Genomic DNA, 72089 nt, shown 5'->3' on the forward strand with positions numbered 1-72089 from the left:
CAATATTATATTATGTCTTCTCTATATAGCGAACATATTTTTGTATTTCTTATCAGCTGAATGATATGACTTTTAAAGAACTCAAAATCTATGCCTTTTTTACTTCAAATGCATTTTAATTTTAGAAATATCATGAATAGAGATAGATGCCTATAAACCCTGGTGGTATATTCTGGAATTGATATCACAGTTTCACTTCTTATATTTCACTATACATATTATTTTTTTGCAATATAAAATTGCCAATATGAGGACACTGGGTCTCAGAGAAGTTAAGCGCTAACCCACTGTCAGAGCTATGATATAAGATTACGTCTAATATCTTAAAATTTATTATCCAATATTAAAGCATATTTTTCCCTAAGGCATCATTTTATATCAGACTCCAAAGAACTTTATTCAGTCAATAAATGTCAAGATTTGGTATATTATTCATGAACAATGTCCTTCTTTATCATTGACTAAATCATTGTTGCTATTTTGAACCAGAAAAGAATTAGGGAATATTCCCCTCTGGGCGCTTCCTATGGGTTTCATTAACAGCCAAGCAAGTGGATATAAAAAATCTAAATAAAACATATTTCTGGTGTAGCTAAAGCTGCATTTGCTATTCTACAGGTAAGAGGAAATATCAGATCATTTGCAGAATATTTAGGAGATAGATCTTAGACTATCAAGGTAGAATATGGTGTGAAGTCCCCAGTGTTTAAAACTTTACTTCTTCCCTATTGCATTAGTGATTATTATTAAAAAAAAAAAAAAAAATTATCATATATCTGTCAAAATCTGATTTATTCAAATTTCTACCCAATAATATAAAATCCATACTTCCTAGAAAAGTACAGTGAAAGTATGAGCTATAAGCTTATAGACGTAAATAAAAGACCCCAAACTGAATGTATGCTTTAATTTTCCTGATGGAAGAAAATAGTCCAGTTCAAATAAGATCAGAAGAAAAGCCTAAATTTAGTATGTCAATAGAAAGCAAGAATATTTGAATTATTCAAGTGTCTGCAGGCTTATATTTGGGTATAAATAATGAGGGAGAAATAAATAATGGACTTTATTATGCTATCTCTTAAATCTAGAAGTCACGTCAGATTATTACTTCATTCAAAATATTTCTCTGGTATTGATGACTTGAAAGATACCCAAACACTGCAGGAATTGTGTTTGGTTCTATTTATCATGGGGGGAAGTGGCAGTTGCAGAATTAAGCCATAGTGTAACAGGAGGCAGTATAAAACCAAAACCAAACCCATTGCCAATGAGTAGATTCAGACTCATAGTGACCCTATAGGACAGAGTAGAATTGCCCCATAGAGCTTCAAAAGAGTGACTGGTGGATTTGAACTGCTGACCTTTTGGTTAACAACCAAGGTCTTTAACCACTTCCCCAACAGGGTTCCAAGAGGTAGTAGAGAAGGATGGAAAGTACACACACTTTGGGACGAGGGAGAGGTTGGACTGAATCTTGATTCTGGTACTTGTTAGTTGTGCAAATTGCTCTAAATACACTACAAAGTAACATGCAGAAAATTCCATTCTCACACCAAGTGCTCAACAAATGATAGCTGTTATTATTTCTCTCCTTTGCATTATAAGTCTTTCAACGTCGGGCCCAAGAGATGTAGAGTTAACTCCTTTCTCTTAAAATGATGTATTTGGTAGTGACTTTACAATAATTTCTTAAAATTGAGTCTATTAAATTCTTCAATAATCATAATCACTTTCTCTTTACAACTATGACCCGTGTCCAAATGTGCTAACATAGACTTAGTCATACTCAGTATAACTTTTCTTTTGACATATAGCAGAAAAGTGTTTCCAGAGAAGTTTAACTCAAGTGCTTAACATTTCTTTTTTTTTTTTTTTTTTTTACGATTTTCTTTATAGAATGCCAAATTAAGCCCACTATAATGTAACAAATTTAGTTATTGTAATCTGTGTGACTTTTATGCTTACCACTGGATCACACAATTCACAAAATTCCTACTTGCTAAAGAATAAGCTTATTTCACATTTATGAAACTTTACTAATAAAAATTGTACCTCTTTTTTTTTATATATGAAAACGCAGAAGAACATGACTAATTCCACCTTTAGAGGACTTTTTAATCATAATATTATTCATTTAATTTGGTCCTGACAAAATGTTTGAGTGCATATTGATATTGTTAGTACTTAAATTTCTGAGTACATACATGTTTAAGTGATTTCATTAAAATGTGAATTTTGTGGCCCAAATTTAATTTTTAAAATTTACACATCTGATTACAAAATTTCAATTATATTTATCTGTTTCATTTATAACCAAAAATTGAAATATTTAAAGGAAATCAGTCTGCACGTGTGCATGTGTGTGTGTTTTTGTGTGCGTACATATGTTCAAATTGTGTCTGAATAGCTTGGTCATTAACTTTTTCGTCAATTTAAAGAGGAGTAAACTTTAGAGAGAAAATCTAACATCACACACAGCTTCTCATCACAGGCCTGGGTGACGAGCATGTATTTTCAGATTCTAAATCCTGTGTTATTTACCTTGTACCATTCTGAATTCAGGCACAGTGTTGAACTGATGGCAAGAGTTGTATTAGAAATCACCTTTTTCCTTAGACTCCTAAAAATATTTTCTTTAAAATATGACGTGTTGATTTCATTCGTTATTCATCAATGTTTGCATTTGTTTTCTATTGAATGTTTTTATCTTATTTACATAAACACTTTTGTCTCAATATCCCTTTATTAATACCCTTGTTCACCTCTGGCCCACCCATGACATTTCTCAAACTAAGAAATCTGCCTAGGAATTTCTAGATCAGTGAAACAGTTTTTTTAATAAAATGGTATATTTATAAACATTTTATGGTGCTTTTTTTTTTATAGGCACTTAAAAATACTAAGATAATTATAATAAATGGCTTATGACTTCAAGTCTGTTTTGTCTTAAATTTTTATTTCCAGTAAAGATAATTCAATCTAAAATAGATTGTCTTCTCTGTCAAATTATTTGAGTATTTTTTACCATAACTTTATTCTTTATAAAATTCTTAATGAAATGTTTTCTCTAAATACTGACAATTTTTCGAGATAATTCTGACATCTTCTCAAGGATACTAGAGATATTTGGATTTGTTCTCCTTTGGTCACTCTAATCTAAATGGCTCTATCTCTTACCAAGAGACCCTTATCAAAGAGATAAAACTGTAGTTTTATTTAGGTTGTTAATTTAAATAGTTCACAGATTATTATTTGTAGCAGATTATGTACCCACAAGACTGATTCAAAATTCCTAATCAATTATATAGTTACTTAAGATGAAGTGTGGAGAGAATCAGTAAAAATAAAAATTGTAATAAAATAGTTTTATAATATATGTCCTCCAACCAGGTAACTCTTTGACTTCTATTTGTTTAGCCATGGGACCATTTGGAAAATAATTTATTCTTTCTACAATTCATCATTTTCTTTCTTTTTAATCTTAAATCTTGTCTTCTATCTATATGAATGTTTTTTTTTAAATATTGTTTTATGAACTACTTTAATGCCCATTAATAGTTACTTTGCTGTTATTTCACTGAGTCCACAATCAATACATGAACAAGTATAAAAACTTGAAAGGAATTTCCTCATAAGAAAATACTTTGAAATCATGAATGTTGTGATTTTTCTTTTTTTTTTTTTAATCTTTCCAATAATTTCTTACATTGTCACCAGAAATACTTGAGGGGGTAGAAAAACACATAGGTTGCAAAAATACAAATAGTCAAATATGTAGTCAAAAAAGGACAAGACAATATATTGAATTTAAGAAAGATATTTGAATGAAACATAAGCTGTCATATACTTTTTTCATTCAGTCATAGTGAATCTTTCTCCAAAAAGCATCTTGATAAAGTCTGTTCTGCAAAACCCAAGAACAACTAATGGAACTGGAGAATATCCAGAGAATACCTCATTAAATATTCCAATACCACTTAGTACTACTCTATAGTACCAACTCCACTCAAAACATTTTAAATTTTAAAAGGTTAAATTTCATTAAGTTATTTTTCTCTTTCAATGTTTATGCCAATCTTGAGAGATAAATATTAATATCCTCATTTTATGGGTGAGAAGACTGTAGCAAATACTTTCACACAATTGCTGAAGAGCTCTGATGTTCTACTCTAAGCCCTGTCTATTGATACACAATCTCAAGTATTTGCATGTAAGAAGAAAATTTCTTTGAATAAATAATTGCCTTTAATAAATGACTTAGTTAACCCACTTGTTTAGGAAATGACATGATTTCAAAAATGTCTTTAAATAAATAACAGAGTGTAATAAATAAACCAGTTAGCCCAATTAATTTGAGAATGACATAATTTTAACCAAAGACTAAACGTCTTTTTCTTCCTTTTGACTCTGCAGAGAGTGGTACTGACTATTCATTGTCTTAAGCATCACTGCTGAGAAATCATGCATTTTTGAAAAATCAGTATGAGGATGGATTTAACATTCCTTTGAGTCACAATACTGTGCATCCCTGTCTTAGAAATACAAACTGTGATTACATAAATATTTTTAAGTCTGTTCCACAAAGTGTCAACATGAAAAATGAGACAGAAGTCAACACGTTTGTACTGAAGGGCTTCACAGACAATCATGAACTTCAGGTCATCTTATTTTTTCTATTTCTAACAATCTACCTCTTTACTGTAACAGGAAATTTAGGGTTGGTTGTATTGGTCATTGGGGATTCCCGGCTCCACAACCCCATGTACTATTTTCTGAGTGTATTATCTTTCTTGGATGCCTGCTATTCCTCAGTGATTACCCCAAATATGTTAGTAGATTTTATTTCAAAAAATAAAGACATTTCATTCCTCGGATGTGCAACACAAATGTTTCTTGGTATTACTTTTGGGATCACAGAAAGTTTTCTATTGGCGGCAATAGCTTATGATCGCTATGTAGCAATCTACAACCCACTTCTCTATTCAGCTAATATGTCACCCAGAGTCTATGTGTCACTCATCACTGCTTCGTATGTTGGTGGTATTGCACATGCTACTTTACACACAGTAGCAAGTTTTAGCCTCTCCTTCTGTGCATCCAATGAAATCAGACATGTCTTTTGTGATATCCCTCCACTCCTTGCTATCTCCTGCTCTGACACTAAAATCAACCAGCTTCTACTCATCTACGATGTGGGTTCTGTTGAGATATTCACCATCCTGATTGTCCTGATCTCCTATGGCTGGCTTCATTTTGTTGGTCATTCTGAGAATGCGTTCTGCCGAAGGAAGGCGAAAAGTATTTTTCACCTGTGGCTCTCACCTAACTGGAGTGTCAATTTACCATGGAACAATCCTCTTCACGTATGTCAGGCCAAGTTCTAGCTTTTTTTTGGGTCATGACGTGATAATGTCAATATTTTACACTGTTGTGATACCCATGCTGAATCCCATTATCTACAGTTTGAGGAACAAAGATGTAAAAGAAGCAATGAAAAAAGTGTTTGGGAGGAATCAGTTTATCAATAAAGTATACTTTCAGCACTAAAATGAAAAAAATCAAGAGTGACGGCTTATGCCTCCATATGAAGAAGATATGACAAAGATGAAATTTTTTTTCAGTTTATTAGTGTCTTTCTACTTGAAAATTTTGAAATAAAAATCATAGTCAAACCTCAACCTAGGCTATTTTAACACTTACACAAAAACTGCCATCGATTTATGACTGATTATGTTCATATGGATACAGGTGTATATGTGCGGGTGCACATGGGTATATATACATATACATACACATACACATAATGATTCTTATATATATACATACACACACATATGTATATAATATTTTATATTATTGTATATTTTGTTCTCTTGCTTATAATTACCCATTGGGATATGGAAAAAACAAAACATATTTAGTATGTTATCTTTGTCATTATGTGCCATCGAGTCAGACCCCACTCATAGTGACCATATGTACAACAGAATGAAACACTGCCTGGTTATGCACCATTCTCACAATTGATGTTATGCTTGAACCCATTGTTGCAGCCACTGTGTCAATCCATCTCTTTGAGGGTCTTCCTCTTTTTCACTGCCCTTCTACGAAGCATGATGTCCTTCCTCAGGGACTAATCCCTCTTGATAGCATGTAGTACGTATGTCAATTGAAGACAGTTCACGCTGGTCATAATGGCCTAGGTTGGTTATGAGGACATCTGCAACCTCCTGCTTTACATGGTGGTAGTATCGCCACAGATCTGTCTTCTGCTTGTTGTTATTGTTAGATGACATCAAGACTTATAGCAACCCTATGTGCAACAAACACTAACCCTCGATTTTACCAAGACTGGTGTGTTTCTCCAGGGACTGATCCCTTCAGATAATATGTTTAAAATTTGTGAGACTTACCCTCACTATCCTTGCTTCTAAGGAGAATTCTGGTTGTACCGTTCCAAGACAGATTTGCTCATTCTTTTGGCAATTCATGGTATATTCAATATTTCTTGCTAACAGCAGAGATCAAAGATGTCAATTCTTCTATCTTCCTAATTCGTCGTCCACGTTTTGCATGCACATGAGGCGATTGAAAACACGATGGCTTGCGTAGGTGCACCTTAGTCTTCGAGGCAACGGCTCTGCTTCTTAATACTTTGAAGAGGTCTTTGGCAGCAGATTTGCCCAATGCAACACATCTTTTGATTTCTTCATGAGTGTTGATTGTGAATCCAAGTAAAATGAAATCCTGGACAACTTCAATCTTTTCTCCGTTTATCATGACATTGCTTATTGGTCCAGCTGTGAGAATTTTTGTTTACTTTATGTTGAAGCGCAATCCATACTGAAGGATGTGGTTTTTCATTTTCATCAGTAAGTGCTTAAGGTTCTCTTCACTTTCAGCAAGTAAGGCTGTGTCATCTGCATAATGTGGGTTGTTAATGAATCTTTCTCCAACCCTGATGCTGCATTTTACTTCTGATAGTCCAAATTCTCAGATTATTTGCTCAGCATACAGACTGAATAAGTATGGTGAAAGGATACAACCCTGAAGCACACCTATCCTGACTTTAAACTATGCCCCTTGTTCTGTCCAAATGATTGCCTCTTGTTCTATGCACAGATTCCTCATGAGCACAATTAATGCTTCTGGAATTCCTATTCTTTGCAAAGATATCCATGATTTGTTATGATCCACTCAGTAGAAGGCCTTTGCATACTCAATAAAACAGAGGTAAACATCCTTCTAGTATTCTCTGCTTTCAGTCAGAGTACGTCTGACATCAGTAGTGATACCTCTGGTTCCACGTCCACATCTGAATGCAGCTTGAATTTCTGGCAGTTCCCTATTGACGTACCACTGCAGCTGCTTTTGAATGATCTTCAGCAAGGTTTTACTTTTTTATATTAATGATAATGTTTGATAATTTCCACATTTTTAGGATCACCTTTCTTTGGAATAGGCATAAAAATGGATCTCTTCCAGTTAGTTGTCCAGGTAGCTGTTTTCCAAATTCCTGGTCATCAAAGAGTGAGCAAGTTCAATGGGGCTTCTGTTTGTTGAAACATCTCAATTGATATTCCATCATTTCCTAATGACTTGTTTTTTTATCAATGACTTGAGTGCAGCTTGGACCTCTTCCTTCAGTACCATCAGCTCTTGATCATATGTCACCTCCTGGAATGGTTGAACATTGACCAATATTTTTGGTATAGTGACTCCGCATATTCCTTCCATCTTCTTTTGATGCTTGCTGCGACATTTAGTATTTTTTCCGTAGAATCCTTCAATATTGCAACTGAAGGCTTGAATTTTTTTTTTTTTCTTCAGTCATTTCAACTTGAAAAATGCCAAGCATAGTCTTCTTTTTTGGTTTTCTAACTCCAGGTCTTTGTACATGTCATAATAATACTTTAGTCTTCTCTAGACACCCTTTGAGATCTTTTGTTCAGCTCTTTTATGTCATCATTTCTTCCATTTGCATTAGCTACTAGAAGTTCAAGAGCAAGTTTCCCAGTCTCTTCTGACATTCATTTTGGTCTTTTCTTTCTCTCTTGTCTTTTCAATCACCTCTAGCTTTCTTCATGTATGATGTCCCTGATGTCATTCCATAAGTTATTGGTCTTAGGTTATTAGTGTTCAACAAGTCAAATCTATTCTTGAGATGGGTCTCTAAACTGGGGTGGGATATGCTCAAGATCATACTTCAGCTCTCAGGGACTTGTAATTTTCTCCAGCTTTAACTTGAACTTGCATATGAGCAATTCATCATCTATTCCGAAGTCTGTTCCTGACCTTGCTCTGACTGATGATATTGGGCTTACTCATCGTCATATTCCACAGATGTAGTTGATTTGATTACTGTGTATTCCATCTTCAGAGGTTCATGTGTATAATCACTGTTTTTGTTGTTGGAAAAAGGTATTTACAATGAAGAGATGGCTGGACTTGCAAAATTCTATCATGTGATCCCCAGCATTCTTTCTATCCCTGAGCCCATATTTGCCAAGTACCAATCCTTTTTGGTTGTTTCCAACTTTCTAATTCCAATCACCAATAATTTTCAATGCATCCTGATTGTATGTTCCATCAATTTCAGACTACAGAATTTGGTAAATATCTTCAATTTCCTCATCTTTGGCCTTGGTGGTGGTGTGTAAATTTGAATAAAGGTCATATTAATTTGTCTTTTTTTTAGCCCTATGAATATTATCCTATCCCTGCCAGAGTTGTACTTCAGGCTAGATATAGAAATGTTCTTTATGATCATGCGTACAACACCATTCCTCCTCAAGTTGTCATTCTTGGCATGGTAGACCATATGATTATCTAGCTCAAAATGACCAATACCAGTCTCTTTCAGCTCACTAATGCCTAGGATATCGATCTTTGTGGGTTCCATCTCATTTTTGACAGTTTCCAATTTTTCTAGATTCATACTCCCTACATTCTAAAAATCTAGGCTCCGATTATTAATGGATGTTTCCAGTTGTTTCTTCTCCTTTTGAGTCTTGCTGCATAGGCAAATGAAGGTCTCAAAAGAAGGTTTTCACTGGCTAATTCTTTTCAGAACTATTTGGCTGGGTCCTTCTTCCTAGTCTGGCTTGGTCAGGAAGCTCAGCTGAAACCTGTCCACCAAGGGAAACCCTGTTGGTATTTGAATACCAGTGGCATAGCTTCCAACATCACAGCAACACTCAAGACCCCACTGTTCAACAAAGTGACATACACATGGGGGACTATCTGAATAGAACCAACAGTGTAGAACAGCAGAAGCTGGTTGATGCGAGTATCAGAACAGGAGATAGCAAGGAGTGGAGGGATGCCACAAAAGACATGTCTAATTTCATTGGATGCACAGAATGAGAAGTTACAAGTTACTACCGTGTGTAAAGTAGCATGCAAAATATCACCAACATATGAAGCAGTCATGAGTGACACATAGACTGTGGGTGACATATTAACTGAATACAGAAGTGGGTTGTAGAGTGCGACATATTGATCATATGCCATTGCCACCAAGACAACCATTCTGCTGTTCCAAAAGTGACAATGAGCAGAATCTTTGTTCCACAACCAAGGAATGCAATGGCTTTATCCTCTGACAGAAAATTAACCAACATTTTGGGGGCAAAAACTGAAGAATAGTAGGCATCCAAGAACAATATCACACTCAGAAATAGTGCATGGGGTTGTGGATCAGGAACCCATCATGACTAATAAAACCAGTCCCATATTTCCCACCAGGATAAAAATACAGATTACAAAAAATAGTAAAAAGAGGTAAGCTTGTAGCTCAAAGTCATCTGTGAAGACCAGCAATAGAAACACAGTGACTTCGGTGATGTCCTTCGAATGAATCTTGTATGGATCCTGTCATGATGACAGCACCGACACTTCGGTTGATGTTTATAGGTTCTGAATACAATTGGATTCTCTTGTTGGTACAAAGAATTAACATAGTTGCCACTAACTGAAAATCCAGTGGTTCATTTCTACCCAGAGACAAGTCAAAAGAAAGAACTGACAAACTAAAAAATCAATCTTTGAAAACCCTAGGGAGCACAATTCTACTCTGACACACCTGGAATCACTTTGAGTTGGAATCTACTAGGCAACCAGATGACAACTGGTAATTGCAATGCTCTCTTGAGCAGAGTGCACCTGATTACATCTTCATGTTTGTTTCTTAGAAGGCCATAATAATATCTTAGGCAATGGAGGGATTAAAAACCAAAAACCAAATCCATTACCTTCGGTCGATTCTGACCCTTAGTGAGCCTGTAGGACAGAGTAGAACTGCCCCATAGGGTTTCCATCTCTGGCACCACATCTGCCTTTTGGTTACTCATGAAAATAATAGTGTCTTTGCTTAAATTATGTGGATACTCTTGGTGATGTAATTTCCAGGCACCCTTGATGATCTGCTCTTGTCTGTAGAGCAAGAACGTGATCAAATGAATGAAAGAATATTTTATACCAAATCTGGTCCTGTTAGAGCGATGATCTACTTCACTATAGGGAAACAGAAAATTGATAGAGGAGGAAAGCATCTTCAAACAGACATTTCTGTTAGCTAATCTTTAAGGACATCACAACTGTTAGTGTTTATGACAAAGTCCGTGAGTGATGCAAATGGCTAAGGCACTCAGCTGCTAATAGAAAGTTTGGAGGATGGAGTCCACCAAGAGTTGCCTCAGAAGAAAGGCCTGGTGATCTGTTTCTGAAAAATCAGCCATTGAAATCTTATGGAACAGAGTACTACTCTGACACATATGATATTGCCATGAGTCAGAGTAGACAAGATGACAAATGGTTGGTTGTTTTTATGGCTAATTGTTTTAATTTTAACATGCTTATAGAGAATAAGCCAAAAAAAAAAAAAATACAAAACAGAAAACATTGCCTTCTAGTCGATTCTGACTCATAGTGGCCCTATAGGATTGAGTAGAACTGCTCCACAGGGTTCCCAAGGAGTTGTTGTTGGATTCAAATTGCTGATCTTTAGCTGCCAAGCTTTTAACCACTGTGCCATCAGTGCTCCTAACAGAGGCTAAAACCAAAATATCAAACCCATTGTCGTAGAGTTGATTCTTAATCATAGAGATCCTACAGGACAAAGTGGAACTGACTCACAGGGTTTCTAAGGAAGGCTGGCGGATTTGAACTTCCAAACTTTTGGTTAATAGCTGAACTCTTAACCAGTGTGCCACCAGGGCTCCCTGTAGAGGCTAGAAACACAGAAACATGGATTCTATTTTTTTTTTCTTTTTTAACAAAACACATCCATTTGTAAGGCTAAAAATATATCAGTTCCTCTACTCTCATACAGTCACAAAGTCAGAAAACGTAAAATACCATGAGTCCATCAGAAGAGTACTACGAACACTAGGCTTCAGAAGAAAGAAAGCATGATAGCAGCTACCACATATTATTAAGTGGATTCATGGGCTAGAAATTTTGTATGCATTACTCTACTGTCTTAGTTATCTACAGCTGCTATAACAGAAATACTGCAAGTGGATGACTTTAACAAAAAGAAATTTATTTTCTCACAGTCTAGTAGGCTAGAAGTCCAAATTTAGGGCATTAGCTCCAGGGGAAAGCTTTCTCTCTCTCTCAGCTCTGGAGGGAGGTCCTTTTTGTCAATTTTCCCTTGGACTAGAAGCTTCTCTGTACAGGAACCTCCAGTCCAAAGAATGTACTCTGCTCCTGGTTTTTCTATCTTGATGGTATGAGCAGCTCAGTTTCCTGTGTTCCTTGGCCTCACACCCGCATCTGACTTGCTGAGGCAAGTGTTCCAAAGCTCAGTAACTCCAGCAATAAATACTTGGAGGCACCGCACCCCACCAAGAGCCTCCCGTGCACAGGCACTCGGCTCTCTCGATCTGTGGGTCAGCTCCAACACTGTCTGGCAATGGTCTCCTGGTTCTGTTGTTGCCGGTTCACTCTTGCTGCCAGTCCTCTGCTGCTGTTTATCACCATCTGAGCCTTCTCTGGTGTTAACAGTTCTCTGCACTTCCTTCTGAGTCTTCTATTCATTCACAGTTTAAAACCGCTTCCACATTTTAGGTATCTGTTAGAAAAAAAAAAAAATTTTTTTTTTTTTTTCCCTAGAGCAGCACCCCACTCTTACAGTCCCAAATTCTGTCTTAGTTATCCAGTGCTGGTATTACAGAAATACCCCCAAGGGAATGGCTTTAACATAGAGAAATTTATTTTCTTACAGTCTAGTAGGCTAGAAGTTCACATTCAGAACATGAGCTCCGGGAGAGACTTTCTCTGTTGGCTGTGGAGGAAGGTCCTTCTTGTCAATCTTCCCCTGAGCTAGGAATTTCTCTTCACAGAAATCCCCATCCAAAGGGTGTGCTCTACCCCTGGTACTTCTTTCTCAGTGGCGTAAGCCCCCGCCTTCCCTGATTGCTTCACTTTCCTTTTATCTTTTGTAAAATAAAAGTGGTAAAGCCCACAATCCAGGGAAACTTCCTTTACATTGAATCAGGAATGTGACCTTAGTAAGGATATTACAATACCAAACGTAATCCTCTTTAGCATAAAATTTCAATCACAAAATGTAGAACAACCACACAACACTGGGAATTATGGCCAAACCAATCTGATACCCATTTGTGGGTAAAACAATTCAAGCCATGACATGTATATAATCTACATAGCAAGCTGAGAACTAAATTACTTAGTGTTGTTTTATAGATGAGAGAAAGAACTGAAGCCTACCTAGACATAAAACTTGGCCAATGTCACACAGATAGTTACTAGTCAAGCAAGGATTCACCCAGATTTCTCCAATTCCTCTTGACCCTGTTGCAATCCCATGGTGCCATGTCATTATTCTAGAATTATCGACCATTAAAGTAACACAAAAACAACATTCTCACATATTTGAATTATTTTTTAACATCATCCACCTTAAATAGACATGAAATTGGAAAATATATATGTATCGAAAATGGCTTCTACAGAAAAATAAGTTTTAAAATAGTTTATATCTCAATGACGAAAAAAAATTATTATCATGGATTAGCATATAACCAAATGCTGGCTGAAGTTTCATTTTCTTTTCATTTAATAGTTTCCCAGACTTTTTAATTTATTGCCTTTTTTAGGTGCCAGGAGTTACTTTCAACTCATAGTGACCCAAAGTACAATAGAACAAAACACCACCTGGTCCTGGGCCTTCCTCATAATCATGTTTTAATTTTTAAATATATCTACTTAATTTTACTACTCCTATTCTGATTATCACCTGTAAGGAAAATCAACACAAATTTCTGATTTACACCTTTATCGACTTATAAATGTAAGGGGGTCTTTCTGTTTTCTATGTTCTCAGGAAACATTCAGTTTTTAACACAAGTCTGAATTATAGGATCACCTAATTCAGATTTAAATATCAAGGCATATATTCTAATTGGAAATTAAAGGTTCAAACTTCTAAAACATTTTGTATGTGATGAAATTTATTTCTTCCTACCTGTATAACTGAACTGCTCTCTCAAAGTATGCTATGATTGTGTTTAGATTCTTAAACCTGTCTTTTAAGCTCTTGTTGTAGTCCACAGGGGATGCACCAAGGAGAAAAATTGCTAATTCTCTTTTGGAACAGAAAAGTAACGACAAAAACAAGTAGACAGATAGAGAGATAGATGATAGATAGATGATGATAGATAGATAGATAGATAGATAGATGATAGATAGATAGATAGATAGATAGATAGATAGATAGATAGATAGATAGATAGATAGATAGATAGATAGATAGATAGATAGATAGATAGATAGATAGATAGATGATAGAAAGATAGGTTGTTAGATAGACAGGTAGATAAATAGGTTGTTAGGTTCATAGGTAGATAGATGGATGGATAATTTCCTGCAATAACAAGTGAACAGCTCTGGAAAAATGAACTAGATAAAAAAGATTAAATGAATCACTTTGGCCTCTATGAAACTGATCTCTCAAGGGAAAAGATTAAGGTTTAGGATTGGAAAATAAATCTAATAATAGAGAACATATTCCTAGCTCTGATGCTAATTAGCTATATGTCATTGATTAATAAATTAAATCCCCTGATATTCCATTTGCTCCTTCTACAAATATAACCTGCTTAATTCTCCTTCAATCCTGTGAACATGTATATAATTAAATAATGTGAAAGCAAAACGTATGTCAGAAATTGTAATTGTTTAATAAAAATATCTCTATTTCTCATCTTAATTATAAGGTCCTAGTTTTCTAAGGTCTTTGAGTTTTAGATGTAACCACACTGAAAGTTTAATATATGAGATAAGATATTAATACACATAATTAGACAGTAAACACATAGATAATAAGTTATAAGAGTAGAGACAATGTTTCATAGAGATAACTATTAATATTCAATGAGATAGGACATTAGAATATCAGAGATCTGACAGAATAAAGATCAAACTTTTTGATTTGTAGAGGGTCTTTCTTGTTTTTATAATCTCATATACTAATCTACAGATCAGAAGCAATGCCGTGTGAAGCCTAATCATAGTAGATTTAGGCATTCCATAGTCCCCTGGATAGCAGTGTTTGCAGAAGCACTGTGTATAGGAAAAGCGAATCCATATCCAAAGGAAATGTCTAGCCCAAAGAGAACAACCTTGTCTTTTCCATGGTGGAAGCTGTCCAACGTAATAAATCCACCATCAGCTGGCTGATCACTCAGGAGGATGGCATCATACTGGGTACTCAGTGTTGATCTCTGCTGCTTGCAGGTTGTGCCCTCAGCAGTAGCCTTAGTCAGGTTGTCTTTGGTGAATGGAAATGCATGTCACTGAACTCATGTATAACCTCCATCACTTCAAACATGACCACTCCGTCCATGAACCCACTGGTCAATGGCAGAAGTGGCGGGGCAAAAAAAGAAAAAAAAAACCCGTTGCAGTTGAGTCAATTCTGACTCATAGCTACCCTATAGGACAGAGTAGAACTGCCCCATAGAGTTTCCAAAGAGTGCCTGGTAGATTCGAACTGCCGACCTTTTGGTTAGCCACCACAGCACTTAACTACTACTCCACAAGGATTTCCAAAGAAGCTGACTTTTATACACAGGACAGATCATCCTATTAACTTGACTATGAAAATCTTCCTTTGCTAAGGCCACTCACTGGTGAGTATTCACATGGGACACAAATATCTTCATATTTTTTGCCCACTCAGAAAGGTCTGTTCCCATATCTCTTCTCGAGACACCCCTTTCATCAATTTTCCAATTACATTCCTTCCAAGTACCTGACCAACCAAACCATTGGCCACAATTGCTACTTTGTCTATTTTGTTTATAAGCAAAGTAATCTACATGGTCTCTATAAATGGTGGATTTTCTGTATTTATATTAAAAATCGATAGCCTTGACTTTAAAAACCAGCTGTTAATCTTTTCTTCAGAGCAGGTGTTACTTTTACAGAGTAGATAGCAACAAGAAGACAGTATGAGAGACACTTCTGGGTTACTGAGTTCCATAGATCTACAGCCAGATGGATTGACACAGTGGCTGCAATATTGGGGTCAAGCATAGTAACAATTGTGAGGATGGCACAGTACTAAGCCGTGTGTCATTCTGTTGTGCATAGGGTCGCTATGAGTCGGAACTGACTCGATGGTACCTAACAACAACAAGAATAGATCTACAAGTCTTGGCTGCCAAAGTGATATCTTGCACTTTAGAAAGTATATGTTGTTGTAGCTGTCTCTTCTGAGACTGACGTCTTCGAGAACACCCCCTCTCTTCTTTGAAAAATTCCTTTCCTGTCTTTCCTCCCTATTGAGTTTAAATTCTCCTCTCAGTTTTTTTTTCCTCATAGGGAAGCCTTATCCTTTTTGGAGGAATTGTGTGATGCTTACTTCTGAGATCCTCAATGACCCAGAGGACCATTTGAGTCTCCCGCAATCCTTTTGTGATTCTTCGCTGTGGGTTTGGGTGAGGATGGAGGAGTAGTCATCGACCTGCAGTTGGGAGCCTGAAGGCTTTGCCCATTTTCCCTGGTTGATGTTGCTGAGATCCTCCCCTCTCTACTTTCAGAGCCCCGTTATGAAGTTGCCAGGATTAATGCTAACTGAAAACTAAACCAAACCTTTTGCTGTCAAGTCAGTTCCAACTGGTCCTATTAACACTTTCCTTTAAAAAAAAAAAAAAAAATTTTTTTTTTTTTCCTTTACTCTGTGCCTGCTGTTGTGTCTTAATACCTGAAAATTCTTAAGCTGGGGTTAATGGAGTTCTTTTGTGGCTTAATTTTGTTAAATCATCATTTTTTTTTTTTCTTTTACTTTCCTCTTTGTTGTTTGTATGCGATTTTTTAAGGAAGAGTTTTGGAGGAGATTCTGGGTTTATTAAAGAGAAATTTCTTTAATTACCTTCTGCTTACTAAAAATTTCCCTTTAGTATTTTATTTATTTATCTATCTATTTATTGCTGCTGTTGATGACTCATTTTATGGCAAAGGATTTACTCAAATATAATCTTTATTGTCTGTGCATTCTTAAAAGTGAAAGGAATTCTGAGTGTCATGTTGCATCGTTTTATTCAGATTTTGGTTCCTGTGTCCTCTAATCATAGAGGCTCACACTACATCCTCTGAAAAATATATCTGGGTCCCACAATGCCTTACTTTATTCCTTGGCTTGGCTTTGCTTCTCTTCATAGTGTTTATAGTCTGTCCTTGTTTATTTGTTGTGTTTTTCTGCCACATAGAAATCTTTCAAAGAGAAGTTCGAATAAACACGTGAATGGTTATACAAGTTAGTTCACTACTCCAGACTTCAGCTTTCACTAGATTTCTTGCTTCCAACGTGGCTGCCCACCCGAATCATCTGGAGAATCGTAGGAAATTAAAGACTCTATTGGCCCTTGCTCATCTATCAGTGCTAAATTTCTCTTTTGTCCGGCACATGGGTGCATGTGAGCATGTGTGTGCCTATGCATTTGTGTGTGCATACTAGTGTTTAGTGTGTGTGTGTGAATGTTTGTGTGTGATAGTATTGGAAGAAATTATCATTTCTTTAACGAGGCATTGCTTTAATTTTATTCTGCTTGCTTTGTATCAGAGTCATCTAATTCCTTTTAGTATTTATTTATTTTGTTTCCACTTTCATTATAGAATGTTTACTCAAATGTCATAATCTCTACTGTCTGTGCTACTACTATTTCATCTAAGTAAAGCATAGATTAGTATTTGCTGTTCAGGAATCAAAAGAATGTTTGATTTATGAAGTATTCCAGATCATTAAATATTTAATGTCTCCTTCTCTACATAACTATTGAATTTTTTACTTTTTTATCTCTTGAATTGTATGCCTTTAAATAAACTCAAAATCTATACCTTATTTACTTCAAAAGCTTTATAATTTGTACAGTGTAGAAGTGTAACGAATATGGATGACCATAAACCCTTGTCCTAGATACAACCATTGATATATTACTGTTTTACCTTATTACATTTTACTACATTTCTTGATTTGTTACAATGTAAAGTGGGTAACACTGCTGGTATGAGGACACTGGGTCCCAGAGAACCTAAGTGTTAGCCCAGTGTCAGAACTATAACATTTTGTCTAATATCTTACAACCTATTATCCAATATTAAAGTGTATTTTTCCCTATGACATCATTTTAAATCAGAATTCAAAGAACTATATTCATTCAACAAATGTCAAGATTTGGTATATTATTCAAAAACTACTTACTTCTTTATCATTGCGTAAATTATTATGTTGCTGTTTTGAACCAGAAGTTAATTGGGGAGTATTCCCCTCTGGGCATCTCTTATGGGTTTCTTTAACAGCAGGGCAAGTGGATATAAAAGACCTAAATTAAATGTATTGATAGTGTACCTAACCCTGCATCTGCTATTCTACAGGTAAGGGAAAATATCAGATCATTTGCAGAATATTTAGGAGAAAGAACTTAAAATATGAAGGTAGAATATGCTGTGATAGCTCCCGTATTAAAAAACTTTAGTTCTACCCTATTGCATTGGTGATTTTTATAGATCCATCAAAATCTAATATATGCAGATTTCTACCCAATAATTTAAAACCCATACTTCCTAGGAAAGAACAGAGAAAATAGGAACATTAAAATATATGCTTGTAGGGGTAAGCAAGAACCTCCAAAGTGGATGTCCGCTTTAGTTTTCCTGATGAAAGAAGATAGTCTAGTTCAAAGTAAGAACTGTGGGAAAAAAGGTCAAAACTTAATATAGCAATGGAAAACAAGAATATTTGAACTGTTCAACTGCATGGGGCCTTATATTTGGATATAAATAATGAGGGGAAGATAATTAAAGTTTATTTTGCTAGCTGTTAAATCTAGAAATCACTTCAGATTTTCATTTCATAATATTTCTCTGGTATTAATAACCTGAAAAATATCCAAACACCGCAAGAATGGTGTTTTGTTTTATTTATCATGGCGGAAGGGGCAGTTGCAGAATTAAGCGTAAGTGTAATAGGGGGCATTATAGAAGGATGGAAAGAAAATACACTTTGAGATCTCGGAGAGCTGGGATTGAGTCTTGGCTCTGATACTTATTGTTTTGAAGATTGCTGTAAAGGTATTATAAAGTAATGTGCAGAAAAGTCCATTCATACAGCAAAAGCTCAACAAATGATACCAACAAATGATAGATGTTATTATTTCTCTCCTTTGTATTATTAGTGTTTCAGTGTTGGGCCCAATATTTCTAGAGTTATCTTCTTTCTCTTAAAATGATTCTTATGGACATGACTTTACATTAATTTCTTAAGATTTATCTTATTAAATTGTTTACTAATCATAACACTTTCTCTTTACGACTTTGATGCCTTTCCAGATGTGCTAATATTGACTTAGTCATACTCAGTATAACTTTTTTTTTGACACAGAGCAGAAAAGCTGGTGTTGAGAGATATTTAACTCGTGTTCACTTTTTTTTTTTAACATTTTCTTTATACAAAGCCAAATTAACCACACTGTAATTGAACGAATGGCAATGCTGTAATGTCTATGTGATTTTATTGTTATCAGTGGATCACACAACTCACAAAATTCCTTTACCCTCTAAAGAATAAACTTATTTCGTATTAATGAAATGTTACTAATAAAAGTTTTACTATTTCTGTGAAATGAAAAGCAGAAGAAAATGACTGAATCCACTTCTATAGCCCTTTTTAATCATGATTCAATTAGTTTGATCCTGACAAAATAATGTTTGAGTGCACATTGATAATCACAAAACAGGTACATTAAATGTGCTTGTCTCTGGGGACACACATTTTTTCACTGCTTTGACTAAAATATTGTTACTCAAATTTGATTTTCAAGAAGAAATACATCTGATTAAAAAATTCAATTATATTTATCTCTTTCACTAATGATCAAAAATTGATATATTTGAAAGAAATTGCTGTGCATATTTAATTACTGTGCCTGGTTCTATGTCTGCATGAATGTGTCTGTTTGTGTTTTATGTGCACACACGTCTAAATTGTGCCTGAATGGCTTCTTCATTAACCTTTTTTGCCAATTTAAAGAGAACTAAACTTTAGAGAGAAAATCTAACATCACATACAACTTCTAATCACAGAACTGAATGATGAGCACACATTTCCAGATTCCATACCCCATGTTATTTACCTCATACCATTGTAAATTTAAGCACATTGTTGAACTGATGTCAAAGGTTGTCTTACAAAATCATCTTTTTCTTTAGACTCTTAATAATATTTTTAATAATGTAATGAATTGATTTCATTCATCATTCATCAAAGGTTCTATTTTATTTCCATTGACTCTGTATTTATCTTATTTACATAATCGCCTTTGTCTCAATATCCCTTCAGTTAGTATCCACATTCACCTCTCCCCTACCAATGACATTTTTCAAAATAGGAAATATATTTAGGAATTTCCCAGTTAAGTCAGTAAAACAGATTTTTTTTTTAATTAAATGGTATATTTAAAAGCATTTTACAGGTCTGTAGTCACTGAGAAGTATAAGGTTAATTCAAGTAGATGGTACAGGACTTCTAATCTGTTTCGTCTTAAATTATTATGTCCAATAAAGAGAATTCAATCTAAAATATATTGTCTTCTCTGACAAATCATTTCAGTATGTTTTTCCTCTAACTTTATTCTTTACAAAATTCCTATGGAAATATTTTTGATAAATATTTACATTTCTTTTAGGTAATTCTGATTTTACCTTTCCTAGAATAGAAAGTTTTTTTTTTTTTTAGAATATTCTATATATTATATAGAATATTATTTATATTATAAAGAATATTATAGGTATTTGGATTTATTCTCCTTTAATTGTTCTAATCTAAATACTTCTTTTACTGAGAGATCCATATCAATACACTAAAACTGGAGCTTGACTTGGATCATTAATTTTACAGATTAATATTTGTAGCAGATTAAGTACCCATAACGCTGACTCAAATTTCCTCATCAGTAAATTAGAGTAGCTTAAGATAAAGTGTGGGGAGAATATGTTAAAAATATTTTATTAAAATAGTATTATAATACATATCCTTCAGACAGGTAGTACACTGTGAGCTAATAATTTAAATATTTGATGACAGAGTTGGTAACTCTTTAACTTCTGAGTTGCTTATCCATGAGGCCATCCAGAAAATAGTTATTCTTTCTACAATCCATCTCTTTATTGATAATCTTAAATCCTATATCTACATTCAAAGGAAATTTAATTTTTTTTTACTTACTACTTTAATACTAAGATAAAAGTTACTTAATTCTTATTTCACTGAGTCCACAAGCAACAAAACATAAACAAGTATAAAATCTTGAACAAAAATACCTTGGAGGAAAATACTTTGAAAGTATGAAAGTCATGATTTTTTTTTTAACACCTTCAATAATTTCTTACATTTTCACCAGAAATATTTGAGGGAGTAATAAAACATATAGATTGTCAAAAACACCAGTGGCCTAATATATAGCCAAAAAAGGGCAATACAATAATAAAAAAAAAAAAAACATGAATTTAAGAAAGCCCTTTGAAGGAAACATAAGATATCATGTAATTTTTGAATTCAGTCATGGTGAATCTTTCCTCGAAAAACGATTTGATGAATTCCATTCAGAAAAATCCAAAAGTTGGTAATGGATCTGGAGAATACTCAGAAAGTAGCTTATTAGATGTTATAATACAGGCGGGTGCTACTTTATAAGACCAACTCCAATCAGCATATTCTATGTTTTAAATTATTTTAAAGATTAAATTTCATTAATTTAATTATCTATTTTAATGTTCATCTGAATCTTGAAAGATAAAATTAATAGCCTTGTTCTGCAGGTTAGAAGATTATAGCAAATACTTTTACATAATTGCTGAAAGAACTAGATCTCTGGTGTTAAATTCTAACGCTCTGCCCATTAATATATTATCTCAAGTCTTTGGATGTGAGAAAGAAATTTCTTTAAATAGATGACTGGTTTTATTAAATAAACCAATTACCTCAATTATTTTGGTAATGACATGTTATTAACCAATGAGTAAATGTCTTTTTCTTCCATTTAGTTCTTCAGAGACTGCTACTGACTATTCATTCACTGTCTAGTCATTGTCTTATGAGTTGCTGCTGGGAAATCATGTATTTCTGAAAAATCAATATGGGGACATAGTTAACATTCCTTTTAGTCACGATATTTTGCATCCCTGTCATAGAAATAAAAATTGTGATTTCGTGTATATTTTCAAGTTTGTTCCATGAAGTGTCAACATGAAAAATGATACAGAAGTCACCACATTTGTACTGAAGGGCTTCACAAAGAATCTTGAACTGCAGGTCATCTTATTTTTTCTATTTCTAGCAATCTACCTCTTTACTCTGATAGGAAATTTAGGACTGGTGATATTGGTGATTGGGGATTCCCGGCTCCACAACCCCATGTACTATTTTCTGAGTGTGTTATCATTCTTGGATGCCTGCTATTCATCATCTGTTACCCAAAATATGTTAGTAGATTTTGTGTCAAAGAATAAAGCCATTTCTTTCCTTGGATGTGCAACACAAATGTTTCTGGATATTACTTTTGCGACCACAGAATGCTTTCTCTTGGCAGCCATGGCTTATGATCACTATGTAGCCATCTACAACCCACTTCTCTATTCAGTTAACATGTCACCCAGAGTCTATGTGCCACTCATTATTGCTTCATATGTTTCTGGTATTTCACATGCTACGTTACACAGAGTAGCAACTTTTAGCCTCTCCTTTTGTGCATCCAATGAAATTAGACATGTCTTTTGTGATATCCCTCCACTCCTCGCTATCTCCTGTTCTGACACTCACCTTAACCAGCTTGTACTCTTCTACGCTGTGGGTTCTATGGAGATATTCAGTGTCCTGATTGTCCTGATCTCCTATGGTTTAATTTTGTTGGCCATTCTGAAGATGCATTCTGCTGAAGGAAGGCAAAAAGTGTTTTCCACCTGTGGCTCTCACCTAACTTGAGTGTCAGTTTACCATGGAACAATCCTCTTCATGTATATGAGACCAAGTTCCAGCTATGCTTTGGATCATGACATGATAGTGTCTATATTCTACACCATTGTGATTCCCATGGTGAATCCCATTATCTACAGTTTGAGGAACAAAGATGTAAAAGAAGCAATAAAAAAATTGGGAGAAACTGGTTTATCAATAAAGTATATCTTTAACACTGAAAAATTAAATTAAAAAAATCAAGAGTCATAGCCTGTGTCTCAATATAAAGAAGATATGAAAAATTGAAAATTTCAGTTTTACTTTATTAGTGTCTTTCCTTTCTTCTTGAATATTTTGAAATAAAGATAATAGTCAACCTGTAACCTCTGCTATGTTAACAAGTACAGAAAAACCATGCCGTCAATTTGCTTCTTTGTTCATGCTGATATATGTATGTATGTGCAGGTGTGTATGTATATATACATATATACATACATATGTATACACATACATACTATGATTCTGATATATATACATGTGCACATATATATGTATACAATCTGTATTTTTTATATTATAAAAAGTACAATCTGTTCCTTTTATACTTTATTTTACATTATATACTACATTACATTTTTATATTATATTATTTATCTCTTGCTTATATTTTGGGAAATAAAAAATAATAAAGCAATTATTTAGTGTAGTGAAGTTTCAGATATTAGAAAATTTGAGAATTAGTATTAATTATTAAAATATGAATCTGTAGTAGATTAAACAGCACATTTTCCTTTTTCTGATGAATTGTATACATCCAGCAATATCAGTGAATAACGTATAGCTAAATGAATCAAAACTTGGATAATTCTACAAACATTCATCTGAGGGAAAAAAAAAATTGCAGAATGAGACACAGTATTATAAAAGTAATTAAAGATATCTTCAAAATTATAATGTATTTTGATAATGAATGACTAAAAATATAGTTAACTAATAACACAAAGCATGTCAATGAAAAATTGTGGATTAGAGTTACCTCTGGTTAACAAGACACTGGGTGCATAATGGTCAAAGGTTGGTGGTTTGAATCCATCCAGATGGCCCTCTGAAGATCTTCTGAAAGATGACAACCATAGAAAACAACATGGAGGGCATTTCTACTCTCACACATAGGGGCCACCATTAGTCAGAATTGGCTGGATGGAGACTTGAATTAGATGTTAGGAAGATGAAAATTAAGAAAGAATAGTTGTGTCCTGAGCTAAGGGGATGGACATTTTAGAGAATGAGATGAAATTTGTCACGGTTTCTTTGTCAAAGTTAAAATAATATTAAACATTGATTGCAGCACTGGAAATAAAATTCCGATCTTTGATTTCAGATTTTAGGATGGATGTTGCATTCATTCATTCATCCCGTCAGTCAGTGAGTTGATTACCAAATATCTTGTGGACATGTACTCTACCCTTTATATTATTTTAGAAGCTTGTAATAAAAAGGTAAAATATTTGGACATATCTCTTCCTCGTACAAAGGTTATAGGCTAGAAAACGTCACAGAGAGAATAAGAAAACATTGTTATTGATATTTAATTGCAAGACTTATACATTATTTGAAAGGATATTGCAGGCTGATGTGAAAAAAATACATTTCCACTCTGATTTCAAATCAGTTAAATAAAAAAGCTAGAAATGATACACAGTGTAATCTGTAATTTGATAATTATAATAAAAAGATGATATTCAGTCTCTTCATAAGCTTCACATTTTCAATTTGGTGTACATCATCTGTTTTTTACAGTAAACACACCAGGGCTTATTCTTCATTCTACAAGGGAGACTTTGTGTTAAGCTTTATCCTAAGTATTCACATTAAAAATTTCCACTGGGCCAGAATCCTGTGCTTTCCATCTACGATTTTCTTAATCCAATTGTCAGGGCACTACCCAGATCACATAAAGGCACGTTAAAAGAAAAAATATGAGGGGATCATTGCCTGTGTTTGTTATTTGGTGTGATCATCTAAGCAAGTCCCTAGGCTATCTCCACATTTTTACTCTTTGGGTGAAATTCTGAGTGGAGACTTGCCTAAGGAGCATTCTATTTGTCTTTCTTCCCCAAGGGAATCAGACTTTTTTCTAGGAACCCGAGTTCTCATGTTCAGATTTTGGCACCTAGAAACAAACATATTCTAGTGAGAAGGTCTGCAGGGACTTCAGGCCTTTGTAAAACTCTCTAGCATGCTTCATGGAGTAATCTTAGGCTTGGATCTCAGCAGATCTCTCTGCACAGGTAAGTTAAACCAAATGTTTTACCTATTACTAGGGCTAGTTGTGAGAACTAAGTATCTTGAAAGCTCTATCCAATCACACTCAGAACTGAAATGATTTCTTTTCTGTCCTCTTTTCCAAGTGACTACAATCCTTGCCCTCTGATTGCTAAGTGGCAGTGACAGCCATGTAATGCCATAAATAAGTCAAACATTCCAACTGATAAATGAGACTCAGTATTTTTACAGAAGTTCAAAATAAAGATGTAAAAAATAATGATCAGCTCTGAGTATCTAAAAGAATGAAGAAGATTTAGCATATTGCTTTTGACGTATGATAATTTGCTATTTTTGTAGAAGTGAGTACTTAGTAGCCTTAATCCAGGCAGAGTTACTGCTAAAAAATATCAGCTGTAGTGATGTGTGATAGTGTCCTGTAGCATCTGGAACAAAAAAATTGAAAGATATTAAACCTCATCTTCTACCAACGAGATTAATGATAACTTGAGAATTTCATATTGTCTCCATGCAGATGTCAATGTTGAAAAATTTTCTTGAGCATTTTGAAATCTTAGTCTTATTATACCCTACCTTTGGCATGTTCTTATATTATTAGTTTGGTGTACAAGAATGGAAGTAATTATGTGCCCTAATTTCTTCCATTGTGAACAAAACCTTGGAGATGCAATGATATGGGACAGAAAAACCATAGACTGATTTCATTCACAATCTGAAGAAGTGAATATGGTATTAGATAACACAGCAATGACTTCTTGAAATTAAATATATATATACATATGTACATGTATGCACACACAGATACGTGTGTATGTATATATAAATGTTTAAGCCTACACACATCTTTACATCTTACACAATAGCATGTAGGAATTTTATTTAAATAGTAATGAAATATTGCCTATTAAAACATATTGTTCATATAAAAGTAGTTCAAATTAAGGAAATTAAAGAAGAGATAAGAAAATGATAGTACTATGAGTATAAAAATATGGCAGAAAATGTAAAGGCATTATCTAAATATCGTAAGTTTGAGAATCCAAGCTCCAGAACAATATAGAATAATGAACCCTCATTCCAAGGAGTATATGTTGCCTTAGTGTGAAGGGAAATGCTTTCTGCTTTAGAACCGGCAGAACTGATGGATGTTTTAGGAGGCACTCTGTATCACATAAGTGACACAGTGGTTAAGTTCTCAGCTGTTAACTGAAAGGTCAACAATTTGAACCCACCAACCACTCTGCAGGAGAAAGATGTGGCACTCTCCTTCCATAAAGGTCACAGCCTTGGGAACCCTGTGGGACATTTCTACTCTGTCCTAATTGGTCTGTGGGTTGAAATAGACTCAACGGCAATGGTTTTGGTTTAATTTTTAGTCTATACCAGTTAGAATAGTACTTAAGTGCTCCTGAAATTTAAAAGTCTACATTTCTGAGAAACAGCTACAATATTACTTAGTCAATAAAAGTGAGAATTTTCCCCTTCTTGATTTTCGCTTTGCCCAGGGTGATAAACCGTAGGATGAAAAGATTCCCTGGTGCCCACAGTTAGTCTCTATGTCCTGGTGGCCGCAGAGATCTCATACTAAGAAGTAATTTTTGTACTTAATGCAGCACAGCTCCAAAGAAAATTGCTGTAGAGTCAGTTCTGACTGGTAGGGACCACATGGGACAGAGTGGAGCTGCCCCACAGGTTTCCAGGAAGTGAGTGGAAACCGTGGTGCCTAGTGGTTAAGAGCTAAGGCTGCTTAAAAAAGGCCAGCAATTCCAATTCACCAGGCACTCCTTGGAAACCCCATGGGGCAGTTCCACTCTGTCCTTCAGGGTCACTATGAGTCGGAAATGACTAAAAGGCATTTTTTTTTTTTATTATTATGTGAGTAGATCTATAAAATAAATGTATTAAAAAATATTTTAAATCAAGATTATTTGGTAGAAAATTAAAATAACTCTTTTTGGGGATAATTGTTAAATCAGATAAGGTGCAGGGGGAAAAAAAAAAACAGGAACAACCCTAGAGGAGGGAATTAACAATAAGGATATATACAAACCCTCTCCCTCCTCAAAGCTAAGTGCACTAATGCACAGTAGACAATCAGTTTGGTATTCTTGTTGCTGATATTCTCGCTCTTGTTAAAGTAAGGATATGTTTATAAAATATATTTCAGAGTGAACAGTGCACTGAATAGCATTATGTATAGCAACCTGACAGGAAATACTTTGATCAAATTGAATGTTGCTCTGAGAATTTCCAGGGTAAACTTTCCCTGTTATAAAACTTGGCATTCTTTTTGGTTTCATAGTAGGAGACAAGAGATATGGAACAGTTGGTGCAACAAAATCCGATCAGCTTATCACATACATATTTGATGCACCTTTAAAAAACCCTTGGAAGAGTTGTGTGTGGAAGAGCATGTTTTGTTTTGTGAAAGATATAGCTGAATATCAGGTGGCCCAGTGTTTGCATACACCAAAACCAAAAACTAAATCCATTGCAATTGAGTCGATCCCGACTCCTAGGGACCCTAAAGGACAGTGGAACTACCTCATAGGGTTTCCGAGGTTGTAAATCTTTAGGGAAGCAGACTGCCACATCTATCTTCCACAGAGCAGCTGGTGGCTTTGAACTGCCAACCTTTCACTTAGCAGTGGACGCTTAACCACTGTGCCACCAGGAGCACTTATTTTGCATACAGAAAATTATAATTTCTTTGCTATTTCTTTTTCAACTTTAAGACTCTTCAACCAGGTAGAATGGACACTGATCTTAAGATTAAAAAAAAAGAGAAAAAAAAACAACATTCAAAATAAGCTAATAATAAAATATAGTAACTACAGGTAACATCTATTTTGAAATCATTAAGTGCCAAGCTTTGTGCTTAAACCTGTATACATGCATTATGCTAGTTAATTTGCACTACACAAAATATGAATATTTGAGCAAAAGCAAACAGCTAGTGTTTGGTGGAATAAAACAACAATATCAACAAGGGCAAACTAAGTTAAAAAAAGAAAGAATAAACCCTATGTTTCGTCCATGCCTTTATCCAGTCAATATCCTGTGTGGCCTGTGAGTAACTTCACTTCACTGAGCCTCAGGTATCTCATCAGGTATGAAAATATTCACATGCATCCCCTAAAGCTCCAATGCAGAATAAGATAATTATTTCAAAACATTTAGCTTAGTCCCAGGCACACACTGAGAGGCCCCGGGTGGCACAAAAGGTTAAGCACTGGGATCCCAGCAGAAGTGATGGCGGCTCAAACCCGCCCAAGGGAGACAGGCTGGGTGACTGGCTTCAGGGAGGTCATGGTCTCGTTAGCCCCGTGAAATAGTTCTGGTCTGCACACGTGGGGTCACCGTGAGTCAGAATCTGCTAGATGTCAACCAACGACAGCAACGAGAAGCACATAGTGAACACGACATAAAAGTTAGCATTCTGTCCCGCTCATTTCTCTGCAGAAGTAGAGTAAAATGATTGAACTTTAAAAATCAAAACCACAAGTAATAAAACTTAACTATAAAAACAATGACAAGACAGGCTTCAAACAGTTTAAGGAAAAGGAGGCTAAACTGGAAAAGGAAGGGAAGCCTGCTAAAAAGTGATAATAGAAAGTAGTCTAGAAAACAAATCCAGCGACAGTTCTGGTATACTTGACAGAAAAAAGAAAATGTGATTAAGAAAGAAGGATGCAGTCTTCCGGCACCTACAGAAGGAACAGTATTGAGATGCAGGTCTATCTGTGCGTAGCGGAAGCAGAGGAATGTGGTAAAAATTGTTAAGGAAAAAGCCACAGTTCTGGATGAGTTTCCCACAGAGATCCTGAAATTTGTAAAATACCCAAGGAGACGAAGCAGCATGGGCTGGAGAGGAGGCCTGTGGCAGTTAAGCTGAAAGATAACTAGAGATCACTCTGGCTCATCAACTCCAACTCTGTAAAGGCAGTTCTTTTTCATCACTTAAAAAACAATGGTAAAGAAAACATGTACATCTCACCCAATAGCAATGAAAAATATTCATGCATATGTATTATGATATATATATATATACCTTCAAAGCAAATCCAGTGCCGTCGAGTCGATGCTGACTCAGAGTGACCCTATAGGACACAGTAGAACTGCCCCATAGAGTTTCCAAGGAGCACCTGGTGGATTTGAACTGCTGACCCTTTGGTTACCAGTCGTAGCACTTAACCGTTAAGCCACCAGGGTTTCCATATATATATATATATATATAATTATATTCTGTTGTTAGGTGCCATCGATTTGGTTTGGAATCATAGCAACCCTATGTACAACATATATATAAATATGTATATGAAATTCGTTATATATATAATTCAATATTTATCCTTCTATGTAAAAACCCGGTTGTGTAGTGGTTAAGAGGTAAGGTTGCTAACCAAAATTTTGGCAGTTCAAATTCACCAGGCACTCCTTGGAAACCTTATGGGTCAGTTCTACTCTGTCCTATAGGGTCCTATGAGTTGGAATCAACTTGAGGTCAATGGGTTTGTTTTTCTCGGTTTGTTTCATTGTGTGTACTATATATATATATATATATATATATATATATATATATATATATATATATATATATATATATACATACAAGTCAGTATCTGAACTATATCCAACAGTAAAATAAATTGTTTATGAAAACAATCTTAAGAACCAACTTCAGTTGTTTTCTGATGAGGTTATTATTTTATTTTTTTTGAAACTTCTGAAAATGTTGGAGAAACAAGATCTGAAACTCCTAAGTATGAACAAAAGTAATTAGATTTTAAATGAAACTGTAACAAAGAATAATCCTCTAACAGCCAAATTAATTTTACCTTTTAGTAATTTATTTCCATTTTCCCTATTTAAAGGCAGAACAACACAATAAATGGCTCCAGGGAATCTCACATGGGTGACTGAGTTCATTCTCATGGGAATCACAGACCTTCTGGAGCTCCAGGTCCCCCTTTTCTTTGTCTTCCTGGTGATCTATGGGTTGACTGTGGTAGGGAACTTGGGCACCATCACCCTTACCAGTGTTGACTCCAGACTTCAAACCCCCATGTACTTTTTCCTTCGACACTTGGCTATCACTAATCTTGGCAATTCTACCACCATTGCCCCTAAAATGTTGCTCAACTTCTTGGCTAAGAAGAAAACCATCTCATATTACTGTTGTGCGGCTCAACTAGGTGGATTCTTAGTTTTCATGGAGGCTGAAATTTTCACACTGGCCGCAATGGCCTATGACCATTATGTGGCCGTTTGCAACCCCCTGCACTACATGGTGGTGGTATCTCGGCAGATTTGCCTTCTGCTAGTATCCCTCACATACCTCTTCAGCCTGAGCACAGCACTGACTGTCTCTTCCTTTGTGTTATCTATGTCATACTGTTCTTCCAATGTAATCAACCATTTTTACTGTGACTACGTCCCTTTGCTAGCATTGTCCTGTTCTGATACTTACATTCCAGAAACAGCAGTGTTTACATTTTCGGGTACCAATCTGTTTTTCTCCTTGATAATTGTTCTAATATCCTACTTAAACATTGTTCTTGCCATTTTGAGGATACAGTCCTCAGAAGGGAGACAAAAATCTTTTTCCACCTGTGCTTCTCACATGATGGCTGTCACTGTGTTCTATGGGACCCTCCTTTTCATGTATGTTCAACCAACAACCAACCACTCATTAGATACTGATAAAATGGCCTCAGTCTTTTACACCCTAGTGATACCAATGCTGAATCCCCTCATTTACAGCCTAAGGAACAAGGACGTGAAGGATACACTGAAGAGATTCCTTAATAACCCATGCAAATTGCTCAAACTAATGTAAATATATAACTACAACTGTCTTCAAGAGCCTTATTTTGCTCCTGACAAGCTGCTGTTAAGTGAAGAAGTATTCTAAAAGGTTTAAAAAAAAAAAAAAAAACTATTAATTTCAATGGGAAAACTACTGATGCATTTTTTCCCAATTCAAAATATCAGTTTCCCTAGAGGGATAAAGGTTTCAATTATACAATGAAAACAAACTTACATATGTAATAAACAACAACTTGAAAATAGACAAATACATACTATAAATAAATTACAACTTGTTAAAAGGTTTGTGTCTTATACCCTCTAAATATGGCATCTGATGTTGTTTGGTGCCGTCAAATCGATTCCTACTCATAGTGACATTATGTGCAACAGAAGGAAACACTGCCTGGTCCTGAGCCATCCTCATGATCAATTGTTATGCTTGAGCCCATTGTTGCAGCCACTGTGTCAATCCATCTCCTTGGGGGTCTTCCACCTAGGCACTGTATTTGTTTGCAAATGAGAAGAAACAGCTGCAAACAAAAGGTGTCTAGGTACTGCAAATTGTTTTCACTAACCTACAGTTTGGAGAATGGGACCCATCCAGTGGTACCAGGAAAGAAAAGGCCTTGTGATTCTCTTCCTTTAAGATTACAGCCATCAAAACACTTTGGAGAGTTTCTACCTTGTAACACTTGGGGTCTTCATGAATTGAAATTGACTTGCTGGCAACTAACAACAACAATGTAGCCTGTAAACAAGGAAGAGAAAGCCTGATAATGGGTGATGGAGGTATATGAGAGTCATTCCTTGAAAGACGATAGAAAGTCAGATCATTCTACTTGATACACTCACTTTTGCGCAAGGACTAAACATTTTATTATAATTTTATATTTTTTTAGTACCATATCCTCCATTAAATACCTTTTGCACCTTTTTCTCCATCTATCACATTTGTGAACCCATTGCTGTCTTACACTTAAAATAACCTTATAACACATGAAAGTAAACATGTAGGGGAAAATAAAAACTAAGCCCAAGAGTGCTTTGAAACACGACCTGTGCCGTAGCAGACTGAAATAAATATAAAAAGCATTCTGCATTTTTCCTCCTCTCTCATAGACATGTGCACAAAGCAAAAAAATTATGTTGAGCTAGTCGTGATCTATAATTAAATTATTTCCAAATGATATTTCATACTAAAATCTGTTGTATACTTTATTATCTTTAATATGAAACTGTCAACATTAAACATCACTTTTTCTCACATTTTTATTTAGTGTGGTGAAAGTGTTATTAGACCAAAAATGTCATCTCTTAAATGTGGTAACAATTATCAAAAAACTTACTACAAAAAAGAAAAAAAAAAGTTACTAGTCACATGAGTTATTGCTGTGTATGTACAATGCTACTAACATGCAATGGCGTGAGGGAGAGTAGGTGTGGCATGTGATGTAAGGACAGTCTCTGGACATAAAATAAGCTTATAACAATATCAAGAAGGTCAGATGTGAGGCACAACCAGGAACTCTGAGACTCACATACATGAGTCCATTTCTAACTTTGGTCATAAACAAACAGAATAGCTGAAGGCAGGCAAGATAAAATACGTGATGGACATTTCTGACCTCAAAAGACAAAATCAGCTATAATTTAATCCCATTATTCTATAAACTTTTCATGTTAATTGCTAATGTGTTTCTTTGCTTTTACTTTATTCAGAGTGTGTTTGGCTTCAGCAGCTTACAATTAAAGAAGTGTGTTTCCCATTAGAAAACTATTTTCTTTGGGTATGGCTCCATGTATAGAATTAGAGCAAAAGGCTAAACTCACGTTACAACATTTCCAATGCTGTTTAAAATAAATGAAGGAATAAATAAACCCGTTGTCTTAAAAGTGATTCCTACACATTGTAACCCCATGTGTATCAGAGTCGAACTTTCCCAGAAGGTTTTCAATGACCTTTCAGAAGTAGATCGCCAAGTCTTTCTTCTAAGACACCTCTGGGTGGATTCAAACCACCAAATTTTCAGTTAGCAGTCAAGTTCTTAACAAATATACAACATCCAGGGACTCTATCCAATGCAATACACTGAAATACATATACAGTTTGGTTGATTGCTAAACATTTTGCTAAATGAATAATGATCAAAAATGGGAAGTTCGCTGTTTTCTGCCTTATAATTTGGTTCACATGTGTGTATTTCCTAAAAATAATCACGCTGTTTTTACATTACTTTCTTACTGCTATAACAAATTACCTCAAATTTAATGCCTAAAACCAACACAAACGTATTATCTCACAGTTTTGACAGTAAGAAGTCCATATTGAGTCTAATTGCACTAAAAGCAAGGTGTTAGCTAATTGTATTCTTTCTTTCTTGGATGCCCTAGAGGAGAATGTTTCCTGCCTTTTTCACCTAATAGAGGCAGCAAATATTCCTGGGATAGTGACCCCTTCCGGTTATCAATCCTATCCCTCTCACTTCTGCTTCCATTACCTTCTCGGGTTTTCCTGCATGCGTTTTGTCTTCTAAGAACTCTTTTGATTACATTGGGCCCACCTGGACAACCCTGGAACACATTATATCAGTAAAGTCCCTTTTGTCATGCAATATATTCACAGTTTCTGGGAATTAGGATTTGGACATCTTTGAGGGTTCATGAAACTGTGTTCTACATCACATTGGAATATTTTGTGAAATTAGACAATGTAAAATCTTCCACCTGTCTCATGTACTAGAGCTCAATAAAACAATCCCACTTAAATGTACACAATAAATATCTGTTTTATATTGTTCAGATACAAAATTTGTTCTGTACAAACTATACATTGAGACTTCCTTGGATTAAGAATGAACAATAACAACAAAACATTTGGCTCGAAGATTGCAGAAAGTGTGTACCCAGATAAACACACACTCACATAGCATTTGTTACACTTCTATTGTGAAATTCTGCATCAGGTAAGTTAACCAACCAGGCATATTGGTCAAGCATATATATTTTAATGAAGTAAAATATGAAAAAAAAATTATCCCTCAACTCCAGTCTTCTACTCTCAAAGTTTACCCCATGGGGGCATTAACACCTCCAAACTTCCAGGTTATGCCTATCCGGGTGCCAAGGTGGTTCCCTGGCATCTTGTGCCTGAACAGGTATAGTAAAACCACTGAGGGGATCAGGCAAGATGGGGTGCATGGAAATTTTGAAGCGAGTCACCACCTGGCCAAAAGTGTGAAAGGTAGGAAAGGCTTCAAACAGCTGCCACAGGAGCCCACAGGCTGTACTGCAGGAGAGGCTAGAGCTCTCACCCAACTCCATAAGGTAGGGCTGTCTGGTCAGACAGCATGGCAAGTGTGTAACTCCTGAGTGGAGCACATATTGAATCCTCCAAGAGCCTGAGATTAAAAAATAAGATATTGATTTTGTTTTAACACTAAGTGCTTGATCAAACAAAAAATGTTTTTTTATATGATATGGAATAAACATCTATTTTGACCTCATCTGTAGTTCCAATTATATTATCAGTTAATATGTCACCCAGACTCTATGACCCACCCATCTTTTCTTTCTGTGTTGGTGGTATTTTGCTCTGCTACTTTACACACAGTGGGAACTTTTAACCTGTCTTGTGCAATCAATGAAATTAGATGTACTTTGTGTAATATCCCTCTACTCTTTGCTATGTCGTGTTCTGACACTCAAATCGAAAACCTTCTACTCTCCTATTTTGTGGGTTCTATTTTTTTTTTTTTTATAGAGGTATTCACCACCCTGATTGTCCTGATATCCTATGGTTTCACTTTGTTGGCCATTCCAAAAATTCCTTCAGCCAATGGGAGGCAAAAAGTGTTTTCCATTTGTGGCTCTCACCTAACTGGAGTGTCAGTTTACCGTGAACGATCCTCTTCACGTATGAGATCAAGTTCCAGCTATATTTTTGTCATGGCATGATAGTGTCAGTATTTGGCACTGTTGTGACAGCCATGCTGAATACCATTACCTGCAGTCTGAAGAAAAAAGATGTAAAAGAAACAATAAAAAATGTGTTAGTGTGAAATATACAATAAAGCATGTTTTTAGCAATAACAATTTAAAAAATCAAGTCAAGATCTATGCCTCAATATGAAAAAGATATACAAAAAGAATTTTTTTTTTAGTTTCTTAGTGTCTTTCTATTCTTTTTGAACATTTGAAATAAAGACAAGTCTTAAAGTATGCTATTTTAAAACATGTGCAGAAAAACTATGCCATGAATTTGCTTCTTACTGTATTCATACTACCTCATGAAATGGTTGAACATCGACTAATTCTTTTTCGTATAATGACTCTGTGTATTCCTTCCATCTTCTTTTGATGCTTCCGGCATCGTTTAATATTTTCCCCATAGAATTCTTTACCATAGCAACTTGAGGCTTGAATTTTTTCTTCAGTTCTTTCAGCTTGAAAAACACCGAGTATGTTCTTCCTTTTAGTTTTTCTGTCTCCAGCTCTTTGCACATGTCATTATAATACTTTACTATGTCTTCTCCAGCCACCCTTTGAAATCTTCAGTTCTTTTAGGTCATCATTCCTTCCTTTTCTTTAGCTGCTCGACATTCAAGAGCAAGTTTCAGGGTCTCCCCTGACACCTATCTTGCTCTTTTCTTTCTTTTCAATGACCTCTTGCTTTCTTCATGTATGATGTCCTTGATGCCATTCCACAACTTGCCTGGTCCTCAGTCACTAGTGTTCAACACATCACATCTTTTCCTGAAATGGACTCTAACTTCAGGTAGTACTGAAGGAAGAAGTCCAAGCTGCTCTGAAGGCACTGGCAAAAAACAAGGCTCCAGGAATTGATGGAATATCAATCGAGATGTTTTAACAAATGGATGCAGAGGTGAAGGTGCTCACTAGCCTACGCCAAGATATATGGAAGACAGCTTCCTGGGCAACTGACTGGAAGAGATCCATATTTATGCCTATTCCCAAGAAATGTGATCGAACCAAATGGGAAAAATATAGGAAAATGTCATTAACATCCCACACAAGCAAAATTTTGCTGAAGATCATTCAAAAACAGCTGCAGTAGCATATCAACAGGGAACTGCCAGAAACTCAAGAAGGCTTCAGAAGAGGAACCAGGGATATCATTGCTGATGTCAGATGGATCTTGACTGAAAGCAGAGAATACTAGAAGGATGTTTACCTGTGTTTTATTGACTATCCAAAGGCATTCGACTGTGTGGATCATAACAAATTATGGATAACGCTGCAAAAAATGGGAATGCCAGAACACTTAATTGTGCCCATGAGGAACCTTTGTATAGATCAAGTGGCAGTTGTTTCAACAAAACAAGAGGATACTGATTGGTTTAAAGTCAGGAAAGGTGTGCATCAGGATTGTAGTCTTTCACCGTACTGATTCTATCTGTATGCTGAGCACATAATCAGAGCAGTCAGACTATATGAGAAGAATGGGACATCAGGATTGGGGGAAGACTCATTAACAACCTGCATTAAGCAGATGACACAACCTTGCTTGCTGAAAGGGAAAAGGACTTGAAGCACTTACTAATGAAGATCAAAGATCACAGCCTTCAATATGGATTGCACCTCAACATAAAATAAAATCCTCACAACTGGATCAATGAGCAACATCATGATAAAAGGAGATAAGATTGAAGTTGTCAAGGATTTCATTTTACTTGGATCCATAATCAACAGCCATGGAAGCAGCAGTTGAGAAATCAAAAGATGCATTGCATTGGGTAAATCTCCTGCAAAGGACCTCTTTAAAGTGTTGAAAAGCAAAGATGTCACCTTGAAAACCAAGGTGCAACTGACCCAAGCCATGGTATTTTCAGTGGCATCAAATTCCTGTGAAAGCTGGACAAAGAATAAGGAAGACTGAGAAAGAATTGATGCCTTCGAACTGTAGTACTGGCGAAGAATATTGACTATTCCATGGACTGCCAAAAGAATGAACAAATCTGTCTAGGAGGAAGTACGACTAGAATGTTCCTCAGAAGCAAGGATGGCGAGACTGAGTCTTACATACTTTGGACATGTTGTCAGAAGGGATCAGTCCCTGGAGAAGGACATCATGCTTGGCAAAGTACAGGGTCAGCGGAAAAGAGGAAGACCCTCCATGAGGTGGGCTGATACAGTGGCTGCAACAATGAGTTCACACAAAGAACTATTGTAAGTATAGTGCAGGACCGGGCAGTGTTTGTTCTGCTGTGCATAGGGTCGCTATGACTCCATGGCACCTAACAACAACAACAACATGTTCATACTGAGATATGTATATGTGTATTTATGCATATATATGTATATATATATACACACATATACACAATGGCTCTAATATACACATATATACACATGAAGACATATAGGTATATGATCTTTACATAGAATATTGTGTATTTATCTTAAAAAATTTTTTTATACATATATACTTGGAAATGAAAAAATAGTAAAATGTATTTATTTAGTGTGGTGTAAATTAAAAAATAAAAATTTCGAAGTAAAGTTTCAATAAATTTTAGAAAAATGATTCAGGAGTTGTTTGAGCAGAACTTGTTTTCTTTTTCTAATGAACTTTTTTACATGCAGCAAAATCAGTGGACAACATATAGCTAAAGAAATCAACATGGATAAATCCACAAACATACATTTGAGTGAGTAAAAATATTGCAAAATAAGACACTCAGTACTATGTAAAATAGTTAAAGATATCTTCAGATTTATGTTTTGTTGGGTGCATAAATATATAGTTAATAACAACAAGAATATAATTAAAAGTTGTGGGTAAGGGTTAGCTCTGGGTACGGAGACTCTGGGTGGATAATGATAAAAGCTGGTGGTTTGAATCCAAGCAGAGGCACCTCAAAAGATCTGTTGAAACTTTATAGCCATTGAAAATGGTATGGAGCACAGTTCTACTCTGACACATATGGGGCCACCCTGAGTCAAAATTGGCTGGAGGGAAACTGGTATTAGGTATTAGGAATACCAAAATCAAGAAGGAAGAGGTGTATCCTGCACTATAGTAGACAACATCTTAGAGAATGAGACACAACTTGTCATGGTTTCTTTGTGAAAGTTTAAATAATATTACAGATTGATTACAGCATGGGATACAAAATTCTGATGTTTAATTTCATATTTCAGGATGGGTATTTCATTCATTCATTCATTCAGTCAGTCACTGAGTTGGTTAGCAAGAATCTTTTGGACATCTACTCTATCCTGGGTATTATTTTTGAAGACGGTAATAAAAAGAAAAACTAATCAGACACATCCTCTCCTCTTATAAAGATTATAGGCTGGAAAATACCCCAAGAAAGTAAGAAAGAATTGGTAATGACATTAAATTGCAATATTTACTAATTATTTGAAAGAAGATTGCACACTGATGTAAAAAAATACATTTTTTACTTAAGTTAATTGAATACAAAAACTGCAAATGATACCAGATATGATTTATACTTTAATAATTTTAATAAAAAGTTGATATTTCGCCTCTTCACAAACTTCACATTTCAAATTTGGTGTATATCATCTGGTTTTCACAGCAAATATACCAGAGTTTGATATTGGAAGGGAGTTTTGTGTTATCCCCAATATTCACATTAAATTTATCCATTGGGGTAGAATTCTGTGTTTTCCAGCTGCTGGATTTTCTTCACCTATAACCCAGGAGCACTGGCCAGAGTATTGAAAGGTATATTAAAAATAATAATAATAATACAGAAACACTGCATGTGTTTCTTATTCAATGTACTCATTTAAACAAGTCCCTAGGCTATCTCCTCATTCTCACTGTTTGGGTGAAATTTTGAGTGGAGCTTTGCTTAATGAGCTTTCAATTTGTCTTTCTTTCCCTGGGGAATCAGACCTTTATCCAGGAATTCTAGTCCTCATGTTCAGGGACTGGGGCCTAGACACAAACTTACATTAGTTTTAGGGTCTTCAGGAACTTCAGATCTTTGTAAAACTCTCCAGCATGCTTTGTGGAGTAAACTTAGGAGTGGATCTCAGCAGATCTCTCTGCACAGGTAGGTTAAATGAAATGTTTCCCCTATTATTAGGTCTAGATGTGAGGATTAAGGATCTTGAAAGCTCTATCAATTCAAATCAAACTCAGAACTGAAATAGTTTCTTCTGTCTCTTTTCCAAGTGGAAACCCTGGTGGCGTAGTGGTTAAGTGCTACAGTAATTAACCGAGAGGTCACAAGTTCAAATCTACCAGATGCTCCTTGGAAACTCTATGGGGCAGTTCTACTTTGTCCTATAGAGTCACTATGAGTTGGAATTGCCTCGATGGCAGTGGGTTTGGTTTGGTTTTCGGTCTTTTCCAAGTGACTGCAATGCTTGGCCACTGATAGCTAAGTGGAAGTGATGGCTGTGTAATGACTGAAGTAACTGTCTTTAATGACTTAAGTAAATGTCTTAATAAATTAATAACAGTCGTCATGACTACTGAAAAATGAGACTGAGCATTGTTAAAGAAGATGTGAAAAAAATAACCAAATCAATGGTCAGTGTTGATTATCTAAGAGAATGGAGAAGATTTAGCATATTGCTTTTTACATATGATGAATTTGATATTTTTAGGGAAGTAGATATTTACCAGATAGTCTTAACCCAGGTAGAGTTACTGCTAAAGATATCAGCTGTAATGAGCTGTGACAGGGTCATGGAGCATTTAGAGCACAAAAATGTAAAGATACTAAACCTTATCATCTTCCAATGAGATTAACAATAAATTGAGAATTTCACATTTTCTCTATGCAGATGTCAATGTGGAAGAATTTCTTCAGCATTTTTGAAATTCTAGTTATTGATACCATACGTTAGCCACGGTCTTACACTTCTTTATTAGCAGTTAGGGATACAAAGAATGGAAGTAATTATGTATGCTTATTTTTTTCCATTGTGAATGAAAGCCAGGGAAATATGATGATATGATATAGAAAAAATCATAAACTTGATTGTTATTTGCAATCTAAAGCAGTGAATATGATGCCAATTGATAACACAGTGATAACTTTTCTAAATTAAATATATATGTAAATATATGTAAAATCTAATATTGAAACTATGTTTAACAGTGAATAAATAAATAGTTTAGGCAAACAATTCAAAGAAACAACCTCGGTCCTCAGTTGTTCTCTTCTGACTTTTTATTTCTGAAATTTGTGAAAAAACAGGGAGAAAACTAAGATCTGAAACTCTTAACTGTTTTTAAATGGAAAATGACTTTAAATAAAACTTTGACAAGGAATAACCTTCTAAGAGCAAAATTTTTTTTGCCACCCATGAATCTCTTTCCATTTTTCCCTTTTAAAGACAAAAGCTACACAATACATGGCTCCAGGAAATCTCACATGGGTGACTGAGTTCATTCTCATGGGACTTTCAGACCATCCTGAGCTCCAGGTCCTCCTTTTCTTTGTCTTCCTGGTGATCTATGGGCAGACTGTGGCAGGGAACCTGTGCATCATCACCCTCACCAGTGTGGACTCTCGACTTCAAACCCCGATGTACTTTTTCCTCCGACACTTGGCTATTGTCAATCTCAACAATTCTACTGTCATTGCCCCCAAAATGCTGGTCAACTTCTTGTTTAAGATGAAAACTATCTCTTACTACTGTTGTGCAGCTCAACGTGGTGGATTTGTAGTTTTCATTGTGACAGAGATTTTCATACTGGCCACAATGGCCTATGACTGCTATGTGGCCGTATGCAACCCTCTTCTCTACATGGTGGCGGTATCTCGGCAAATCTGCCTTCTGCTAGTATCTCTCACATACCTCTGCGGTCTGATCACAGCACTGACTGTCTGTTCCTGTGTGTTCTCTGTATCATACGGTTCTTCCAATGTAATCAACCGTTTTTACTGTGATAATGTCCCTTTGTTAGCCTTGTCCTTTTCCGATACTTACATTCCAGAAATAGCAGCATTTACCTTTTCAGGGATCAATTTGCTTTTCTCCATGATCGTTGTTCTAATATCCTACTTTAACATTATCCTTGCCATTTTGAGAATACAGTCTTCAAAGGGGAGACAAAAAGCTTTTTCCACCTGTGCTTCTCACATGATAGTGGTCACTGTGTTCTATGGGACTCTTCTTTTCATGTATTTGCCACCCAGGACCAACCACTCCTTAGGTACTGATAAAATGGCCTCAGTCTTTTACACCCTCTTGATACCAATGCTGAATCCTCTCATTTACAGCCTAAGGAACAAGGATGTGAAGAACGCACTGAAGAGATTCCTTAACAACCCATGGAAATCACTGAAACTAATGTAAATATATAACTACAACTGTCTTCTTTTAAAGTCTTAATTTGCTCCTGAAAAATCTGCTGTTAAGTGAAGAGGCATTAAATAGCTTAAAAAAAAAAAACTATTAATTTCAAAGGGGAAAATATTGATGCATTTTTATCCCAATTCAAAATACCCACTATTCCTAGAGAGAAAAATGCTTCAATAATGCAAAAAAAAAAAAAAACTTACAGTGCTCACTCCGGCAACACATACACTAAAATTGGAACAACATAGAGAAGATCAGCACGGCCCCTGGGCGAGGACGACACTCAAATTTGTGAAGCGTTCCATATTTTTTGGATTTGTAAACTTTCACTTAAGGCGCAATAAAAAATTTTCAAAAACTTGCATTTGTAATAAACAATTTGAAAGTAAAAAAAAATATGTGTTATAAATAGAATACAAGTTATTAAAAGATTTGTATCTTATTCCATCTAAAGAAGATATCTAAAAAAAAAATCCAGGTGGTACAAAATATTTGCCCTAACCTAAAGCTTTCTAGATTGAACCCCCTGTGGTACCAAGGAAGAAAATGCCTGCTGATTTTTTTCCTTTAATATTACAGCCATTAAAACCACATGAAAAAGTTCTACTATGTACACATGCGGTTGTCAAGAGTTAGAATTGACTTGACGTCAATTAACAACAACATCATAGTCTCTAAACAAGGAAGAGAAAGCCTGGTAAAGGGTGGTGGAGATATATAAGAACCATTGCTTGCGAGATGATAGAAAGCCTGATCATTCTCCCTGGTACACCCACCTTTTGTCCAAAGGCTAGACATTTTACTATAAGTTTACTTTTTTTTTTTTTTAATGCCATATTCTCCATTCATAAACTTTGGCACCATTTTCTCCATCTATCACATTTTTTGTTCATCTATTGTTGTCTTGCTCTTAAAATAAATTTATAACCCAGAGAAGTAAACAGGCAGTAAGCCTAGGGTGCTTTGAAAGACCACATGTGGCACAGCGGACTGAAATAAACACAGAAGCATTCTACCTTTTTCCTCCACTCTCTCAACACCCGCACACAAAGCAGAAATTTATGTTCAGCTAATCATGACATAAAATTAAAAGTTTTCCATAGGACGATCTTATACCAAAAACTATTGTGTAGACTGTGTTATCTTTGTAATAAACCATAACATTAAACACAACTTCCTAGCACATTTTATTTAGTGTGTTTTGGGTGAAAATATTATTAGATCAAAAATGTCATCTCTTAAAAGGTAACAATTCTCCGGAAACCTACAGCAAAAAAAAAAAATTAAAACTCATAGGAGTCATATCTATTTATGTACAATGCTACTAAGATGTGGTGGAGTGAGGCATAGTGGGTAAGACATATGAGGTAAAGACAGGGTCTGGGAATAAAGCTATGACATTTTCAGGAAAGTCAGACATAATTCAAAACCAGGAATTGTGAGGCTTACATAAGTAAATCAATTTGTAACTTTAGCCATACATATTCATAATTTGTATTCCTTCTGCATCTTTAAAAAAACATTATAAGACATGTTTAAAGAGTTCTGCCTTCATCATCAGATATCAAACCTGGATTAAGCTGCTGTAGAAAATTCTGAATATTACAGTAACTTATGGAAAATTGAAGCATGTACTCAACAAATAGTGTACCTCAATCCAGGTTTTTGAGTGTAGGCAATAAAAAAATTGCAATGAAACTGGGTAATTGCACATCAAAGTTTTCCTCAATAGGGAAATCAAATGTATCCTGGATAATTAACAAACACTCGATGGTCTTGCTACCTGTTCTCAAATACTTTAGGATTAATGAAAATTTGTGTTCAAGCTCCACGGGGAGTATCTCAAGGGGAGAACAAAAAAAAAAAAAAAAAAACCCAGTGCCGTTGAGTCAATTCTAAATTCTTCTTATGATTGCAGTAAGATTAGGAAGCACTTGGGGGAACAAGAACTTATTTCTCACCTTAGGTGAGTAGATGGCGCTGATCTGTGTGTTTATCAATGAGCTCCAGTCATTATTCTTGACCCTCGGTTTCAATTTAAATTATACTCATGAGTATAGTCAGCAAAGTCAGACTCAAGATACTATACCATATATACTAATAATGTCTTAACTATGTTATCATGTGTTTTTACCACCATTACTGTGTTCTTTGAGGAAAGCAAAAAACTTGATTTCTATTTGTTATGATTTCTGTATTGATTCTGGAATCTTCTGTGTATGTGTGTTAGTTGCCATCAAATTGGTCCCCACTCATAGAGACCCTATGTAGAACAGAAAGAAACACTACCCGGTCCTGTACCATCCGCACAATCCTTGCTGTGCTTAAGCCCATCATTGCAGTCACTGTGTCAGTGCATCTCCTTGAGCTTCTTCCTTTCTTTCGTTGACCCTCTACTTTACCAAACATGATGTCCTTCTCCAGGGACTGATCTGGTCTGATAATATGTCCAAATTATGTGAGATAAAGTCTAGCCATCTTGCTTCCAAACAGTGAATATTCTGAGGGTGGATAAGCATTTTTTGAAAGCTTCGCCTAGAATGTTATTTAGACCAAGACTCCATTGGTCAGGTTGAAGATAATGATGCTGAGTGAGTGTTCATGTCTCAAATACTATTAGTTTTATGATAGGGATTCCTGTTATTCAACAATGCAATAGTATCATCATATCCTGTTTTCATGCATTTACACAATTTCCTTTGTGATGAGAATATTTCATTTGTGATTGCATCCAAAAATATTACACAAGAGACTGAGATTGTCAAGGTTTAAATGCCCCCATAAGCAGATTCTGGGCTGAAGACTAGATTATATTTTTATTTGGCAGGGGATTCCAGGAATCGTAAATGAGGAAATGGAGAATAAGAGACAGAGAAGGGAGAAAACCTAATGGTGTAAAAAGCAGATTGCTGTTGTAAGCAACTGTGTCAATGGCTTGAGATATTTTGAGATGTCCTGCAAAATCCTTCTTGGAATTGTCCTAAGACAGGAAAGCCAGGGACTTGGGGTATTTATTGTAACTTATTCGTTGAGAATTGCTCATCGACATATTAAATGCTGGGAACTTCCACATTGCCTTTCATATGGTCTGAGCAAGCTCCCAAGGCACCGACAAAAGCCCCACAAGCAACGGAGTAAACCACTTGAAGTGGAAAACTGCCAGCAAGCCAGAAAATATCTACAAGGGCTACAGTCAGAGGTAGCCAAGGTGATGGGGGTGAGGAAGTACACATTTTTCTCTGTGGTGACATTTGCCATTGAAAGTTGATGGCAAAGCCAAAATAAAGTATTAGACATCTTGACTTAATATACTCATCTTGTGGCAGTAATAGCATGGCTGGCACCTACTGTCTATCTTTGTATTACAGTTCCAGGTTCTCATTCATAAGGCAGTGAGGCTAAGGCTTAGAAGCATCTCCAAATATATTTTTAATTAAAGCTGAGTTTTAAATCGGCACAATTAAAAGTCCAGGGATTGTCAATCCTTGGAAGAACTATAAATCAGATATATGCATTCAACTTTCAGTATTGTTGATCTTTCAACACCCCGTATATCCAGGCTTGGGGATTTCTTTTCTCCTCTCATTCACTGAGGGGAGTTTTCTTCCTGAGCTGTTCTCCATGTCATAAATTTCTCAGGTCGAAAGTGAATTGAGAAAGCTATATTTGGAGTATGGGAACAGGTGGATAAGAGACTTTCTCATAACTCCCTTAAGAGTCAGTTATAATGACATGAGCACAATGCAAATCTCAGACCATAATTTTTTTTTTTCCCCATATATTTGAGAATTGGGCAATTTGTTGTTTGGGTTGTTCGGTGCAATGGAGTCAGTTCCGACTCATAGCAACCACGTGTACAACAGAAGGTTCTGTCGTACATGTGGCCCTGTGCCACCCTCACAATAGTTGTTATGTTTGAGTTCATTGTTCCAGCCACCGTGTCATTCCATCTTGTTGAGGGTCTTCCTCTTCTTTGCTGACCTTCTACTTTAGCAAGCATCATGTCCTTCACTAGGGGAAGGTCACTGGTGATAATATGTGGAAAGTAGGTGAGACAAAGTTTCAACATCCTTGCTTCCAAGAAGCACTCTGGCTGTATTTCTTCCAAGACAGACTTCTTTGTTCTTCTAGCAATGGATGACATAATCAATATTCTTTGCTAACAGCATAATTCAAAGATATCAATTCTTCTCAGTTTTCCTTTTTCACTGTCCAGTTTTCACATGCATATGACACCACTGTGAATATCATGGCTTGGATCAGGCATACCTTGGTGCTAAAAGTGACATCTTTGCTTTTTAACACTTTAAAGAAGTCTTTTGCAACAGATTTGCCCTATGCAGCGCTTCATTTGATTTCCTGACTGCTGCTTCCGCAGACGTTGATTGTGGATCCAAGTAAAATGAAATTCTAGGAAATGTGAAACTTTTCTCCATTTATCATGATGTTGCTTATTTGTCTACTTGTGAGAATTTTTGTTTTCTTTATGTTGAAGTGTAATCCGTACTGAAGACTGTAGTTTATGGTCTTCATTAGTAAGTACTTCAAGTTCTCTTTGCTTTCAGCAAGCAAGGTTGTGTCATATGCATGTTGCAGGCTGTTAATGGCCCTTCCACCAATGCCGATGCCACGTTGTCTAGCTTCTCAGATTATTTGTTCAGCATACAGATTGAATAAGTGTGCTGAAAGGATGCAACACTGATGCACATTTTTCTTGGTTTTAAACCATGCAATATCCCCTTGTTCTGTTGAACAACTTCCTCTTTGTCTACGTACAGGTTCCTCATGAGCACAATTATGTGTTCTGGAATTCCCATTCTTCACAATATTATCTATAGTTTGTTATGATCCACAGAGTAAAATGCCTTTGTGTAGTCAATAAAACACAGGTAAAACATCTTTCTGGTATTCTGTGCTTTCGGCCAAGATCCATCTGACATCAGCAATGATATCCCTTGTTCCAGGTTCACCTCCAATCCTGCTTGAATTTCTGGCAGTTCCTTGTCAATGTACTGCTGCAACTGCTTTTGAATGATCTTCAACAATTTTTTGCTTACATCTGATACTAATGATATTGTTTCATAATTTCCACGTTGGGTTGGATCACCTTTCTATGGAATCGGCACAAATATGGATCTCTTCCAGTCTGTTGAACAGGCTGTAATCTTCCAAAATTCTTTGGCAGAGACAAGTCAGCACCTCCAGCACTGCATCTGTTTGTTGAAATATCTCATTTGGTATTCTCTCAGTTCCTGGAGCCTTGTTTTTTGCCAATGCCTTCAGTGCAGCTTGGACTTCTTCCTTCAGTACCATCAGATCTTGATCGTATGCTATGTCCTAAAATGGTTGAATATTGAACAATTCTTTTTGGTATAGTGTTTGTGTATTTCTTCCACCTGCTTTTGATGCTTCCTGCATTTTTCAATATTTTGTTCATAGAATCTTTCAAAATTTCAACTCAAGGCTTGAAATTTTCCACATTTTTTTTCAGCTTGAGTGTTGCTGAACATGTTCTTCCCTTTTGGTTTTCTAACTCCAGGTCCTTGTACTTTTCGTTATAATATTCGAGCTGCCCTTTGAAATCAACCATTCAGCTCTTTTACTGCATTGTTTTTTTTCCTTTCACTTTAGCTACTCTATGTCCAAGAGCAAGTTTCAGACTCTTTTGATATCTAGTTTGTTCTTTTCTTTCTTTCCTGCCTGTTTGATGACCTTATGTTTTCTTCATGCATGATATTCTTGATGCCTTCCCACAAATTGTCTGGCCTTTGATATTTAGTGTTCAATGTGTCAAATCTATTCTTTAGATGGTCTCTTAATTCTGGTGGAATATACTCAAGGTTGTACTTTGGCTTTCATGGACTTGTTTTAATTTTCTTAAACTTCAGCTTGAACTCGCATATAACAAATTGACGATCTATTTCACAGTTGACCCCCGGCCTTGTTCTGAGTGATGATATTGAGCTTTTCCACTGTCTCTTTCCACAGACGTATTCAATTTGATTCCTGTGTATTCCATCTTAAGAGGTCTACTTGAAAGGTCACCATTTATGTTGCTGATAAAAGGTATTTGCGATGAAGAATTTGTTGGTCTTTCAAAATTTTATCATGCCATCTCTGGCATCTTTTTTATCACCAAAGCCATATTTTCCAACTACCAATCTTTCTTTTTTTCCAAATTCTGCATTCCAATCACCAGTAATTATCAATGCACGTTGATTGCATGTTTGATCAATTTTGGACTGCAGAGGGTGGTAAAAATCTTTAATTTCTTCATCCTTGGCCTTAGAACTTGGGGCATAAATTTGAATAATAGTCGTACTAACTGGTTTTCCTTGTAGGCTAATGAATATTATCCTATCACTGGCAATGGTGTACTTCAGGATAGATCTTGAAACGTTCTTTTTGATGACGAGCGCAATGCCATTACTCTTCAAGTTGTCCTTTCCGGTATAGCAGATCATAAGATTATCTGAATCAAAATGGCCAATACCAGTCCATTTCAGCTCACTAATGCCTAGGATATCAATGTTTAGGAGTTCAATTTCATTTTTGATGACTTCCAATTTTCCTAGTTTCATACTTCTTACATTCCACGTTCTGATTATTAATGGATATTTATAGCTGTTTCTTCTCATTTTTAGTGATTCTTAATCTGCTTGACTCCACCCATATCATTAAGGCTGACCTCACTTCGAGGAGGTAGTTCTTCCCCAGTCACATTTTGTATGCCTTCCTACCTGAGGAGCTCATCTTACAGCAGTATATAAGATAACGTTCTGCTGTTATTCATGAGGTTTTCACTGACCAACTGTTTTTTCAGAAGTAGACTGACAGTTCCTTCTTCTTAGCCTGCCTTAGCCTGGGAGCTCCGCTGAAACCTGTCAAGCAGGGGTGGCCCTGCTGGTATTTGAAATAGCAGTGGCAACATCTTCCTGTATCACAGCAACCTGCAAGCTACCACAGTACAAGAAACCGAAAGATACTTGGTGGTTTGATTTGAAGCAGATCATTAAAAGGCAAAACTTTCTGTGGAGAGAACTTGTATGGCAGCACTTCCTGTAAGAATAGCTCATAAGGCGATTGGCTTAAAAAAGATGTATATATCTTTCTTAGTTTGGTTACAGTGTGGTATTTACAAGGGCATTTGATGGGAGCAGGGAATCACAGTGTAGTTATGTCGTCATTACCAGACATTCCTCCCTTTGGGGAGTCACAATGTAGTTAAAACAAAAAACTCAAACCCAGTGCCGTGGGATCCATTTTGATTCATAGCAACCCTATCGGACAGAGTAGAACTGCCACACAGAGTTTCCAAGGAGGGCCTGGAGGATTCAAACTGCTGACCCTTTGGTTAGCAGCCCTAGCACTGAACCACTAGGCCACCAGGGCTACATCATCTGTATCAGACATTCTTCCCTTAGAAACAGCAGGGAAGATGACTGCCACTAGAGAGAAAACGGCACCAGCTAACGAGGATTTGCACCGAAACTTCAAGACAGCCATTTCAGATTTTTTTAGGTACCTCACTTTTTAAATTTCCCTTGCACAGGTTTAAGGATCTTTATCTCAAGATCTAAAAGATATTGACATCTACCCTCTTTAGAGTCTAAATATTTCGTTTTGATTTTAAGTGCTTGATCTAACTAAAATTAATTTTTACATGATATGGAATAAACGTCAGTTTCAACCTCTTCAGTAAGGATAATTATATTATCAGTTAACATGTCTTCCAGAATCTATGTGCCACTCATTATGGCTTATGTTGGTGGTATTTTTCATGCTTCTTTACATGCAGTAGCAGCTTTTAACCTCTCCTTCTGTGAAAGTAGAAATGCCTTGTGTGATATCCTTCTACTTCTTGCTATCTCCTGTTCTAACACTCACATCAACTATCGTCTGCTCTTCTACTTTGTGGGTTCTATTGAGATATTCACTGTTCTGATTGTCCTGATCTCCTATGGTTTCATTTTTTTGGCCATTCCGAAGATTCGTTCTGCTGAAGAGAAGCAAAATGTGTTTTCCTCTTGTTGCTCTCACCTAATTAGATTTTGTGATAGCTGTACTGAAAACCATCCCACACAGTTTGAGGAACAAAGGTGTAAAAGAAGCAGTAAAAAAAAAAAAAGTGAGAAAAATTGGTTTATAAATAAAGTATATTTTTAGAGCTAAAAATTAAATTGAAAAAAAAAATTAAGAGAATGGCCTATGTCTCGATATGAAGAAGATATGACAAAAGTGAAATTTTTGTTTTAGTTTATTAGTTTCTTTCAATTCTTCTTAAACATTTTGAAATAAAGGTCAGGGTCAGCCCTCAAGAAATTCTATTTTAATATGTGCAGAAAAAAAAGTGCCATCAATTTGCTTCTTACTATGTTCATACTAACTTATGTATGTGTAGGTGTGCATGTATATATACATATATATTCATTTGTATATATACACACAAATAGCATGATTCCTATGGACATACATACACACACACATATGTGTATATAATCTTTACTTAAAGCATTGTATGTTTTTATTCTCTTGCTTATAAAAGAGTTACCGGAATAAGGTTCTTGCCTCTCACTGGTCAAGAATGAGCAGGTAAGGCACGTAGTTTTCCACACGAGCAAAGCTTTATTGAAGAGGCTTGCAAGCGGAGATGAGGAGGGCCCAGAGCAATGATTACCCTCATCTCAAAGAACAAAAGAGAGGCCCGAGTTTTTAAAAGTTCTTGGAGGGGAAAAGATTCATGTTTATTCACAGGCAGAGGTAAGGATATGTTAACTAAGGTGCACATGCAACAGCTTTCCAAGATGGCTCCCATCCTGGGGGCCTCTGGGATTCATAGCAGGACTTATTATGGGGTGTTGCATCTGAGCGGTCTCTCGCTCCCTGGGTTCAATTCCCTGGCCGGGGCTGTAGCCCCTCACTGCTCTGGTGGAAGCTCACACAGCGGTCACAGTTGGATGTTCTGCGCATGTCCCTGGGCCTGGTTTTCTCCAGCTGCTTCTGAAAGGCAACTTTAAAGACCTTTGCTGGCCATTTTTAGATACCCGGCCCTATTGTCCTGGGGAATGGCTTTGTTTCTGTGCCCTGGCCTATTTCTTGTTACTTTGCAGATTTGTGGGCCCCTCTGTTCCTTGTCTTACTAAGTCTCTCGGTTTCACACTCAACCCGCTATTACCTCACTTACTTGCTTCTTCCCTAACCACACCAGTCTCTTCGCTATTTTTCAAACAGACACCCTCCAATCTCAGGTCCCTTGCTCCCTGTCTTAAAAGTAAATTGGAAAATGGAAAAATAATAAAACATTTATTTATATTTTATAACTTAAAGCATTAGAAACATTAAGAACTAAAATTCTAATTATTTTTTAAAATATGAATCTGGAGTAGTTTGGACAGCCCTTGTTTTCTATTTCTAATGAATTTTATATATGCAGCAAAATCAGTGAATAATATACAGTTAAATGAATCAACTTGGATAAGTCCACAAACATACACGAGTGACAAATGTAGAATAAGACACTCAGTATTATAAAAAGTAATTAAAGATATGTTCATAACTGCAATGTTTCAATAATGAGTGCATAAATATATAGTTACCTAGTAACCAAAAGCCTGTTAATAAAAATTGTTTGTGTTATCTCTGGTTAAGGAGACCCTGAATGGATACTAGTGAAAGATTCATGGTTTCAATCCAACCAGAGTCACCTCGAAAGATTTTCCAAAAGATCACAACTATTCAAAACCATATGGAATGCGGTTGTACTCTGATACATTGGAGTTGCCATGATCGGAACTGGCTAGAGGGAGACTGGTATTAGGTATTAAAAAAAAAAAAAGGTATTAGGAAGGCCAAAATTAAGAAGGAAGAGTTGTGTCGGGCACAAAAGAAGTGAATATTTTAGGGAATGAGATGCTAGTTGTCACAGTTTCTTTCTGAAAGTTAAACTAACATTAAAAACTTATTACAGTGCTGGAAACAATATTCTGATATTTAATTTCATAGTATAAAATGGGTATTTCATTCATTTATCCATTCCATTGGTCAGTGAGTTAGTTACCAAATAATTTTTGGACACCTTCTCTTTCCTGAGTATTACTTTAGAAACTAGTAATAAAAATGTAAAATATGGAGACATACCCCTTTCTGTTACAAAGCTTATGGACTAGAAAAAGCCCCAGAGAGAATAAGAAAAATTGTTATTTAAATTTAACAGTAATAACTATACATTATTTGAAATAAGATTGCAGGCTGATATGAAAATATATTTTTCACTCAAATAAATTGAATGAGAAAAAACTAGAAGTGATACCAGATATGATTTATACATTGATAACTTTAATAAAATTGATCGTCTCTACAAATTTCACATTTTGAGTTTGGCAAATATCATCCGGTTTTCACAATAAACGCACCAGGGCTTCTTCTTGACACTAGAAGGGGGGCTTTGTGTTAAGTTCCATCCTTAACATTCACATTAAGATTGTTCATTGGAACCAGAATCCTATGCTTTCCAACTGTTGAATTTTCTTCAGCCGGCAGCCAAGAGTACTGCCCCAAGAATATAAGGGCATATTTAAAAAAAAAAAAAAAAAAAAAGGTGGAATTATTGTATGTGTTTGTCATTAAATGTCATCAGCTAAACAAGTCCTTAGGCTATCTCCACATTTTCACTGGGTGAAATTTTGAGTGGAGCCTTGCCTAATGAGCCTTCAATTTGTCTCCTCTTTCCCTGTGGAATCAGACCTTTACCTGGGAATTCTACTTCTCATGTTCAGGGATTGGGGCCTAGAAACAAACATATTTTAGTGAGAATGTCTTCAGGGACTTCAGAGCTTTGGAAAACTCTCCAGCATGCTTCATGGAGTAAACTTAGGCGTGGATCTCAGCAGATCTCTCTGCACAGGTAAGTTAAACCAAATGTTTTACCTATTTCTAGGTCTAGTTGTAATAACTAAGTATCCTGAAAGCTCTATCAATTCAAATCAAACTCAGACCTGAAATGATTCTTTCTCTGTTCTCTTTTCTAAGTGACTACAATCTTTGCCCACTGATTGCTAAGTGAAAGCGGCAGTTGTGTAATGCCTTAAATAACAATCAAACATACCTACTGATAAATGAGACTGAGCATTGTTAAAGACGTTGTGTAAAAAAAAAAAAAAAAAGTAAAATCAGTGACCAGCTTTAATTATTTAAAAGATTGGAGAAGAATTGAGCATATTGGTGTTTACATATGTTGAATCTGATATTTTTAGGGAAGCAGGTATTTACCAGATAGTCTTAATCCAGGTAGAGTTACCTCAAAAACATCAGCTGTAATGAGTTGTGACAGGGTCCTGTAGCATTTGGAGAACAAAAATGGAAAGATACTAAACCTCATCTTTTAGCAATTAGATTAATGATGAATTGAGAGTTACAAAATTGCTGTATGCAGAAGTCAATTTTGAGAATGTTCTTGAGCATTTTTAAGTCTTACACTTATTATAGGTTACCTGGCACAGTGTTATATTATGAGCAGTTAGGTGTGCAAACAACGGAAGTAATTTTGTCCCCTAATTTCTTCCATTGTTTATGAAAGCCAGGAAGATGGGCTGATATGGTATAGCAAAAGGCATAGACTTGATTCTTACTTACAGTCTAAAGAAGTGAATATGATGATATTTGATAACACAGCAATAACTGTCTGAAATTAAATATATATGTATATATATAAATGAATGTATACATATGGACTCACACATATATGTGTGTTTGCATATATAAATATTTTAAGCATACACATATTTATAAATCTTACACAGATGGGAAGTAGAAATTTTACTTAAAGTCGTAGTGAAACACTGTATTAAAATATATTTTTCATATAAAAGTAGTTCAAATTAGTGAAATTAAAGAAAAGTACATGATAATACTGCACATATAAAAATATGGCAAAGTTTTTAGACATTATATACATATTGAAAATTTGGGAATCCAAGTTCCAGAGCAATACAGAAAATGAATGGTCATTCCAGGGAGTATACATCACCTTGATATGAAGGGAAATATTTTCTGCCTTAGAAATCGCAGAACTGATGGATGTTTTAGAGAGCACACTATACCACACAAGGAACCTCGGTGACACAGTAGTTAAGTGCTCGGCTGCTAACCAAAGCATGGGCAGTTCGAACCAACCACCTAATCCACAGGAGAAAGACTTGGCGGTCTGCTTCCATAAAGATTGCATCCTTGGGAACCTGATGGGGCAGTTACGTTCAGTCCTATACGGTCACTCACTATGAGTTGAATCAACTGAACAGCACTGGGTTTGGTTAGGTTTTCAGTCTATACCAGATAGGAAACTTCTCAAGTGTTCCTAAAATACAAGGTTCTGTATCTCCAAGAAGGAGCTTCAAAATCTCTTAAAGTCAATAAAATTGAGGATTCCCCCCCACTTCCTGATTTTTGCATTGCCCAGGGTGACAAACCCTAGGATGAAAAGAATCCCTGGCCAATGGTGGCCACTGACAGCCCACACTGAGAAGCAATTTTTGCCCCTAACACGCTACACCTCCAAATAAGTTAAATGGGGATATACTCTTGAAATCAACTCAGAAGCTCTTTAAGAATTAGCTGACAACATCATTTCTTATCCAAATTATGACACTTTTGAAAGTGAGAAGGGACATTAAAACCATTAACATTAGGTATATTTTCTCAAAAGTGTATTTACTGACAAGTTATTATGTGAGTAGGTCTATAAAATATTTCTGTTCAAAAAATAAGTTGAAAATTAAAATCATCATTAGTCATTAACATAAGTCTTTTCTGGGATGAATGCTAAATCAGACAAGGTGCTGGGATGGGAGGAACAGGAGAAAATGGGGACTGTTCTACAGAAGCTATTTTTCTGACATACACTCACTGAAATAGAGCAACTCTAATGTTTCCATCATTTGTATATTAAAGGAGAAGGGAACTAACAAAAACCATACATACTAGATACATATGAACGTTCTCCCTCCACACAGCTAATTGCACAAATGCGTAGTAAATGGTGCACTGAGGAACATGAAGTGTAGCAACCAGACAAGAAATATTTTCACCAAAGTGAGTGTAGCTATGAGATTTTCCAGGGTGAGCTTACTTTGTTATAAAACTTGTCATTTTGATTTCATGGTAGGAGACAAAAGATATGGGCTAGTTGGTGCAACACAATGGGATCAGCTTATCTGAAACATTTGATGTAGGGAATAAAGTGCCTTCAAAAGAAAAAAAAAAATTGTGGGGGGGAGAGTCATGTTTGTGGAAAAACATGTTTTGTTAAAGATATAGTTAAATATTAGGTGGTCCAGTATTTTGCAGACACCAAAACCAAAAAACCAAACTCTTTGCCATCAAGTTGATTCCAACTAATAGTGACCTTATAGGACAGAGTGGAACAGCCTCATAGGGTTCCTAAGGCTATAAGTCTTTACAGAAGCGAACTGCCACGTGTTTCTCCTACAGACTGGTTGGTGGCTTTGAACTGCCAACCTTTCACTTAGCAGCGGAGCACTTACCCACTACACCACCACAAACACCTAATTTACTTACAGAAAAGTATACTTCAATTGCTATTTCTTTTTTGGCTATAAGACCCTTCAATCAAGTAGAATGTGACCCTGATGTTGAAATAAAAAAAAAAAAAAAAGAAAAGAAACAAAAAAAGAATAAAATTACTCAAAGCAATCTAACAATAACAATAACAACAATACAAACTACACATAACATCTATTTGAAATCATTAAGTGCCGGGCTTTGTGCTCCCTAAACTATATTTGTACATTATTACTTTAATTTGCACTGTACAAGAACAGAAGTCCTGGTGGTGTAGCAGTTAAGAGTTTGGCTGCTAACCAAAATGTTGGCAGTTCAAATCTAGCAGCTGCTCCTTGGAAACCCTATTGGGCAGTTCTGCTCTGTCCTATAGGGTCTCTATGAGTCAGAATGGACTCAATGGTAAGGGGTTTACACAACAATATAAATATTTGATAAACTGCACAGAGGTCTTATTTGGTGGACTAAAACAACAACAAGAACAAGAACAGCAAACTAAACAGCACAAATTAAAAAAAAAAGAAATCAAACCATAAGTTTAGTCCATGTCCAATCAATATCCTATGCAGACTCTAACTTAGCTTCATTGGGCCTCATTTATCTCATCGGACATGGAAATACTTACATCCATCTCTTAAAACTCTAATGCTAAACAAGAGATAATTATTTCAAAATATTCAGCATACTTCTAGGCACATAATGGGAGTCCCTGGGTGGCGCAAAACGGTAAGCACTGGAATACTAGCAGAAAGTCTGGTGGTCTGAACCCACTCAGAGGAGACATGACTGACAATCAGAAAAACGGACTTAAAATCACTATGGAGCAGTTCCCCTCTGCATGTGTGGGGTTCCCATGAGACTGAATCTGCTATATGGCAACTAACGACAGCAACAAGAAGTCCATAATGGACCCCCCAATAAAACGTATTCTTTCACGCTCATTTTTCTATAGAAGCAGAGTGAAATGATTGAAGTTAACAAATCAAAAATGTAAGTAATAAAAATTAACTACAGCACCAACAACAAAACAGGCTTCAAACAGTTTAAGGAAAAGGGAGGAAACTGGAAAGGAAGGAAGGTCTGCTAAAAAAAAAAATGTAGAGAGTTGTCTGGGAAGGAAATCTCAGTGATGGTTCTGGTGTATTTGGCAGAAGAAAGAAAATGTGATTAAGAAAGAAAGATACAGTCTTCCTGCAACCATAGAAGGAAAAGTATTGAGATGCAGGTCTATTTGTGCATAGCTGAAGCAGAGTGACGTGGTAAAAAATTGTTAAGGAAAAAGCCACAGTCCTGGAAGTGTTTTTCACTATGCACCGCAATACCTAAAATATCCACACATGATAACAAGGTATGGCTGGAGGGGAGGCATGTGGCAGTTAAGCAGACAGATAGCAGGAGGTCACTCTGGCTCACCAGCTACGACTCCTCAAAAGCAGTTCTTTTTTATCATTACAAAAACAGTGGGAGAAAATATATACATCTTATCCAATATCATTGGAAAATATGCATACATATGTATTATGACTTATGAATACTTTCCAACTACTGTTCCTTTTTCTTTGTTTCCAAATTTTAAATTCCAAACACCAGTAATTATCAGTGCATGTTGACTGCATGTTTGATCAATTTCAGGCTCCAGAAATTGGTAAAAATCTTCAGTTGATTCATGTTTGGCCTTCGTGGTTGGTGGCTGGTATTCGGATGGAATATACAGGAATCAAAATGATTATACCTCTGGAAAGAGATGATGGAGATGCGCCATATCATTAGCCAGAAAAAGGATAGAGGCAACAGTGCAAGAGACCATAATTTGTTCATACACAAGTTCAAGGTGAAGACAAAGAAAATTAAAACAAGTCCACAAAAACCAAAGTAAAACCTTGAGTATATCTCACCTGAATTCAGAGACCATCTCAAGAACAGATCTGATGCATTGAGCACTCATGATTGAAGACCAGACTATTTGTGGAATGACATCCAGGACATCATTCATGAAGAAAGCAAAAGATCATTAAAAAAGACAGGAAAGAAAGGAAAGACAAAAATGGATGCCAGAATAGGCTCTAAAGCTTACTCTGGAAAATAGAATAGCCCACATAAAAGGGCAAAATAAGTAAAAGAGCTGAACAGAAGATTTCAAAAGGTGCCTCAAGAAGACAAAGTAAAGTGTTACAAGGAAATTTGAAAAAAAGATGGAGTTGGAAAGCCGAAAGGGAAGAACTCACTCAGCAATTCTCAAGCTGAAGGCAATGAAAAAAAAAAAAAAAAAATCAAGCCTTAACTTGCAATATTGAAAGGTTCTGTGGTTGAAATATTAAACAACAAAGAAAGCATAAAAATAAAATAGAAGGAATATATAGAGTCACTGCACCAAAAATAATTGGTCAATGTTCAACCATTTCAGAAGGTAGCATTTGATCCAGAACTAACGTTATTGAAGGATGAAGTCTTAGCTGCACTGAAGGCATTGGCAAAAAAAACAAGGCTCCAGGAATTGACAGAATACCAACTGAGATGTTTCAACAAACAGACGCAGCACTGAAGGTGCTCACTCATCCATGCCAAGAAATTTGAAAGGTAGCTACCTGGCCAACTGACTGGAAAAGATCCATGTTTCTGCTCATTCCAAAGAAAGGTGATCCAACAGAATGCAGAAATTGATGAATAATATTAATATCACACATAAGCAATTTTTGCTGAAGATACTTTAAAAGCAGTTGAAGTGGTACACTGACTGGGAACTGCCAGAAGTTCAAGCCAAATTCAGAAGAGGAAGTGGGATAAGGGATAGCGTTGCTGATGTTAGATGGATCTTGGCTAAAAGTAGAGAATACCAGAACGACGTTTACCCGTATTTTATTGACTATGCAAAGGCATTCGTCTGTTTTGTTCATAACAAATTTTGGATACTATTGCGAAGAATGGTTATTCCAGTACACTGAATTGTGCTCGTGAGAAACCTGGCAGTCATTAGAAAAGGACAAGAGAATGTATAGTTTAAAGGAAATGTGTGCATCAGTGCTGCGTCCTTTCACAATATGGTATGCTGAGCAAATAAGCCAAGAAGCTGGACTATATGAAGAGTGCAGCATCACGGCTGGAGGAAGACTCATTAACAACATGTGATGCACAGATGACAAAACCTTGCTTCCTGAAAGAATGAAGACTTAAAGCACATACTGATAAAGATCAAAGACTATAGTCTTCATCATGGATTACACCTCACATAAACAGGACAGAAATCCTCACAAATGAAGCAATAAATATCATCATGATAAATGGAGAAAATATTGATGTTGGATCCACAATGAATGCTCATGGTAGCAGCATTCATGACATCAAACCACAGGCATTGCATTGGGCAAATCTGCGGCCAAAGATCTCTTTAAAGGGTTAAAAAAAGTATATATGTCACTTTAGAACTAAGGTGTGCTTGACCCAAGCAGTGTATCTTTCAATATTCTCATATGTACATGAAAGCTGGACAATGAATAAGGAAGTACTAAAAAGAATCGGTGTCTTTGAATCTTGGTGTTGGCAAAGAATACTGAATATACCATGAACTGTCAGAAGAACAAAGAAATTAGTCATGGGAGAAGTACAGTCAGAATTCTCCTTAGAAAGGAGGATGGTGAGACTTCCTCTTACATACTTTGGATCAGTTTTGAGGAGGGACCAGTCCCCGACATCATACTTGGGGGTCAGCATAAAAGAGGAAGTCCCTCAATGAGATGGGTTTACACAGTGACTGCATCTATGGGTCAAATGTAGTAAAGACTGTGAGAATGGCACAGGCCTGAGCAGTTGTTTTCTTCTGTTGTAAGTAGGGTCTCTATGAATCAGAACAAACTGGAAGGCACCTAACATCAGCATATGATAGATATGACATATATGACATATGTATATATACTTCAATATTTAATCTATATTTAACACTGAACAAATAGTTTAGAAAAACTATTCTAAGAACAACCAGTTTTTCTCTGATGAGTTTGTATTTCTGAAATTCGTGAAAAGATGGAAAGAATAACAATCAAGAACTGAAACTCTTTAGTGTTTGTAAAGAAAAGTAAACTGGTTTTCAATTGAAATTTTACAAGGAATAACCCTCTAAAAGCAAAATTAATTTTGTCATCTGTTACTCTCTTTCCATTTTTCCCTTTTAGAGATGAAAGCAATACAATTAATGGCTACAGGGAACCTCACCAAGGTGGCTGAGTTCATGCTCATGGGAGTCTCAGATCATCCTGAGCTCCAGGTCCCCCTTTTCTTTGGCTTCCTGGTGATCTATGGGCTGACACTTACAGGGAACCTGGGCATCATCACCCTGACCAGTGTGGACTCTCGACTTCGAGCCCCCATGTACTTTTCCTCCTACACTTGGCTATCATCAATCTTGGCAATTCTACTGTCATTGCACCTATAATGCTGGTCAACTTCTTGGTTAAGAAGAAAACTATCTCCTACTATTGCTGTGCAGCTCAACTTGGGGGATTCTTAGTTTTCATACTGGCTGAAATTTTCATGCTGGCTGCCATGGCCTATGACCGTTATGTGGCCATTTGCAATCCCCTGCTCTACATGGTGGTGGTATCTCGGCAGATTTGCCTTCTGCTAGTATTCCTCACATACCTCTACAGTCTGACCACAGCACTGACTGTCTCTTCCTGTGTGTTCTCTGTGTCATACTGTCCTTCCAATGCAATCAGCCATTTTTACTGTGATAATGTCCCTGTTAAAAATGTTCTGATACCTACATTCCAGAAACAGTAGTGTTTATCTCTTCAGCAACCAATTTTTTTTTCCATGATCATTGTTTTAATATCCTACTTCAACATTGTTCTTGCCATTTTGAGGATACAGTCCTTAGAGGGGAGAAAAAAAGCTTTTTCCACCATTGCTTCTCACTCGATGGCAGTCACTGTGTTCTATGGGACTCTCCTTTTCATGTATTTGCAACCGAGGACCAACCACTCATTAGATACTGATAAAATGGCCTCAGCCTTTTATACTCTAGTGAAACCAATGCTGAATCCCCTCATTTACAGCCTAAGGAACAAGGACGTGAAGGATGCAGTGAAGAGATTCCTGAATAACCCATGCCAATCGGTCAAACTAACATAATATATGACTGCAACTACCTTCTTTTAAAAGTCTTAATTTGCTACTGACTAATCTTCTATTAAGCGAAGAGACATTAAATGGCTAATTAAAAAAGTATGCATTTCAATGGAAAAAATACTGATGCATTTCATCTCAATTCAAAATACGAGTCTTCCTAGAGAGAAGAATGCTTCAATTATACAATGAAAATAAACTTATATAAGTAATAGACAACAATTTGAAAGTAAATAAATACACATTATAAGTAAAAGGTAACCTACTTAAAACACTAGAAATGGAAATACCATATGATCCAACAATCCTACTTCCAGTAATATACACTAGCTGTCACACAAATAGACATATGCACAAATATGTTTATTGCAGCATTATTCACAGTATCAAAAAGATGGAAACAACCTAAGTGCCCATCAACAGAGAAATGGATAAAAAAATAATGGAACATACACACAGTGGAATAGTACACAAGGATAAAGATCAATGATGAATTTGTGAAACATCTCACAACATGGATGAATCTGAAGGGCATTATGCTGTGTGAAATAAGTCAATCACAAAAAGACAAATATTGTATGAGGCCACTATCATAAAAAGTTAAGAAAAAATATACACATAGGAGAAAAAAAAATCTTTGGAGGTTACAAGGGAGCATAAAGTTGGGGAGGGGAGGGAAAATCACTAACCAAATCGTAGACAACTGTTAACTTTGGTGAAGGAAAGACAAGACAATATAGGGGAAATCAGCACAACTTGACAAAGACAAAGTCATAGAAGATTCCTAGACACATCCAAACACCTGAAGGATCGAGTTACTGGGGCTGAGGGCTGGCAATCACAGTTTGGAGAACATCTAGGCCAAATGACATAAGGTAGTTCATAAAGAAAATGTTCTATATCCTGTTTTGGTGAGTAGCATGTGGTGTCTTAAAGTTTGCAAGCAACTACCTATGTTACATCTATTGGTCTTGTCATGTTCAGGGCAAAGGACAATGAAGAAAACCAAAGACACCAGGAAAGTATTAGAAAGGTCTAACGGACTACATGAACCACAGCCTCCACTAGCCTGAGCCCAGAAGAACTAGACGGTGTTTGGCTACCACCATTGACTGCTCTGACAGGGATCAGGATAGAGGGTCGGACAGAGAGGGAGAAAAACATAGAACAAAACTAATTCACAAAAAAAGACCAGATTTACTCGTCTGACAGAGACTGGAGGAACCCCCCATGACTATGGCCCCTGGACACCCCAATAATTAGGAACTAAAGCCACTTCAGAAGTCCACCTTTCAGCCAAAGATTAGATAGGACTATAAAACAAATAAGAACACTAGTGCAGAACATGCTTGTTAGTTCAATCAAGTAGACAAGACCAAATGGGAAACACCTGTGCAAAAGCAGATTAATAGGCAGGAAGGGACAGGGACACTGAATGAATGGACATAGAGGACCCAGTGTGGAAAGGAAAGAGGAGAGAGTGCTGACATATTGCCAGGATTGCAACCAATGTCACAAAACAATTTAGGTATAAACTTTGAATTAAAAACTAATTTGTGGGGTAAACTTTCACCTAAGACACACACACAAGAGAACTTAAGCTATTAAAAGGTTTAATTCCTACAGACTAAATATGGTATCTAGTTGTGCAAATGGTTTGTGCTAATCTAACTCTCGGTGGATCTAACCTACCCAGCGGTACCACAGAAGGCCTGGTGATCGTCTTTCTTTAAGGTTACAGCTAAGACAGCACCATCGGGAGGTTCTATTCTGTAATACATGGGGCCTTCAGGAGTTGGAATTGACCTGAAGGCAACTAACAACAAAACATAGTCTCTAAACGAGGAAGAAAAGCCTGATGATGGATAGTGGAGGTACATGAGAGTCACTGCTTGGAAGATGATAGAAAGCCAGATCTTTCTCCTTGGCACATACACCATTTGTCCCAGGACTTGGCATTTCATTATAATTTTACTTTTTCTTTTCTTTTTTATACCATTTGACAGTTTTTATAGAAATCGTTCTGTGACACTGGTTACAATTTTCACAGTGTGTGAGCATTCTCTTTACTTCTGTTCTGTTTGCTCTGTTACCTTCGATCTAGGCTCCCTGCCTCTCCTTGCCTTCTCAACTTTGCTTTTGGCTAAATGTTGACCTTTGGTCACATATAGTACATTGTTTAAGGGACCACATTGTTGTAGTTAGGTGCCATCGAATCAATTCCAACCTATAGCTACCCTGTGTACAATAGAATGAAACACTGCCCCGTCCTGTGCCATTCTCACAGTCGTTGTTATGCCTGGGCCCATTGTCGTAGCCACTGTGTCAATCCATCTTATTGAGGGTTTTCCTTTTTTTCACTGCCCCTCTACTTTACCATGATGTCGTTCTCCAGGGACTGATACCTTCTGATAACATGTCCAAAGTGTGTGAGATGTAGCCTCACCATCTTTGCTTCTAATAACCATTCTGGTTGTACTTCTTGCAAGAAAGATTTGTTCATTTTTTGGCAGCCCATGGTATATTCGATATTCTTCGTCAACACCACAATTCAGAGGCATCAATTCATCTTAGATCTCCCTTGTTCATTGTTCAGCTTTCGTATGGGTGTGATGCAATTGAAAACACCATGGCCTGGGTCAGGCACACCTTAGTCCTCAAGGTGATGTCTTTGCTTTTTAACATTTTAAAGAGGTAATTTTTGAAGCAGTCTTGCCCTGTGAAGCTTGTCTTTCTATTTCTTGACTGTTCCTTATATGATTATTGATTACGGATCCAAGTAAAATGAAATCCTTGCAAGCTTCAATCTTTTCTCTACTTATCATGATGTTGCTGATTGGTCCAGTTGTGAGGATTTCTGTTTTCCTTAGTTGAGATGTAATCCATATCTAAAGCTGTCATCTTTGATCTTCAGCAAATGCTTCAAGTCCTCTTCACTTTCAGCGAGCAAGGTTGTGTCATCTTCATAATGCAGGTGGTTAATGAGTCTTCCTCCAATCTTAATGCCACTTTCTCCACCATATAGCTCAGCTTCTAAGATTATTTGCTCAGTATACAATTTGAAGAAGTATGGTGAAAGGATACAACCCTGGTGCACACATTTCCTGACTTTAAACCACACATTGCCCCTCTGTTCTTTTCTAATGACTACCTCTTGATTTATGTACAGGTTCTTCAAGAGCACAATAAATTATTCTGAAATTCCCATTCTTCACAATGTTATCCATAATTTGTTATGATCCACACAGTTGAATGCCTTTGCATGGTCAATAAAACACAGGTAAACATCCTTCTGGTATTCTTTGCTTTCACCCAGGATCCATCTTACTTCAGCAGTGATATCCCTGTCCCACATCCTCTTCTGGATCTAGCTTGAATTTCTGGCAGTTCCCTGCTGGTATATTTCTATAGCCACTTTTGAATGATCTTCAGCAAAATTTTACTTGCTTATGATATGAATGATATTATAATTTCTGCATTCTGTTGAAACACCTTTCTTTAGAATAGGCATAAGTATGGATCTCCTCCAGTCTGTTGGTCAGGTAGCTTTCTTCCAGATTTCCTGACATAGAAGAGTCCAGCTGCATCTGTTTGTTGAAACATCTCAATTGCTATTCAGTCAATTCCTGGAGCTTTGCTTTTTGCCAGTGCCTTCAGTGTAGCTTGGACTTCTTTCCTTCCCAACCTTCGGTTCCTGTTCACATGCTACCTCCTGAAATGGTTGCACGTCCACCAATTCTTTTTGGTATAGTGACTCTGTGTATTCCTTCCATCTTCTTCTGATGCTTCCTGCATTGTTTAATGTTTTCCCTGGAGAATCTCTCAAATATTGCAAACCGAGGCTTTATTTTTTTTCTTCAGTTCCTTCAGCTTCTGAAATGCCAAGCATGTTCTTCCCTTTTAGTTTTCTATCTCCAGGACTTTGCACATGTCATTATTTTACTTTACTTTGTCTTCTTGAGCCACCCTTTGAAATCTTCTGTTCAGCAGTTTTACTTCATCACTTTAAACTTTAGCTACTCTAAATTCAAGAGCAAGTTTCAGAGTCCGTTTTGGCATCCATTTTGATCTTTTCCTTCTTTCTTGCCTTTTCAATGAATGACTTCTTGCTTTCCTCGTGTATGATGTCCTCAATGTTATTCCACAACTCGTCTGGTCTTTGGTCATTAGTTTTCAATGAATCAAATGTCTTCTTGAGGTGGTCTTTAAATTCAGGTGGGATATACTCAAGGTCATAATTTTGCTTTCCTGGACTTGCTCTAGTTTTCTTTAGTTTCAGCTTGAACTTGCACATAAGGAATTGATGGTCCCTTCATTTTTTTCCATGGTTGGCCCCAGCCTTTTTCTGACTGATGATATCGAGCTTTTCCCTTATCTCTTCACACAGATGTAGTAGATTTGATCCCTGTGCATTTCATCTGGAGAGGTCCATGTGTAGAGTCACCATATTTGTTGTTGAAAATAAGCTATTTGCAATGAAGAAGTTATTGGTCTTGGAAAATTCAATCATGTAATCTCCAGCATCATTTCTATCATGAAGGCCATATTTTCCAACTACTGATCCTTCTTCTTTCTTTCCAACTTTCACATTCCAACCACCAGTAATTACTAATGCATCCTGATTGCACGTTTGATCAATTTCAGACTGCAGAAGTTGGTAAAAAATCTTCAAATTCTTCATGTTTAACCTTAGTGGTTGGTACGTAAATTTGAATAATAGTCATATTAAGTGGTCTTTCTTGTAGGGATATGAATATCATTTTATCATTGACAGTGTTGTACTTCAGTATAGATCTCGAAATGTTCCTTTTGAGGATGAATGCAATGTCATTCCTTTTCAAGTTGTCATTCCTGTCATAGTAGATCACGTGATTGTCCAATTTAAGAGGACCAGTCTATTTCATCTCACTAATGTGTAGGATATTGATCTCATGCCTTCTATTTCATTTTTGATACTTTCCAATTTTCCTAGATTCATACTTCGTACATTCCACATTCCAATTATTAATGAATATCTGGAGCAGTTTCTTCTCATTCTGCCACATCAGCAGATTAAGGCCTGAAAGCTTAACTCCATCCAAGTCATTAAGGTTGACTCTACTTTGAGGAGGTAGCCCTTCCCCAGTCATATTTTGAGTGCCTCCCAACCCGAGGGGCCCATCTTCAGGCACAATATCAGACAATGTTCCCCTGGTGTTCATGAGATTGTCACTGGCTACTTCTTTTCAGAAGTAGACTTCCAAATCCTTCTTCCTAGTCTTAGTCTGGAAGCTCAGCTGAAACCTGTCTGCCATGGATGACCCTGCCGGCAACACTTGAACACCAGTGGCACAGCTTCTGTCATCACAGTAAAATGCAAGCCCTCACAGTGTGACAAACTGATAGACTTGTGGAGGATGGAGCACATTACTTGTGATTTTTTTTTTTTTTATGATAAGCTAATTTATTATTTATCTGAAATGTGACCTTCATTAGTGGCTTCAGTTCCAATTTAAAAGGATATCTTAGGGCAGTAGTCTCACTGGTTACTCTAGTCTTTACTGGTCCACTAATTCTGATATTTTTTAAAAATTTGAATTTTACTCTACATTTTTCTCCCATTCTGTCCATGACCATCTGTTGTGTCCCTCATCAGAACAGCCAGTAGTTGTAGCCAGACACCATCTAGTTCTTCTTGTCTCAGGCTACAAGAGACCATGTTTCCTGTGGGTTATTAGTCCTGTGGACCACTTTCTTCTTTGAGTCTTTGATCTCCTTCATTCTGTTTTACTTCAGATGAGTAGAGAGCAATAGCTGTATCTTAGATGGCCACTAGCAACATTTTAAGGCTCCAGGGATCCATACCTTTCTAGTAGGGAAAGGGAATTAAAAAGTAGATGGGCGTGAGTTCTGCTTATGGTCATGGGATATAGTATTAGAGTAGAAGTAAAGCAGCAAAGCACTATGGAAAGCCGTTCAGGACAAGCACACAGTTATGGCATACTGTGAGTTTGATCCTGTGATACCACAGGTGAGTTGGTTTAGAACTCTGTCACTTCACTACAGCTAACTACAAGGAAGGGTGAGAATTAGTCTAGCCAAGTTCCCAGGCAAAAAAAGAAAAAAACATTGGGTAATCACCCAGCCAGTCTGCTATAGGGAATGTTTCCGTTTTTTTTTTTTTCCCCCATTTCAATGTCTACTTTATAAACATTACCCTAAAATTATCACTATTAAAGACACTGAAATATTAAAACTATATTAAAATTACATGTTTAGGGAGGAAACTGGAAGGCATTATGCTGAGTGAAATTAGTCAGTTGCAAAGGACAAATATTGTTATAAGACCACTATTATAAGAGCTTGAGAAATAGTTTAAACTGAGAAGAAAACATTCTTTTGTGGTTACAAGAGGAGGGAGGGAAAGAGAGTGGGAGAGGGGTATTCACTAACTAGATGGTAGGTAAGAACTACTTTAGGTAAAGGGAAAGACAACACACAATACAGGGGAGGTCAGCACAACTGGACTAAACCAAAAGCAAAGAAATTTCCTGAATAAACTGAATGCTTCCAAGGCCAGTGTAGCAGGGGCAGCGGTTTGGGGACCATGATTTTAGGGGACAAGTAAATCAATTGGCATAATAAAATCTATTAAGAAAACATTCTGCATCCCACTTTGAAGAGTGGCATCTGGACTCTTAAATGGTAGCAAGCAGCCATCTAAGATGCATCAATTGGTCTCAACCTCCCGGATCAAAGGAGGAATGAAGAACACCAAGGACACAAGGTAATTACGAGCCTAAGAGACAGAAAGGGCCACATGAACCAGAAACTACACCATCCTGAGACCAGAAGAACTAGATGGTGCCTGGTTACAACTGATGACTGCCCTGACAGGGAACACAACAGAGAACACCTGAGGGAGCAGGAGAACAGTAGGATGCAGACCCCAAATTCTCATAAAAATACCAGACTTAATGGTCTGACTGAGAAGGAAGGACCCTGGTGGTCATGGCCCCCAGACCTTCTGCTGGCCCAGGACAGGAACCTTTCCTGAAGCCAACTCTTCAGACATGGATTGGACTGGACAATGTGTTCGAGAGGGATGCTGGTGAGGAGTGAGCTTCTTGGATCAGGTGGCCACTTGAGACTTTGTTGGCATCTACTTCCTGGAGGGTACATGAGAGGGTAGAGGGGTTAGAAGCTGGCAAAATGGTCATGAAAAGAGAGAGTGGAGAGAGAGAGTGGGCTGTCTCATTAGGGAGAGAGTAATTGGGAGTATGTAGCAAAGTATGTATAAGTTTTTATGTGAGAGGCTGACTTGATTTGTAAATTTTCACTTAAAGCGCAATGAAAATTTTTTTTAATTACATGTTTAAGTCTCTATTACAATCTCTTTTTTGTTATTTACTTGATTGTTCTTAATGCATTTTTGTATTTAAAATCCAGACCAGTGTTTAGAATATTTTTGAAATAAAATTTATCCTATCGTATCTAAAGTTATATATAATTATAATTATTTTACTTGTTTTGATATGTACATATACATATCAAAGTAAATAAAAATAATTGTAATTCCATGCTGTTAAATATAATTTAATGTTTTATTTCAATTCCTTATCAAAAAATTAGTATTTGGTTGTTGTTGTTAGGTGCTGTCAAGTCAGTTCCGACTCATAGCCACCCTATGCACAACAGAACGAAACACTGCCTGGTCCTCTGCCATCCTTACAATCGTTGTTATGCTTGAGCTCATTGTTGCAGCCACTGTGTCAATCCACCTCGTTGAGGGTCTTCCTCTTTTCCGCTGAGCTTGTATTCTGCAAAGCATGATGTCCTTCTCCAGGGATTGATCCCTCCTGACAACATGTCCAAAGTATGTAAGACGCAGCCTCGCCATCCTTGCCTCTGAGGAGCATTCTGGCTGCGCTTCTTCCAAGAGAGATTTGTTTGTTCTTTTGGCGGTCCATAGTATATTCAATATTCTTCGCCAGCACCACAAGTCATAGGCGTCAACTCTTCTGTGGTCTTCCTTATTCATTGTCCAGCTTTCACACGCAAATGATGTGATTGAAAATACCATGGCTTGGGTCAGGCACACCTTAGTCTTCAGGGTAACATCATTGCTCTTCAACACTTTGAAGAGGTCCCTTGCAGCAGATTTGCCCAATGCAATGCATCTGTTGATTTCTTGACTGCTGCTTCCATGGCTGTTGATTGTGGATCCAAGTAAAATGAAATCCTTGACAACTTCAATCTTTTCTCTGTTTATCACGATGTTGCTCACTGATCCAGTAGTGAGGGTTTTTTTTTTTTCTTTATGTTGAGGTGTAATCCACACCGAAGGCTGTGGTTTTTGATCTTCATTAGTCAGTGCTTCAAGTCCTCTTCACTTTCAGCAAGCAAGGTTGTGTCATCTGCATAACGCAGGTTGTTAATGAGTCTTCCTGCAATCCTGATGCCCAGTTCTTCTTCATATAGTCCAGCTTCTTGGATTATTTGCTCAGCATGCAGGTTAAATAGGTATGGTGAAAGAATACAACCCTGATGCACACCTTTCCTGACTTTAAACCAATCAGTAACCCCTTGTTCTGTCCGAACAACTCCCTCTTGATCTATGTAAACGTTCCTCATGAGCACAATTAAGTGTTCTGGAATTCCCATTCTGCGCAGCGTTATCCATAGTTTGTTATGATCCATACAGTCGAATGCTTTTGCAGAGTCAATAAAACACAGGTAAACATCCCTCTGGTATTCTTTGCTTTCAGCCAGGATCCATCTGACATCAGCAATGATATCCCTGGTTCCACGTCCTCTTCTGAAGCTGGCCTGAACTTCTGGCAGTTCCCTGTCAATATACTGCTGCAGCTGCTTTTGAATGATCGTCAGCAAAATTTTACTTGAGTGTGATATTAATGATATTGTTCTATAATTTCCACATTCGGTTGAATCACCTTTCTTGGGAATAGGCATAAATATGGATCTCTTCCAGTCAGTTGGCCAGGAAGCTGTCTTCCATATTTCTTGGCATAGACGAGTGAGCACCTCCAACGCTGCATCTGTTTGTTGAAACATCTCAATTGATATTCCATCAATTCCTGAAGCCTTGTTTTTCCCAGTGCCTTCAGAGTGGCTTAGACTTGTTCCTTCAGTACCATCGGTTTCTGATCATATGCCACCTCTTGAAATGGTTGAATATCAACTAATTCTTTTTGGTATAATGACTCTGTGTATTCCTTCCATCTTCTTCTGATGTTTCCTGCGTCGTTTAACATTTTCCCCATGGAATCCTTCACTATTGCAAAGCAGGGCTTGAATTTTTTCTTCAGTTCTTTCAGCTTGAGAAACACTGAGCGTGTTCTTCCCTTTTGGTTTTCCATCTCTAGATCTTTGCACATGTCACTATAATACTTTACTTTGTCTTCTCGAGAGGCCCTTTGAAATCTTCTGTTTGGTTCTTTTACTTCATCAATTCTTCCTTTTGCTTTAGCTACTCGACGCTCAAGAGCAAGTTTCAGAGTCTCCTCTGATATCCATCTTGGTCTTTTCTTTCTTTCCTGTCTTTTCAGTGACCTCTTGCTTTCTTCATGGATGACGTCCTTGACGTCATTCCACAACTCATCTGGTCTTCAGTCACTAGTGTTCAATGCATCAAATCTTTTCTTGAAATGGTCTCTAAATTCAGGTGGGATATACCCAAGGTCATATTTTGGCTCTCGTGGACTTGCTCTGATTTTCTTCAGTTTCAGCTTGAACTTGCATATGAGCAATTGATGGCCTATTCCACAGTTGGCCCCTGGCCTTGTACTAACTGACGATATTGAGCTTTTCCGTTGTCTCTTTCCACAGATGTAGTCAATTTGATTTCTGTGTGTTCCATCTGGCGAGGTCCATGTGTATAGTTACCGTTTATGTTGGTGGAAGAAGGTATTTGCAATGAAGAAGTCATTGGTCTTGCAAAATTCTATCATTCGATCTCCGGCATCGTTTCTATCACCAAGGCCATATTTTCCAACTACTGATCCTTCTTTGTTTCCAACTTTTGCATTCTAATTGCCAGTAATTATCAATACATCTTGATTGCATGTTTGATCAATTTCAGACTGTAGCAGCTGATAAAAATCTTCTGTTTCTTCATCTTTGGCTCTAGTGGTTGGTGAGTAAATTTTATTAATAGTCGTATTAACTGGTCTTCGTTGTAGACGTATGGATATTATCCTATCACTGACAGCGTTGTACTTCAGGATAGATCTCGAATCGTTCTTTTTGACAATGAATGCAACACCATTCCTCTTCGAGTTTTCATTCCTAGCATAGTAGACTATATGATTGTCCAATTCAAAATGGCCATTACCAGTCCATTTCAGGTCACTAATGCCTAGGATATTGATGTTTATGCATTCCATTTCATTTTTGATGATTTCCATTTTCCTAGATTCATACTTAGTACATTGCAGGTTCCAGTTATTAATGTCTGTTTTGCAGCTGTTTCTTCTCCTTTTGAGTCATGCCACATCAGCAAATGAAGGTCCCGAAAGCTTTACTCCGTCCACGTCATTAAGGTCAACTCTACTTTGAGGGGGCAGCTTTTCTCCAGTCATCTTTTGAGTGCCTTCCAACCTGGGGGGCTCATCTTCCAGCATTATATCAGACAATGTTTCGCTGCTATTCATAAGGTTTTCACTGGCTAATGCTTTTCAGAAGTAGACTGCTGGGTCTTTCTTCCTAGTCTGTCTTAGTTTGGAAGCTCAGCTGAAAGCTGTCCTCCATGGGTGACCCTGCTGGTATCTGAATACCAGTGGCATAGCTTCCAGAATCACAGCAACACACAAGCCCCCACAGTATGACAAACTGACAAACACATGGGGGTAGTATGTGGTAAGCAGTGTAAATTAATAAGTTGATGTCAGGAGTCTTAATTTTTATGTTCCAGTGCTGGAATACATATTAATAAACCCCAGCCCACTGCCATGGAATTGATTCTGACTCATAGTGACCCATAGATTTTCCAAGTTTATAAATATTTACAGAAGCAGACTGCCACATCTTTCTCCTGTGGAGTGGCTGATTGGTTCAAACCACCAACCTTTTCGTTAGCAGCCAAGCATATTGATAAAAGTAATCTTGAAATAGATCCATCATTCTATAGAAAAGTAAATAAAATTGCTTATTTGTCCTGAATCTGGACCTACCCCAGGGCATATTTCAGACAACTGCACTCAGTGATCTGTAGAAAGATACACACAAGATTGTTATTTGTGGTGATGCCTGTAGAAGTCAGGGGTTACGATCCAGCTAAATGTCTATTATAGAAATATTTTAAAAAACAGATTATCTTGATATCATTCAAGAGAAGGCAGTAAAGAATTAGAGCATATGTACTGACAATGCTCAAATTTGTCTGAATTTTGTGACTCTGAAAACCAGCAAAGGTTAAGAAACCCTCCAACCCTTTCCTGTTCAGAGAGACAGCTTACTGCCAAGAAACATCCATCACCACATGGCTTATATAAGAACCAGGGATGCTTCCCTTGTTTACCTGTGACAAGGCCAGACACAGACTCCCCAGATTCCCATCCTTTGCCTCATAAGTGATTCTCAGAGCTGCTTGTCCCCCACTGATAAATCACAGCAAGATGCTTGTCAACGAAATTCTGGTTAAGGTTCTCTCCTCCCTCTAGGTCCCTGAACTTTGGGTTCCCCCTCAGCTTGAGTCAGCATACAAAACTAAACCCAAACTCCTTTTGTGAAGCTGACTCTTGTCTATAATCTAAATGGAAGCACATTTCAAGACTTTTCTTCCAAGGTCTCTCTGGGCATGTTTGAACCGTCAACCTTTAGGTGAGTAGTCCAGGGCAAACCATTTACACCACCTATTTTTTTATGGGACCTTCATGCAGCCACTTCTTAAGTGCTCTTCCAGGAGAGTGATTGGCCTCAAGGTAAAAGATGCTTTGATTCTATCTCACCACCCTTTGGTCCTACTTCCCCACATCTCATTATTTCTAGTCTTGTTTAATCTTTACAAAATAAACTTATTGCCTGAACACTTGAGAACTTTGCAGACCATATGACAGAGTATTCTCCCTAAGGTAATAGTCCCTTCCTTCTTCCCCCATTCCTTACAATATTTTTCCAAATAAGTCTGTAGTTACAAAGTCTTGATTTGATTTATTTTATTTGGCACTAGTAAAGTGGATACATCTCAAAAACATAGTTGAGTGCGAATCATGGTAATCACAATGGCATATATAACAACATCTACATGAAAAATAAAACATATGCCGTATTTACTTTATAAGGACGTATGCTTCTTTAAGGATATATATCAACTTTTTTAAAAGACCAAGGTATGCAGGGAAGGGGAATTGAAGTGAATATGGGGCATGTGGATAGGTGATGGAAACCCTGGTGGCATAGTGGTTAAGTGCTACAGCTGCTAACCAAGAGGTCAGCAGTTTGAATCTGCCAGGCTCTCCTTGAAAACTCTATGCTGCAGTTCTACTCTGTCCTATTGGGTCTCTATGAG

General features: G+C 36.6%; 2 protein-coding genes, 1 non-coding gene and 2 pseudogenes across 3 annotated transcripts; all 5 read left to right on the top strand.

Annotated features, from left to right (window-relative positions):
• Positions 1–4502: 4502 nt before the first annotated feature.
• Positions 4503–5547, top strand: LOC126080289 (olfactory receptor 1094-like; annotated as a pseudogene).
• Positions 5548–21679: 16132 nt separating this feature from the next.
• Positions 21680–22732, top strand: LOC126080290 (olfactory receptor 5T2-like; annotated as a pseudogene).
• Positions 22733–29657: 6925 nt separating this feature from the next.
• Positions 29658–30605, top strand: LOC126079397 (olfactory receptor 8J2-like). Its single transcript, XM_049890388.1, has one exon. It carries the CDS (start codon positions 29658–29660, stop codon positions 30603–30605), a length of 948 nt encoding a protein of 315 aa, XP_049746345.1.
• A 9332-nt stretch (positions 30606–39937) lies between these two features.
• LOC126081267 (olfactory receptor 8J2-like) lies at positions 39938–40885 on the top strand. The gene has a single exon (XM_049893040.1). The coding sequence runs from the start codon at positions 39938–39940 to the stop codon at positions 40883–40885; it is 948 nt and encodes a 315-aa protein (XP_049748997.1).
• A 207-nt stretch (positions 40886–41092) lies between these two features.
• Positions 41093–41199, top strand: LOC126081314 (U6 spliceosomal RNA). Its single transcript, XR_007518360.1, has one exon. It is a non-coding gene; the product is annotated as a U6 spliceosomal RNA (small nuclear RNA).
• The last annotated feature ends 30890 nt before the right edge of the window (positions 41200–72089 follow it).

Source organism: Elephas maximus, chromosome 7 (genome assembly GCF_024166365.1).
Source record: "Elephas maximus indicus isolate mEleMax1 chromosome 7, mEleMax1 primary haplotype, whole genome shotgun sequence".
NCBI lineage: Eukaryota > Metazoa > Chordata > Mammalia > Proboscidea > Elephantidae > Elephas > Elephas maximus.

Coding starts and splice junctions, on each gene's coding strand:
- LOC126079397 (XM_049890388.1), top strand. CDS start 29,658: ATGGCTCCAGGGAATCTCACATGGGTGACTGAGTTCATTCTCATGGGA.
- LOC126081267 (XM_049893040.1), top strand. CDS start 39,938: ATGGCTCCAGGAAATCTCACATGGGTGACTGAGTTCATTCTCATGGGA.